This window comes from Platalea leucorodia, assembly GCF_965183815.1.
Source record: "Platalea leucorodia genome assembly, chromosome: 20".
NCBI classification, from domain to species: domain Eukaryota; kingdom Metazoa; phylum Chordata; class Aves; order Pelecaniformes; family Threskiornithidae; genus Platalea; species Platalea leucorodia.
The window spans coordinates 5,179,659-5,246,943 of NC_138842.1; the positions used below are offsets into that span (position 1 = coordinate 5,179,659).

The 67,285-nt window shown below is 53.3% G+C and overlaps 1 protein-coding gene across 2 annotated transcripts; it reads right to left on the bottom strand.

The window, feature by feature from the left end:
- Positions 1-11,622: 11,622 nt before the first annotated feature.
- Positions 11,623-60,358, bottom strand: SORL1 (sortilin related receptor 1; the record flags this gene model as incomplete). Of its 2 annotated transcripts, none has more annotated exons than XM_082330854.1 (48): positions 11,623-11,690; positions 12,062-12,274; positions 12,392-12,584; positions 13,275-13,381; positions 13,928-14,102; positions 14,994-15,158; positions 15,260-15,379; positions 15,859-16,043; positions 16,644-16,740; positions 17,025-17,107; positions 18,260-18,332; positions 19,307-19,411; positions 19,749-19,861; positions 20,448-20,617; positions 21,179-21,305; positions 22,816-22,944; positions 23,365-23,514; positions 24,101-24,256; positions 24,639-24,773; positions 25,473-25,604; positions 25,863-25,994; positions 26,466-26,573; positions 26,803-26,925; positions 29,418-29,537; positions 30,203-30,325; positions 30,867-30,980; positions 31,156-31,329; positions 32,026-32,164; positions 32,648-32,894; positions 33,689-33,780; positions 34,307-34,438; positions 34,628-34,800; positions 36,522-36,607; positions 36,848-36,976; positions 38,057-38,243; positions 39,656-39,834; positions 39,941-40,029; positions 41,753-41,826; positions 42,365-42,482; positions 42,673-42,865; positions 43,033-43,202; positions 44,166-44,267; positions 46,264-46,444; positions 46,790-46,857; positions 48,259-48,420; positions 48,960-49,085; positions 49,397-49,513; positions 60,146-60,358. In XM_082330854.1, the coding sequence occupies 48 exons, from the start codon at positions 60,356-60,358 to the stop codon at positions 11,623-11,625; spliced, it is 6,567 nt and encodes a 2,188-aa protein (XP_082186980.1). The 2 variants fall into 2 exon arrangements, with proteins under 2 accessions (XP_082186980.1, XP_082186979.1); XM_082330853.1 differs by having other exon boundaries at positions 26,803-26,928.
- Between the last annotated feature and the right edge of the window lie 6,927 nt (positions 60,359-67,285).

The window sequence follows — 67,285 nt, forward strand, 5'->3', positions numbered from 1 at the left end:
GAGCTGTCAGGGCCCTTTCCCTCAGCCCCTGCCCGGGCGTTGGTCCCGCCGGGAGAAGGGCTGGCAGGGCTCGGCGCTGGGCTGTAGCTTGTGCCCCCTGCCTTCCCCAGCAGCTGAAAAGAGGAGCAGCGTTTCCCCCGCAGTGCCGGAGGAGTTTGAGGGGAGTGGGAAAGGGCACCGACTTCAGAAGCACTGAGTGCAGCCCATCGCAGGGAGTCGGGATGTTAGAGGGGCAGGTTCCAGTCGGCTGGATTTCGACTGTGTACAGAAACTCCAAGGCCATGTTGCTTTCTGACAGCAAATCGATGCAGCTGTAAACACGAGAACAAAGGAGCTTGCAGAGGAGAGGGGGAAGGAACAAGGAAAAGGGAGAGATGGAGATCTGCTATGCAGCCAAAGCTAAAACAATGTTGGGAAAAGCTGAATTACTTCACTACCTATTCATACCCTGGCCAAAGCTGGTTGCTCGCCCATTCCCAAGGCCATCGAGGAAGTCGTGGCCTCAAGCGGATTAGGTGTGAGGGCGAGAGCCAGGAGCGCAGGGCGGCTCGGCTGCTTCTCTGCTCGGTAGCCCCGGGCCACTCGCTGGGAGCGCGATTCGCTCCCGAGGTTTAGCAACTGTTTAATCCCTGAGCCGAGGGGCTGGATGAGGCAGAGTCTGTACATGTGCAGCTGGTTAGGGCTGAGCGTGCCCTCCCCTGTAAAGAGTTGTGTCTCATGATGGATATCACTGGCAGGGTGAATTCCCATTCATTTGTCCTGTGGCTTCAGCAGTGCGAGTGGTTTCCATACAGATCCCGCAGGAGAGAATACTGTGGAAAAATGGGGGTTTGGGAGCCAAGATGCTGGGACTTTCTTCTTCCCAGCTCTGCAGTGAAAGAGCAGATCTGGGGCCCGGCAGGTTTAAGTTTGGGACAGGGTCCGGCTCCTGACCTGATGTTGGGGTCATGCTAATGGACGGGTTTAGAGTTTAACCCATTGCATATAGGCTGGTGAAAGGGCTATGTAAGATAGCCCAGCTCGGAGCACCGTGCTGGTCTGCATGACAGAAACACAGGTTTCCACCAGCGTTGATGGAGTGGGAAGGCGGTCAGATGCTTTGCAGGTACAACATGCCATTGGAAGGCTCAGCCTTCAATGAAGGCAGGGTTTTCTTGTTTGGTTGGGGTTTTAAGCTCATATATTTTCTCTGGCTGTCATTGGGAAGGCCACATGGAAGAACTTTAAGGACCGATCCTGAATGGGGAGAGGGGAGTTTGGTGCACACAGCTAGGTCCCGGAGTCTATCCATCTGTAAAGAATCAGCATAACAACACTTAATGTACTTCCCTAACATGGCAGTTGTAGGGCCTAATTAAACTGTGCAGAGTGCTCGGAGATCCTCAGATTAAAGGCTGTGTGTACAGTGAATTGCAAAAGCAAACAACATGAAATTTTCCCTGTGTTATGCTATAGCTGTCTTCATTTACAAGAAACAAATCATTTAATGTACCTCTTACATATAACTTGTTTATATAGGATGTGCTTATTATTCCAGTAGGAGGGAAATCTGGTAGTTTTGAGTATCGTTTCTGAATACGTAATCCACATAAGGCATGACATTTGAATATGATGGTAAAGTAGTACCAATAGGTTTTTAAACTATATATGTGTGTGTGATTAGCCATGTGAAACGTCATCGGTTTTAATAGGCCTGAAAGAGGGAGGGAGGTAAATTTAATATAGTATAAAAATAAAAGTAATCCTAGCAAAAGACAAGCGTGGAGCGGTTACTAGAGTCACCGCAGGCAGAGACAGTACATGTTTTGTGTCCAACAATAGCAGCGTACGTGACTTGAAATGCTCTTTCCTTATAAAACAAAATACCCACTGGTTTGGCTTATTAGCGCTAATCTTCAAAGGGAGAAGCAGTCCTGAGGTTCCTGGTTCAATTCATAAGTTCAGCTCCGCTCTGGCAGCGCTCGCTTGACAAAGTGCCATTGTTGCCCACGGCCGGGGCCGAGCGTGTGTGTGTGAGGTTTAACCTTCTGCATTTCCCCTTTTCGGCTGCACAAGGAATGCCCAAAGCTGTGCAGAAATATGTCTCTGATGTATAGTTTACATGTGAAAATGCTGCATTTGAACTTGCACTGACTCTGCTCAGAGTGGATCGGGTTAAATGAACTATTACAATGGCAGGAGCTCATCTGGAACTAATAATTTTTGAGGCCACCAAAAGTAAAAAGTAAAAAAAAAAAAAAAAAGAGGGGGGGGAAGGAATCCTAGTGAGTTTGGTGGCCACTGACTAAAGCTTCTGCTGCCATCTACTGCACGTGGGTGGCAGTAGGGCCAGCTGGGAACTGCTTGCTTTGGACCCAATCGGCCACAAAACAGGTTCAAGAGTGAATCATCGGTTCTGGTACGGATGGAGCGGGTTCACAGGTCCGCTCAGCCCTTCACATGAGCGTAGCTGGGCTCTGGCTCGGGCTTTTCTCTAACCGCTGCGGAGCATCTGATGGGTCTGTTACAAAGGGATCGGAACATGGTGCTTTAATTGTCGCAGGTTTTGAGCTGCGCTCGTTTTGCATTGTTGCCACTTGCTTAGGATTCACCACCACGGAAGAAGTTTTTGGCTCCGATTTGGGGGGCTGTTAACAAAGCCCTCATCAATTGCAGGCAAGTGGCTGCATCACAAATCACACGACAAAACCGGCGCTTGGTGACCGACATCTGTTTTGTCTCAGAGAGCGCAGCACGAAAGAGCGATGCTGGTCGGTAGCCCCACCCGCTGGAACCGGCTCAAGCATTACCGTGCTTGCCGGCCTGGCTAGACAATAAACGGAGTCTATTTATTTATGATGGCTGGACTCTAGCAGGTCATTGGCATGGTCTCCAAGGGCGATGCATTCGAATCCCTTTCTCAATTTTCTCTCTTCCATCTCTCCAGGCTGCCTTCTATTCTTTGTGCCTATTCTCCCAGGAGATCTGGTCTTGAAACAAATAGCTCACCATCGTTGTGGCTCTTGGTTGCGAGGTTAAATAAGTTTAGGAGGAAAAGTACACTTAAAATGGTGCTGATCCAAATGAATGAGCCAAAAGCGCTATTGTCTTTACCAGCTCTGAGTCTGCCATGGTAATTTCCTGGGTACATAGACATGTTGGCTATGAGTTACATATAGCTACTGCAAAGTGGAACTGGATTGAAAATGAAGCTGGTCTTGTGACTAAACACACAACTGGGAATTGGCCTCTGGGCTTCTGTTTCTGGCTTTCTGAGGGATCTCAAGAAAGCCACGGCAGGGGGAAAGGAAAGCTCTGTGATTTCAGAAAGCCAGCCTAACCCCCATGCCGGGCCAGCAGCCCTCAGAGGCAATGCACGGAGGGTGTTAGGAGAGGACCTGCCACACTGTTCTCCGCTGGCAGCGTGAGCGGAGCCTCGGGAAGCTGCTTGGCAAAGGGGTGCTAAAAAAGCAGATATACTTGGCGAGGTCTCTTCTCCAGCCTGCGGCACAGGGAGCACGGCTCCGAAGGCAGTGCATGTACTTCAGAAGCAGAAAGGGGCTGCATCCAGCCAGCCCCTGTGTGGGGGGAGTGTTCTTGCCGCAATCATAGGTTTTGGGATTCGTTTCACGTAGGTTGTAGTGTCTCACAGTCACAAGCTTCAGTGTGAGGTAGTCACCTGAAGTTCCCTTTATAGTTAAGAGTATATGACCTATTTTAAGACGAGGGGAAGCACTCTCTGAACTGCTGTGCCTCATCCTTGGCTATAGAAGGGCCTGGAGTGACCCTCTCAGCTTGGGCAAGGATCAATCCTGCTTAACATTACGTAGAGCCCAGGCCAGGAGGAGCCTCCAACCTCTTTTCTATCTTCTTGCCATTACCCTTCAGGATCTCAGGCTTGGGGAAATAAAAATTGAGCAGGCAGCCACTCTGACAGTGGGAGGGAAAGGAAAAGGTGTAGAAAAATGTTTGAGAATGGCTCATTCAGGTTCCCAGTTCCTCCTTGGAGGGCATCGGTTTCCCTCCACTGGCTACAGAAAGATCCAGGGAAAATAAGCGTTCTTGTTTGGCCGAGCCACCCTGGAGATGTGAGGCTTGGTGATGTGAATGCCACATTTTGTCCACCTCTGCCTCAGATCCTCCGTCTCTAAAATACGTTCCCCTTCTGTACAGCCAGTGTCAGGTTGTAACAAGCTTCAGGATGTATTTAATTAACTCCTACTCCGCTCACACCCCCATTCCCCATTCTCTGACTGTCTTCCTGGCTTTCCTTCCCAAATCGCTGTCTAGTTCCTTTTTCATCACCCTCGATCGTCCCCCAAAGCAGTGGGATTTTTTCCAGCCCAACCCCACGCAGGTGCTCTTGCCGAATACGAAGTCAGGTCCGCTCCCTGCTTTGCTCTGCAGGGCCTGGGGAGAGCAAATCTGCTGGGTATCATGTGAGCCCAGCTATGAGAGTTTGGGGGATGTGGGCTTCTGGATGCCTATAATTTACAGGGAAGAAATAAACCACACATCCTGGAAGAGCCCCGGACTGCTATTTTTCTTGCGTCCCACATTTGGCAGGTTGAGAGGTTTGTGGCAGGAGCCAAGATGTTGATGGTTAGCATGAATCTTTCCTTCCCACAGACCCTCTCTTCCCTCCTTAAAGCAGGGGCTGGGCTATCTGGGAGCTCTTGGCTCCTCCGTCCCGAATTCCAGCTTGAGTTCTGCTGTGAAATATCCTCAGTTATTTCATCTTTCCTGCCGAGAAAGGCTAAACACAAACGTTCAGGAGTCTGGCACAAGAAACTCGGATTGCTTACTCAAAAGAGGATCCGCGAGCCAGAACTTCAGCTGCTCTCTCTCAAGATCAGAGCGCATCTCTTTTGTGAAATGCTTAACCCATGCTGGGAAGTGCTTTTACAGTCTTGGCCTTGCTGTATTTCCACCTGGTTTCCTTGCTTCTGCAGACAGCTCGCTAAGTCCTAAGTCGGTGGTTGCGGTCTGTCCGCTGGAAGCAGCCCCCGATGTTAGCTGTGGGAGAGATGTAGTTTCAGGAACAGCAGAGTGATGGGAGCCTGGATCCGGGTCTCCCGGATGGGTTTGCACCGTGTGTGCTCCAACCAGAGCTCCTCCGGTGGTTGGGCTCCTCCTTCTCGATGGGTTTGCATCTATCTCGTAGTGGTGAAAAATATTTTGCAGCAGGAATGCTCACTTGGATCTCTTTCCTCTCCATAGTCTCCTGCTTTCAAGGAACACAGAGGATAGTGGCATCTTCTGAGACCTCTCCCCCTTTGTCAGATGTGCTTGATTCAGAGGGTGCTATGGGGAAAGGGAGGCTCGGAGAAATATGCCTGAGCACCTAGCTGTGTTTCTTCACAGAACTCTGACTCTCTAGCCTGAAAGCAGCGGGGAAAAGAGAGCTGGATGCTTCCTGTGGCACGCTTGGGTTCAGATGTAAAACAAGAGACAACTGGGGTCTCAAAGAGAAAATGAAGACATGTAATGAACAAAGCTGGGATTTGAGAACTGCCAACATGCTCAGCAATATTTCAGATACCATTATTCGTTAGGAGTCATTGCCTAATACCATTACCTAAAGTGTTTGAGAGCAGGGTATACCTACTCGCACGGGTACTATAGAGAGGCTACGAGAAACTCTCTTATCTTTCAAGAGCTTTTTGCATTTAGAGGCTAGACAATAAGGAAAGGTCATAAAAGCAATAAAAAGGGAGAAGATAGAAAGAAAAGAGCCAGGAAAAAAATTCCAGTGCAGGCTTCCAGGGCAGGTGGGTTTAGTCTGCACCTCTGACTTTCTGGCAGCTCTCCAGGTGATGGGTCTGAAGATGAGGATCAGGTGAGGGCCAGTGGGTTCTTGATATCGAAAGTCCACAGTCAGCCCGGGGAAAGGTTTGTGAGTGGGATGGTGGGCAGCAGAAGCTGGGTCACTCACAGCGATATTTCTTCAGTTCATCACGAGGTAACTTGATAAATACAGTTCTGGTGAAGGCAGTAAAGGATTAGGGGGAAAATCTTTCCTACCCATAAAAATCTGCAAGTTTTGTTAGGAGGGGAGGCATTAACAGATCTTTTTTCTGTCAAGCCTTTGCTCTGTCGAGATTCTCTCAGTGACACTTAGCACTGAAGCTTTAGAGTCACATTGGCTGCTTTAGCAGAAAGTAGGTGCATGGGAATGAGGTGTAACTTCATGTACCTACTGGGGGGAGCAATCTATTTCAGCAACAATAGGGAAAAATCAGCTTCATTCATGAAGAAGGGGGCAACCGGAAGGAAGGAATGCCTGTTTGTCAATGTTGTCTTAAGCTAAACATTAATGAAGTGCAACACTTAAGATGCTTGTATGCCTCAATTATGTCCACCAAGCTCACATGTTGCCTTTCCAATTATGTAGGCTAAAAAATGATGTACGTGTGAAGAGACTGCTACCTGCTCGTTACCTCTCTCTGCGAGTAGTAATTCTGCTTTCTTTCAGCTGCTTGGCTGTCAGGTGTACGTGCATACACAGGGTTTCAAACAGCAACAGCCGAAGAGTGCAAACGCACCACGTGGTGGTGTGGAAATGGATTTTAACCAGGGAAATAATGTGCAATGTGAGCAGCAAGCCCGGCTTAGCGCTGGAGATGATGTTCTGCAAACATGGAGGTGAAGCTCGGGAGGGCTCGAAATGTTGTCTGGTGTCTGAGGGTGTTGCTTACTGACTGGTGCTGACCTTGAAGGAAAGGACTGAGAACTAGCCAGATACGTGATTGCATTATGAATGCTAGTGGTACCTTTCTAGTAGGACTGTGCTGCTCCTTCTGCAGAAAGCTCAATTTTTCTGTTTCTCATCATCCTGTTAGGTTATACAACACATCCTTCTAATGTAAAACAAAAATCAAATACGATTCAGAAAAAAAATCTCCCTTTTATTGCACTAGACACACAGAGGCTAGATAATAATTTCAGAAACCAGAAATTGTTTTGTTTACCCAGTCCATTTTTATTATTATCATTAAGTGGAAAAAAATTGACAGACAAAAATTCCTTCAAAATTGTGCAATAACAACATAGCAGAAATCAGTGAATGAAAAAAAAAAAAAAAAAGACACAGAATAGCAATTCAAATGGTATAGTATTAAACTTCACTTAAGGAACCAGATTAGAAGTTGACACTACCTCTAAAAAACTCATTATAGCCTGGCTGCTCATAGACTGCTGCACGTTTTGAGAGATTAATTATAAATGTTATGGCTAGTTCCAGTAACAAAGATGCTCTCCGGGTCCAAGAGTAACTAAATTGCACGATTTCCCTTCTGAAGTCCATTTGAAGGAGACTTGAAAGTTGTTTAGGAAAATGTTGTTTTGGTCTTTCCTGAACACAGTTTTACATTGCCACCAGCAAATTAGTGAAGTTTGTAATTAAATACTTCTCTGTCCCTACAAAGAGATTTCCAGCATATGCAGATCCTAGAACTGAAATCTGCCCTGCAAGGGAAGAGTGTGCTGCTTAGTGAGCGTCGCTGGCTCAGGTGAGGTTTCCCTGGTGGCTAGTATAAGTTTGGGGCTGCTTTTGGTGACTCTAGAAACAGGATTAGTAAATAATCCTGTCTTGTTGGTTGTCTGGGTGAGGCAGATCCCTCTCCACCCAGACAGCAGCTTTCAAGTCACTTCTTCCAGGGTTTCTAGAAACCAGCAGGAAGCAATACCATTTGGTGACCTGAAAACACCAAGGTCCTTTGGTCACGAGGCCAAAAGATGATGGCGTGGATGTTGGTAGCCAGCGTTGTCATGGCACGTGCTCCCTCACGCTCCTATGGTCTCTCCTCCCCTTTCTGGCTGGGTATGCGCTCGTATACATCTATATGTAACTTGATCTCTGTCCAAGGAAAATAGCCTTTTCCCCATACTAAAAATTCAGCACTCTCCCGCTAATGCTGTGTGAAGGTAGGAGCACATGGAACAAGTTATGGCAGGGTTAGCTGGGGCGCGAACTTACAGCACACCGGCTATCCTGCATATGAAATATCTGCATGCACAGTTTTCCCCTGTGGTCAGCACGACATGCTTCACCCCTCTCTGAAATTCCTCTCAGCGTTTACCTGGGGTACAGGCCGTCAGCTGAGCAGCAGAGGAGCCGTAAGCTCGTGCTCCGGCTCGCTCCCGTGCGTGCCCAGAGCAGGTGCTGGGCTCCGCGGAGGTGGTCGCGTGTGCGAGTCGCTGCGGGACCTCCATTTTACAGAGGAGGCAGCCGATGGTCAAAGGAGTGATGTGACTTATTCAGGCTGAGAGTGTCACTTTTTTGACCTTGAACGAGCGTTCAGATCTCAAGCCTGGAAAATGGCACTTCCTTGTCCTTCTCGCAAAAATCAAAACACCCACCCCCCAAAAAATGCAGAAAAAAACCCTCAAAAAAACCCGAGCCAAAGCAAAACAAACCTCACAGTCCAAAACCCCGCCAGATTTTAGTGTTCAACTTTAGTCTTTTGTTCAAATGGACTTAAGAGTACCAGCAGGCATCTGCAGTGAAATCTGCAATGGATGCAAACACAAATTAACTGGAAGAAGTTCCTCCTAACCAGGGTACTTTTCACACTCCTTTTTTTCCTTATGGATCCAAACGTTTCACTAGGTTCCTATGAGGTAAACCTAAGTCACCTCCCAAAAGTTAGGGTAACGATTCATGTCATGTTGCATAAGGCTACTGAAACAAAACCAGAACAAAATATGTGTCCACATCCATGTACCATATTTACACCAGAACCCTCCCACCCCTTATACGTCTCTGTGAACAAGATTCCGTGCTTCAAAAGTTCATAAAAATATACAATTTAACCAGAACTGCATCTGTCCTGCTCGCTCCCTGCCTGGGGCTTGGAGTTCTCTATCTCTATATAAAATACACTAGCCCTGTGACGTTGCTTTGCTGAGAGCACAGCGGTGATTTTTGCAATGCAGGGAAAGTCTCAGAGGGTAGCGTGTGCCTGTGCATTACAGTCCCGTGCACATAAGGTAAACACCGCTTTGCACAGAGCCTGCCTGCTGCAATGCCCCCAAACCCCAGTGCAACGCAGGGGCGACTATGCAGGCCGAGCGCAGAGGGCTCTGTTCCACCCACATTGTGTTAGTGAGGCACAGGTAACCAGGAGTGTTGCTTTTGAGTACAGAATTACAACAAAATGCTTTGCTGGCAATAGACTGAGCTCCGTACGAGTGTCGCCGAGCCACGGGTACAAAGGAGCCTTTCAGAGTGGCCAGAAGCGACCTGTCCCCCAGCTGATGCTCAAAAGCATCCAACCACGGGATTTCTGCAGAATATAAAGTGGTTACAAGGGTCCACCTTGGCATCTGTCTCCCAGACAGCGTCATGACATGGGCTAAATTCTACTTGCCATACTCGAGCAGGATTTACCCTACGGGAGTAGTGATATTTAACCAGTAGTAATTCTCACTGGGGAGGTACCATCTTCTGGGATACTATTCTGTAGTTTTCCGTTACCTGTGCCAGAAATATTTGCTTAATAAGAAGGAGTTCAGCACTCTTTATCTCTGCTTTTAGGCTTTCTTTCCTGTATAAAATCTTTTGATTTATATCTTTAGAATAGTTTAGCCTCTGGGTCAGACTCTGGTCTCTCTATGTAGCTGTATTTCTGGGCAAATTGAGCTATACATACCGGGTTGATTTACTCAAAATTTTTTACTCCTGAACAGCACCTGACCTACTAACAAGGTAAAAATATTGCAACTCTGCAAGCTCGCTGCTACTTATAAAAATATGACTGTAGTTTGGTCCCAGCTTTGGGGGGAAAAAACTGTCACTGGGAATGATAACACCTGTAATTGAAAATAGAGTTAGTATTTCTATACAGTATCAAACCATACAGAACTTCAACTTTTTATACATTTTCTGCATGGGAAATTAAATGGATCAGTCATGTATCAAAACATAGTTGGCCTCTCTCATTTCATCTGTAGGAAGACTGCAATTATAACTTAATTTACACTGCAAAAATACTTTTGATTTAAACAAAGAAAATGGTGTGACAAGACAGTGTGCTGTATTTTACTGGTGCGAAGCTTTGCATATATAGAGCACGGACAGGCGTGACCCGTCAACATCCGCTCGTGTCGTCGCTCTTGGGTTGGCAAGTAGTCGGATTCGTGGTGAGATTGACATTCTGCTATCACAAAAAATGCTTGACAATGCTAACCAGACATTTCTACTGCTTAGCTTTGTAGACAGCATTATGTCTACTGGAAATGTGAGACGACTAGTGATGGGAAAATAATATATATGCGTGTATATATATGTTACTTCTAAAGCCGAAGGTATAACTACAGCTACTTATAGGAAATCCTAACGAAGGAGGATTGAATCCCTGCTGTAAACCAAATGAATTTAGATGTTTAGTAATTACTGCTCTGTATGACTGTGGACAATCTCTATGCGAAGCTGTTGCCTACTTGCGCACAGTGGAGGCTCCCCCTTCCGTCCCACCGACACATTAGCATCTTAGGGAAGCTCCACGGAGGAAAGGTGTCCTGATTAGCTGGGAAGTGTGTTTATAGGTGCGCGCTATAACTTCAGGTAGTGGTAAATTTTTTCAGTGACGTTATTGACGTAAACTATAGATTAATTAGGCCACGCGTGATGGGAACGGTCAGCAGCTCGGTAACTGCAGGTGCCCTCTGAAGGGGTTTGGGCAGCGGTGGGAAGGTAGGGCATGGCATGGACTGTTGTTACTGCACACCTGAAAGTGAGGGTCAAAACTGCAAAGCCTGGGTGCTTGCACAGCACTGCAAAAGGACGCTGCAGCGCTGCTGCCCAGGAGTAACCGCTCTCCTGCGGGCAGAGCCCCAGAAACCCTCCTGCTAATGGCCCGTGGCGTGCCACGCCGACGTGCAAGGGTTTGCATGGCCCTTGGCAGCACGGCGTGGTAGGGATGCTTTTGGCTTATAGGTACGGCAGCAGGAAGCTAAACTCATACATGAAGTATGTGCTGCAGTATCTTGACTTGGGCTCTGAGATTGCTGAAAGATTGGGTCTTTTAATAAGGGGGAAAATATGTAAAAATAAGGATTTTTATTATCATGGCAAGAACAATGATGGGGATGCCAAGATACTACTGCCTTGCAAGATAAAGTGGCACATGTTCTACACAATAATGTGTACAATGTCTGACGACTTTGGAAATCTGTTCTCAAGCAGATTTCCCAATAAATTAACACAACAAAAATACTTTCATATAAAACAAAGTCCAAAGGATTTTTTTTAAAGTAAAAGCAAAACCTTCAGGGACTATATTACTTATCTCTCTCTACATATATAATCTCCTGAAATTTTTTTAAATAAATTTATTCTTGTCTTAGAAAAATAAAACGAGTAGCCAATTTAGTCAACGGAAAATATCTCACAGACTTAAAAGCATGCCCAGCAAGCATAGCCTTGTAAGACTAAATTAATGTTAAATCAAAGCAATTTGTTACTAAACCAACCTAGTCTGCAATTCACAGTTGATTACTACAAAGTGTATTTTTAAAATTTTTTTGGCCCATATAAAAATAACATATTGCAACTCAAAGTGCATTTTTAAAATAAACAATCGACTATTTTTATCAAATAAAATATTTACACCATTTGGTTTTTACAGTCAGAAATGCGCTTCATGCGATGACCATGGGAACATCATCTGAAAATCCAGTTATCATTGGGGCTTCGTCATCCTCATCTCCTGAAAAACAAACCCAGAGCGCTGTTATGCTGCCCTTAGCGTTTCACAGGGCACGACTAAACAGGCTACCGAAGCTGGCCACACAACTGCCCTCAAAACCAGTATATTGTGGCCTCGCTCGTGCTCTTACCTGCTTGTTATATCTGTTATATTCAGGTTTTAACCGATTTGTATTAGAGGGAGTGGTTTAAGCGAAGTTGCTAAAAACATTTATCCTGCGCCATCTTTGTGCTCTTAGGACAAGATCAAATCCATAGAGATTTTTATGCCAAAGGTGGCCCAAAGCATGATTGAGAAGTTAGGTCTTGCACTGATTTCACATCCTTAAGGCTGTGCTGAAATGCTATTGCATGAAACCAAGGGCTACGTACCTAAATCGTCTCCAGAGGAGAATATGGCCGAGCCCAGGCGGGAGCTGTAGTGGCTGTTCGCAAAGGCAGTGAAGCTGTTCTGCAGCCGTCTGTGCCTCATGTACAGCACCACGAAGCCAATCCCGAGGGTCACCAGCAGCAGGAACAGCACCGGTACCACGATGGCAGCGACGTCTGTGGATCTGCCGGTTTTTGTTGCAGAGAAGTCTTCACCTACAGATGAGAGAGGGAAAGAAGTGCCATTAGCAACGGATAGCACATTTCTCCAGTGAGTTTGTGAGGTTTTTGTCAGTCTTTGTTAAGGAGGATGTTAAAAGGCAAGGGACTTACCAGTTCCTAGTTCATCATAGAGAAGCGTGGCCGGCTCGCCACACATCTGCCCGCTGTACAGGCACCTGGCCTGAACAGTGAATGAATAGTTGTGACCTATCTTCAGGTTGGAAACTTTGAAGAAGTTTTCTGTCGTGTTCCCGAGATAAGCAGTAATGTTCATCAGGCTGTCAAACATGTGAATCTCGTAACCCTGAGAGTTGTGAAAACAAAGACACAAACCCTAAATCACTTGGCTGCAGAGGTCAGGTTTGCTCTTTCTGACAGGGCTTTGAAACTTGTTTTTCCTCCTGAATCTAGCTTTGATGAAATGTGTTGGGCTATCAGCTGGGAGAGCGCAATGTGGAGCCTCCTCCAGGCATCCGTCAGTGTGCATCGACCTTGGCCAGTTCAGGGAGGAGAGAAGAGTTCGGTCTGTCTGGTTCACTCTGTTCTTAGCATCCACCCGAGACCACCCAAAATAGAGTCCAGTTACGGTGATGGCTTTTTTGGTGTAGTTTGCTACCTGCCCAGGCCCTAACAGAGCACATGTCACAGATTTTCTATCAAAGTCTAAATAATGACAATTCTCAGATGCTACCGATGTGCTTCCTGGCACGGTGGGGCAGCGTCCTATTCCCAGTCCTTTCACACGTGTGACAGCTGACCTTTTTCAAGAAGATAATTATGTTCCTAAAAGGTGACAGATTGGATCTATCAGCTTTAGTGCCTTAGTCATGATAAGAATTGAAGTGAGCTCTGTGTATAGGGCTCATCAAGGACACTTAGGGGAGCAGAGCGTACAAGTGTATTTCAAAGAGTCTGTGAAAGGAGCCTTGCGGTGACTCTGCTCTAGGTTTTTCTGAAACACTGCCCGTAGGATGGGAGAGACAGCACAACTTACCCGGCTTTCATTGAAATTACTTTCCTTTAATGCCAAACTCTTCCAAAAAAGCAGAATATGGTCATTTTCTGTTATAATTTTTAAGGCGTCCGGTGCAGACAGTGGAACTGCAATGGAGAAAAAACGGCAGGCGGGTTAGGTTTTAACACTGGTGACAGTTTTCTTTTGGCTGAGAAACAGCAATGGGGTCACTTCTGAAACTTCGTATTTTTTAGGGATCGGCACAATACTCTGCTTAGAAAAGGGCTGTACTGGAGGAGAGGATACTGTGGCATGTAATCTGGTAGGAGTTTTTCAGTGGGTTTTTATGGTAGGACCGTTAGGGTACTTCATGGTGTCTACACAGCCAAACACGGGTGCCTTTCCCATCTCCATCTAGGCAGGAGAAAAACTCCCCGGCTATCATTTGGGAGGCTTCCTCTCCGCTGCTGTTGTTCGGGGGTTTAATTGCCTTCCCTGGGAGCTGCAGGGAGGCCTCTCAGAATTGGGCTTTGGCTGTGGGAGAGGACTAAGCGATGCAGAAACACTACTGTAGCCTCCACCCAGCAGAGCGGTGGGATGGATGGTGCGTGGGATGGGTGCTGGATTCCCTCTAGTGGACAGCGCTGCAAGGACTCGCCCTGGCACCCACCCAGGAGTACGCTTTCCTTTACCTGTGTTGATCTTCATGCTGGATTCTTTGCTCATATTTCCCAGTTGAACAATCACGTGGTATTTGCCTCCCGGTTCAAGTTTCTTAATGGTGTACTCCACCGTGCTGTTCCGGGTTTTCACTTTGTAGATTTTATCTGTTTTTCTTACTAAATCTTTAACTGCGACAGCATATAACTGGAGGGGGAGGAAAGGCACACAGAGTGAAAGATCTTACTTTCCTGCAGACTTGCTAGCAATCTCATACAACGGTAGGACGTTAGACGCGAAGGGACAAAATTTAAATTAAACCATGCCTGCACTCTACAGAAAGCCTGAAAAGTAAGATTTCAAGCCTTTTGCTGGACTAGCAGGATCCCTGCCCGAGATCAGTATTTGCAGATAGAGAAAATGCAGTTACTGGAACAGATGAGGGCAGGAGGAAATCTCAGGTTGTATTTCGTAATGAATCACAAGGATGCAATGCAAACTCCTGCCCTGTCAAAGTTTCCAGTTTTGTTGGGAAGATACACACCTTTAAACCTTTGCTGTTAAAGTCTCTGGACCAGAATAGGAGCAGAAAGCTTGCTGAGAAAATGACTCGCCTTCAACGGAGCGAGACCTGACTGTACGCCAGCAGGCCAGAAAACAGAAGCGGGCTTTGTTGGGGCTGCGCCGGCGCGGCTGGAGCGGGAGGCAGAGCCCGCAGCCCGGCTGGCCCGACGCCTGTCCTGCTGGTGTGAGGGCTGTCCTCAGGCACCGGCCAGGCCGGACTCCAGGGCAAAGCTGAAGCTCAGAATGGTGTCTCAGCACATGCTCAAGTTTGCTTTCAGACTCAGCCAGCAAAAGATATCCCAGACCTGACTCTTTTTTAAATGCAGCGTGAATGTTATAGTATAGAGCTAATGGCCAGTACTGTGAAGAGAGGAAATGCAGGTCCCGGAGGCATCAGCATCTTGACAACAACTATTTAGATGGAGGGCAGACCTGATCTCAGACTCAATTCTCCATCAGCAGCAGGGCAGGGATCTGTCTTTGAGCCAGGGTTTTGCATGCAAAGGGACAGGAGAAGGTGCTGTGAGATATTACCATGTCCTGGTCAGGCGAATCGTAGGGCGATTCCCACTTAATGACTGCGAACGTCTTTCCGGTGTGCACGGAGTGGAGGTGCCGAGGGGGAAGCCGGTTGTCAGGGATCATCTTCACCACGACATAGTCGGACGGTGGCCCTTGGTAGGGAGACATCACACGGACCTTGAAGGGATGACACAGCGGTTAATACTGTGCCTACACCCTTCGGTACCGAACTACAGCCTGCAGCGCAGGTAGGAGGGGGAACAGAAAAGTGAGCCTACCAGAAACAGGTACTGCTCGTCCCGCTGCACGATCACAGTGATGTTGTGGGAGGTTGTGGTGGTGTTGTGAGGGCTTCTGTACAGCTCTAGGAAGGATGTGGCGTAGAAGATGCCATAGACCTGCGGAGGAAGAGCACAACAGGGACGGTACAGATTTTGGCAAGGGCCAGAGCTCCTACCCAAACTTTCACTGGCTGTCGGTTTTTAGGGACATGATGCAAAGACCCTTTTTCCTCTGGGCACTCTCTCCTGCTCAAGTTCAGGTTCAGTCTGCCCACTTGCTGCTGCTTTCCCCACCATAAATCCTGGGCTCAGCTCTGATGATACAGCAGTCAACTGAAAGACCACTGGAGCATCATGCTATCTGTATTTCAGCCACTTCTCCACTGGATCAGTGACTAACAAATAGACAACAAGAGAGCTTTCCTTGCTTCTGTTTAAGGGGCAGCAGGTGCTTTGCCTTGTTTTTTGAGCATAAAATTTTCAGGGCCTTGCAAGTCAATCCCTACAAATAATTCTGTTTTAAGATTTTGCTTGTGTTTTGAGGCTCTGAGCTAGACTCTGTCCTGGCTGGTGGGAAAAGAGAGTCGGTGCCTTACGACATTCCTCGGTCCGGTCCAGCTGCACTCCACCGCAGTCTGGTTGATGGCCTTGGCTTTGAGACTTGGTGATGCAGGTCTTGTTCCACTGGTCACCACGTGTACAAAAGACAGAGGGCTGTCACCCAGCTCCGTCTTAGCCCAAGCAGAAATTTCATAGGGGGTGTGTGCTGTCAAATTTGCCACTGAGCAAGAAAAGAAACGTGCACTATTAGGTGAGGCAAAGTACTGCAATGGCAGGATGAGAGCACTAGGAAATGGTCAGCAGCATCAAACAATCTTAGACAGGAGCCTGCCTCTCGGTTTGTGTTTCGATTCATTTTGAGTAATTCCCTTTATGCAGAAGCACCTGGGACTCTGGTATCTAACCTAGCCTGCGCTTTTCTGTATTGGGATGCTTTCCCCATATCTAGACTGTGCACACCCAGTGATTTTTCCAAACCAGAAAGTAATCTGATTAATAGGGACATGTACTGTATACAAGCCCAAGCAATGGTTGACCTTTTGCAGAGTAGATAAGGAACCACAAACAAAATCCCGTGTGATGAGAAAAGGCTAGTGCAGCTCTGGGGAATAAATCCCAAATCTGCTTGAAATCTCCAAGTCCTAAGAAGAGAGGCCAAGAATTTGCTAGTTTGTCCTCTCAAGATTTATTTTTTCCTAAATAGAAACTACTCTGTTGCAAAAAAAAAGAAAAAAAAAAGAATAAAAATCCTGTAGCCTTCCGCAAAACCTTCTGTTTGGTGTTGCCTAAAGCAGAATTTTACATTTTGCACAGAATTTACCTTTTTGGATGGACTTTTCTCCTTCTATGATCAGAGTCCTTTTTTCCTGCCTGTGTGTATCAAATGTCCAGTAGATGTTCACAACGTAACCGCTGACCTGTCAAGCAGCAAGGGCACACAATACGAACTATCAGTTCAGCTGTTTTTGCATGCAGTGAAAGAGTCACTGGTGAAATCTTTGCATTGTATTTCCCTTCCTAATTAAGAGAGCTGGGACGGTTGATGGGTAGTAAGAAATGATTTGGCATGAAATAACTAGTTTCAAAAAGTAATTGCAATACTGAAATGGGTGACAGCTTATCCCATCCTGTATTTATCATTTACCCCACGCAGGCCTTTTTTTCTTTATTCTAGTTTCAGAAGTAAAGGTAAAAAATTTACCTTGATATTAGTAGTCATTTTTAGGCTGAAACTTATGGAGTCCTCGCTGTAGCTCTCTATGTGTATGACAGGTGGAGGAATGACTGGAAGGAAAGAAAGGGAGAAACAGCTGTTACCGCAGCACAAAGAAATACAAATACTTATCGAGAGGGGACAGGTAAAATACAGGCTTTCATTATGACAACCATCTCTCAGACCAGGAACCCCCCACCTTTGCAGCCCCAACCTTGCCTGTCTCTAAGACACATGCCTCTCAGAGAAGGCACTGACATGCCATACCTCCATCATCTTTTCAGTTAACCATCTAAAAGCTGCCTTATCTGTGCCTTGCTCGGCACAGGCTGGAAGCAGAGAGGTCTGCACACAGGTATTTTACTTCTGAACTCAGTGGCACGGGCTCATATCACAGTTAACAGCTTCTGGCCTTCAGAGGAACTGGTGAGGGAGATTAGGAGCTATTGGTGGGGACAGCTGCCAAACGGTCAGGCAAAACCTGACATGAAAGTCGTTACGGTTCTTTCTACCTCTGTTTTTCTGACCATCAGGTACTCATGTACTTTATATTATCTGAATCCTGCAATTTTAGTAGCATGGTGTTTTCTTTCTTTCCTTTGTCAACATAGTGAGGATGCACTTTTAATCTAACAAATCAGCAGACAATTTTGACATCAGAATGTAGGTTTGGAAGAAAAACTTGGCATGAATACAAATGATTTCAAAAGGCTTTTTTAAAACCAGTTTGGAGGGAAATGATTTACTGTGTTGTTTGAATTTATCTACTGTAATGTTGTGGTAGTTTGTTGGGAGCGTTAGTGGTCTTTTAGTGGTCTAATGTACGTGAGATGCAGAAACCATCATAATCATAACCTAAGAGGGAGAAGAATGAGCAAGCACCCTTTCAGCCAGTGACAGCAAAGGAGTTAGTGGTAATGTGTCTCGCCTATCCAAAGGTAGGACCTAGCCTACACAAGTCAGAGGGAATCCACCTGCAGTCCAGGAGAGAGGGGCACCTTCTGGACAGGCTTCTCACCCACTTCCAGGGCTGTACCTCCATCCTACGTGCCCGAGTTCAGAGGAAGAGTCAGCAACCCGTTCAGACTTGCCACTGAACTTTGAGGCAGATCAAGTTAAGCGAAATGGTACAGCAAAGTTGTTAAATAGTGTAAAATGCTTAATAGGGAAGAATAAAGGAGGAGGTGGTTATGCGTGCTGTTGACTGAAACAACAACATTTACCTTTGCCTTTTATGGTGGTTATGGATTTGGAATCACTCCAATTTCCCACTCCTCGACTAGTTACTGCAGCAACCTTTTCAAATAAGAGGGTTAGTTAATATGAACAAAGGTACGCCGCCAACATTGTATAACGCAAACAGAGAACGAGGTTAGAGCAAGGTTACGGACATGGCGGAGCTCATGGGAAAAGGACTTTGAAGCAAACAATAGCTTAATTACTTGGCAATAAAATGCTTATTACAGAGATAAAGCAGGCTACTTTAAGTCAATTAAAGGAATCTAAGAAGAGGGAGGTGCATCCTCTTTGCAGATAACCACTCTTTTATGAGATCTTTATGAGGAGTCCATCAAGACAGGGAGCTTTGGACTCTATCGACCGTAGCGTAGGTAAGAACCATGCCGGTGAAGTCCATGCGAGTGCTGAATCCAGTTCCAAAGATTTATTTGGGAACAGATTAGTATGGGAAGGAATACCAAGGAAGGAAAGACTCGCTCCAAGCGAGTGTGAGAATAACATTGATTCACGGGCGCGGAGAGGGGTTTATCCCACCTCCCAGTGAACTCCCCCAAGAAGCCACGCTCTTTCAGCACAGGTAGGATGGACAATGGCAGAGCATACGTTTCCCAGGGCCCAACGTGCAGACTTTCATTTCCTATTCTTATTAGTTCTGTCTATAATTACCCAGCTTCTCCCACGTGCATACATTCCCCACAGGCACATCTGCTTCTTTTCCCAGTGATACGGTCAGGACCAAATTTATCTCTGGCCCAGATCCGGTGCAATTGCAGTGACATTGGAATGGGCAATTAGTAGCGCAGATTTCATAATACAGCCTGGCCTTCTGGGAGAGGGAGCAAATCAAGGGCCTTAATTCAGGCCTTGAAACTATATACATTAGCAGTGCAAATGCCAAGCCCCCATTGTGGGTTGGCATTAAAGGGCAGAATTGTAACAACATACCTTTTTAGCAAGTACTTGCCTGCGCAGGACTTAGAATATCTAGTGAAAAGAAATGAGAGCATGCATAGAGCTTTGAAAATACTCACTCTAACTGTGTATAACGTGTTGACCTGTAAATTCTTGATCTCAGTGTAGTTCTTGGTGGTTCTAAGGGACGACCACTCCTTGGATCCAGTCCTGCTGTATTCCACCTAGGAGCACCAAAACAAGGGATGAGGGCTCCACAGTCAACAATACCACAGGGTAACAGGTCCCTCTGTGTCAAAATGTCAGTAGAAAGAAGTACGAAAGCTTAGAAAGGGAGCCAGAAATGAAAATGTCAACTTGAGGGCTGTATCGCCTACAGCCCTACAGCATTTCTCCTCCCAACTTGCCCAATGCTGTCAGCAGATTTCCTCTACGAAATGTCCTATTCCTGGCCCACCCCCTCTGCAGAGATAGCTGTCTTCAGAAAGGCAAGCTGCCCTCAGCAGCCTTCCCTGTCCCACCACCGATCTGGACTCGGCCACGCTGGGCAGCAAGACTCACGATGAATTCCCGTATGAGGCCATGAGCGTTCACGGGGGGACTCCAGCAGCCCGTCACCACGCCCTCAGCTTCTTTTTTCAGGGATAGCTGAAGGTTAAAGGGAGCATCTGGTACTAGGGAGAGAAACAGAGCTGTTAGTGACAGTCGCAGTTGCTGTGTCCGGATCACATGGGGAAAAGCGGGGGCTCCCTGAAAGGTTGGGACAGAGGGGGAATGGTCAAGCTGTCCTGGCCCATGGGAGATGTCATCTTCCTGCAGTTGTGTCCTGGGTCCCTTTTGCTCCCCTCTGCAGCAATAAAGCCTTTTTAGTGACTGTGGTGAAGCTAGGATTTTGCTAAGTTCTTGGCTTTATTTACCATCCCTTCCTTAATCTGACCTCCACTCTGCAGCTAGAAAGATCTTGCTCCTTGCGTGCAGTACTGAGCAGTCCCATGGGCTCCTCACTGCACCGTGAGAAGAGATGAACTTCCCAGTGATACTAAACCACTAAGTCATGGGCAAGAAAGAGGGCAGGTGGGTGACTCGGCGCAGGACTGACGCTAGGCAGGGAACCCGCAGCTTTCTTTCCCAGTCCAGCACAATTCCCAGGCCTGTGGAAAGACTCCTTTTGTTTGTAACGGGGATACCTCCCCGGTATCTACTTTCTAAGCCAAAGCGGAATGCATCAGGTCACTGGTACGACCGTGCAGGTCTGCTTACATCCTTCAGGTGCCCGGAGGGTGATGAAGTCGTTGGTGTTGTAGACTCGGCTGAGACACTGCACTTGGACTTTCACCTGATAGGTACAGTCAGGCTTGAGGACTTTCAAAACGCTATTGGTTTTGTTGCTGTGGGTCTCCAAAATCTTCCAAATGCTTTCACCAACCGTCCTGCATGAGAGAGTCACACCCCTCCGGTCAGGACGGTGTTTAGTAACGAAAGGTGAAACCATCTATCTGTAAGTTAAGAGCTTACTGCTTAGTTTCCTTTTCAGTAAAACCACACCACCTGCTTGAAAGGATGCTCTTTTAAAGCCTGAACTAAACATAACTCGGCGACTTGTAAGCGCCATCCTCTGAGGTTTTCTATAACTGCTGTGCTCTAATTTCTTGACTTTGTTCTCGTTGCTAGTGGTCCCACAAAGACAAGACCCAAGCCAAAAACCAGCACTGAATATAGCCATATTACTGTCTGAGTAAACAGTCAAGGAGGAAACAAACACAGCTCTCTACAAGTGCCCCCTAGTTACAGCTATTTTGGGCTTCCTTTGCAACTAAGTATTAGAAGATTTTCCAAGCAGAACTAGATTCCCCAGCTCTCAGGCGTTCAGGCCCGATTCTGTATAGTACTTTGCTGGTAACATGGGCACACCAATAACCTGTGCTCATGCTTCTCCTAGCCTTTACTTGATACGAATAGCAACGGGTCATGCAGTGTCATGGGTGGTGTACCTGTAATAGACGTTGTAGACACAGGAGGTCGAGGACATTCTTTTTGGCCGAGCCCACGTCAGGGTGACATCGCCGGAGAAATCGGCCGTCCACTGGAGGTTCTGGACTTTGTACACGATTGTGTCATCTAAGCAGGCAAGGGGAAAAGTTAAGTCTACCGGAGGGAAACAAGCCCTTTGCCCAGAACAGAAACAAGGGTTACGTTCATAGCACAGACATCATGTGGAGGTAGAAACAGTAATGTGACCGAATATGACTGATTTGTACCATCCAAATTAGACATGTAATTTAGGCAGACGTTATCAGCGGAGAAGAGCGGGCTCTTCAGAAGGCAGTTCAGAGCAGGAACATACCCCTGGTGCTCTTAGTTCTCCCCAAAATGTCTTGGTTGTCTTTATGCTGCATCATGCCAGCATCCCCTTCCCCCCAAGGAAACATAAAGTGTGGCTGTTGGTGAAATTGGAAGTGTATGAGTACAGACTGATCAGTGCAAGCGAAGTCGCTCTTCTACTCATGCGATGAATCTGTGCTGTCACTGTAAGCCATCCAGGGCTTTTCTTTGTGTGGTTTTCCTTATCACATCTTGTGTTCAGCAGAAGGACCCAAGTGAAGGCTGGTAATTAAGGCAGGAGTCTGGGGATTGCCTTGACACGAGCTCTGCGGCTGAACCACCGCCTGACCTTGGGAGAGGCACTCAGAGGATAATAGCACCGTGAGATCCAGCGCCGGCAGTGGTGGGGACTGGAGGCGCGTATCTGAAACGGCCCAAATCCATGCCCTGCTCCCGCGAGGCCATTCCCTGCTCTCTCCCTCCGGGGACCGTGCGTCAGAGTCCACATCCAAGCGCTGTGGCCTGGCTCCGCTCGGGTGCTCAGCTTCGTTGCCAGTGCTGTACAGAAACCAAGTGGAGCGCAGCCAAACTGCTGCTGCTTCGCTTTCCCTAACCAACTGGAAATGAAACCCAGCAGGCATGCGGGTCTGTGGACAGGCAGGGCAAGGCAAGCTATCCGAGGGAAAAGAGATGGGTTCCCCTTGGCATAGCAGCCGAGCCGTGAATCTCGGCAGCTCCTTCCCCCTCCCCTGAACCTGCTAGCTTCTCCCGATCAATATTTAATTAAAGAACTAAAACCTGATTGATGCTCAAACCCCCAAGCACTTCAGTAGGAAAGCGGCTGAATCTCATGGCTGGCCAGAGACAGCCATTGATCGCCGTTATCTGCCCAGGGTGGGCTGTGGCATGCGTCCCGCCTGCCTCCGCGGGGCCACCGAAGGCCAGGGTGGGAGGACCAGTGATGGTGGCGGGGCATGTGCCATGGCTCCCAGGGTCACCTTGCAAAGGAGGACAGAGCCAGAGACTATTGCTTCACTCGTAGGCCATGTAAAATAGACAGCTTTGCTCCTACCGTCCTAAAGTTGTTTTTCTGTGTCTGAGGCTGCTAGGAGACAAGTTGTCATTGTAGAAACTGGCCAGAAAGTTTGTCCCAGTTGGTTATAAATGGGTGAGGATGTAGCTTGGACAACTGAACAGAGGCAGATATGTCTAGGATGTTGTGAACGAAAGGGCATGTAACCAGGAGAACACCTCTACATGCTAACACAGAGCAGGGCATGAGAAACGGGAGAGGGCTGCTGCTTACCGGTACAGTTCCTTTCATCGCTGCTGTCTGAGCAGTCCAGATATCCATCACACCGCTCTGTCACCATAATGCAGGCCTCTCCGTCCTCGCATTTATAACCATTAGGACACAACAGGGTGCTGTGAGTAGCTGAAAGAGGCAGAACGGTTTCAGGACTCAAGGCAGGAAAGTTCCCTCGCCAGCACTGGGCTGTTTGCAGTCCCAGTGCTAGTTCAAAAGCAGGCATGATGCTGGGGTAGCTGCATGTCAGGGATGGAGTCCAGACAGAGTGTATCAGTCATAGGGTTATCTCGTTCTGGCTGCATCTTCTGGCATGATCACACATGGTGGCATCAGAAGAACCTGAAGCTTATCCCACTGAAAACAACAGCTGGACTTCTAATGGGAAGGCCACTGGTTGTCTGGCCTTTTTTCCCCTTTTTTACTGTGATGCTGCATTTACTGCACAGATTCCACCAGCAGTAAAACTCCTCAGGGGCTCCCCAGTCCTCACAAAGAGCTTCCCAAGGGAAAGAGCCAGGCGAGACGCTCTCCCTGCCCCGCACTTACGGCAGTTCCTCTCGTCCGTGCCGTCCTGGCAGTCCCGCAGGCCGTCGCACCGCTTCCAGTTGGGGATGCACTTGTGCAGCTGCTGGCACTCGAACTCGAACCTGCTGCAGCGTCCCGGGAGTGCCGGGGAGGTGGCCGTCACGTTGGGTCCTGCACACAGCAGGGAGTGAGGAACCCACCCAAAGCATGGCCAGGCTGCCACTGCCACCAGGAGGGACCAAAACCTGTCCCCAGGTCCCGACTCCACTAGATGGCAATCTCTTCCCATCTAGCAGGTAAATGGCTTCTGCTGGGATGACGCCTAAGCCATCCTCTCTCCTGACTGCAGAGGGCTGGAAAAGCAACTGCTTTGCAGGGAATGCCCTGCACCGACTCGGAGCTCGACAGGCCTTTAGCAAGAACCGCAGCGAGAGAAAACCCGCTTTTACCTTCAGCATAGGCGTGAGCTGGAAACGCACCCTGCAGCCCTGCTCTCCGTGCCCCTACGCAGCCTGAGACACGATGGCATTTGAGCAGGGACCTGCTGTGACAATAATTCATGCTGCCTGTGGGGCTGGAGCAGTGTCCCAGCTGGTGGCAGGAGGTCTGACCCCAGGGAGAGAGGAGACGGTGGGTTTTTACACCACAGCGTAATTTAACCCTGTCATCTGGCAAGGCTCTGCGACTGGAAGGCCAGCGGTCCTTGCAGATGTGATCCTAGAGAAAAAGGAAAGGGCTAAGGAAGAGAAAAGCTTACGTGAAGTAGGACAGGCGTCCTCGTCGGAGCCGTCGGTGCAGTCCTTGTATCCGTCGCAGACCCAGCTGTTCATGATGCAGGCACCGCTGTTGCATCGGAAGTGATTAGGTAAACACGTCGGTGGGATCGATGTAGTAATGGGATGAACCGGAGAACCTAAAAACACACCGTGCAGAGCTGATCTGAGAGGCCCGCTCCTGCGTACGGGCTGTAAGCTGTGCCTGTTCCCGACAGACCTGAAAGCCGCTATCAGCGGGGGGAAGTGGGGAGCAGGCAAGGCATTACAAGCCCAATGTTTTCATCTGTGTGGTATCTGCACAGCTCCTAATTGGGATTTCCAAAAACACAGAGTAAAAAAGATGCACGAGTGCACACACAGCCCATTCACGGGGGATTTTCGGAGCCACGGGGGCTGGCGCAGGCTGCCCTAAGCACCGCTGCGAGAAAGCAGCTGATGCTGAGAGCGGTCCTTTGGCATGCCGCAGCCCAGCCTCGGCCAGGGCTTTCACGAGCAGAGCAGAGCGCCGTATGCCCTCACCCTCGCACTCCTTCTCATCGGACCAGTCCCCGCAGTCATTCTCCTCGTCGCACTTCCACCGGTTGGGGATGCAGTGCCCGTTCCCGCACTGGAACTGGTAGTACCGGGAGCAGTTTGGGGCTTCTGTCGGGTTTTCTGACAATGAGAGGAGAGTGCTGTGAGTGAGTCCTAGCGTTATCTCGCTAGTCTGCAGCACAGCTGAGGTGTGGGAGCGTCTCAGGCCAGGCTACGGCTGGTCCCAAGAGCATCACCCTGTTTATTCCCCCGGGCAGTACAGGTAGGGTCCTTTCTCTTCATCTCCAGCATCCCCATTCCTCGCTATCCTGTTGCCACCACTATTATGTCTGTGTGCTCGGTGCTTCATGGCCAGACACTACCTATGATCTGAGAACCAGAGCCGACAGCGAAATTCAGACACAGCATGGCAGAAATGCAACTCTGAAATGAAGACGCAGCTGCTTCGTCTGGCTGGGTACAGCTTCTACAGCTACCCGGGGAACAGTGGTAAATATTGAGTTTGGCTGAAAACTGCCTGTCTGCTGTAGGCTGGGGATCTGTGGAGTAAATATGGTCACATATGACTTAGTCAAGCACAAGGATGTGCCAGCCGTATTGCATTTTCAGCGTGCTTCAGTCTACCTACTTGCAATATGAGGGAAATGATACTGATCTCCATGTAAGACACGCCTCAATGTGCCAGTGGAATGCTGCACACACGTATATGTATATATACATGAGTGCATATGCAAAACACGAAAAAGCCAGTACTCTATGCTCCTGAAATTCAGAGGAGGCTGGAACTACGGTGACGAGAGACCCTGAGGTACGGCTCACCACAGTTTGCTTCGTCAGAGTAATCGCCACAGTCATCCATGCCGTCGCACTTCCACACCAGGCTGATGCAGACGCCGTTCTGGCACTGGAAGCTGAACTGGTCGCAGGTCCGGTGGAACTCGGGGTCCTGGGCTGCAGGGGTGGCACAGAGAGACATCAGAGTTTTAGTGTAAAGACCAAGGGCTTGAGGGAAGCTGATCGTTGAGGAGGAAGAAGGAGCACACTCAGAGGCAATCATGGATTTATAAGCAGATCATTACAGTCGAGAGCCACCTCTTAGGATGTCTGGCAGCTTTCTGGTACCCTGGGGAATGCACTCTCCTCTCCATGCCTCTGGTTTCATTCTCTGTCCAACCCTCCTTTTGCAAAGATGCACAATATCACACTTACAGCAGCCAGCATAGTTGGCATCTTCATCTGATCCGTCTCGACACTGGATGATGCCATCGCATACCATGGAGTGGAACAAGCACTGCTGCCGGTTCTTGCACACGAAATCCATGTAGCGGGTGCACAGGGGTTCTGGAGAAACGGGAGGTCAGGAGGGGAGGGGATGGCACCTCTGCCGTCCTGGGCAGCAGGAATGCCACCCACTGTGATCTGCACAGGCTTGAGTGCAGCAGCCGGATTTCAGGAAGTTACAGAAAGTTTCCAAGACAAATCGCTCGAGCTCTGTCCCTGCACAGGCTGCCCTCGCCCGATAACGCGTCAGGGTGCAAGCGGGTTGGCACAGGTGTCAGGAAGGGTTTGGTCACCTCCCTGAACACGGCTCCTGACAGTGCGCCCTCCCTATCCATCACAACCCTGCCTACTGTGCCTTTTGCTGACACTCGCAGACCAGCTGATTTCCCAGGGGGCTTGTGAATGCTAACTAAGGCTTTCCTATTATCTCACCAGGGCTTGTCTCCCAGTGAGACAGGCTCTGGCAGGCCGTGAAGGCTGTCAGCCCTCACTGCCAGGGCCCCGCCAGCTCCCCGCAGCTCCGGTACTCACCACAGTGCCGCTCGTCCGAGGCGTCGGAGCAGTCGTTGATGCCGTCGCAGTGTTTGCTGGTTGGGATGCAAGTGCCGTTTGGACACTGGAAGCCATTGCACTTTTTTTCTGAAATTCAGAATTGGGTGGATGTTGTGTGGTTTTTTTTTTTTTAAAGCTGCCTTTAGTTAGCTACAAAAAGCCATGGCACAGCCCCGTTTGCCTTCTCCCTGTGTCTGCCTGCTTTAGGAGGGATGGGAATCGTCCCCCCCGAGTTTGCTGCAGGTTTATATCAGCGAGTTTGTAGAAATCCCTCCCGCCCTGTGACAGAGCCCCCTCCGCACACAGCATGCATTACCGCAGTTGGCAGGGTCCTCGTCGGAGCCGTCCTGGCAGTCGGCATCGCCGTCGCAGGCCCAGCGCTGAGGGATGCAGTGGCCGTTCTGGCACTGGAAGCTGGAGGCCTCGCAGGTGTGATATACTGCTGAAACCAGAGCCGGGGAGACCGCCTGAGCGTGCGGTGCTGCCACATCCCCACTGAGTCGCAGCGCACGTTGAGTTGGGCCCTGCCACCACGCACCCCTGCTCCCTCCGCCTGCACCAGGACTTTATGCCATGGCAGGTCCCAGCACTGAGCACAGCTCCAGAGAGCAGGCGACCACCCCGTGGGTCCCAGGCAAGAGATTGCCGGGAGTCCGGGTTCTCCCTGGGTCACACCGTGGTCTTTTCCTCTCCGTGCTGTGCTTGCTCACCAGCCTGCTGTGCCTCAGGGATGGCTTTTGGAGGCTAGCGAGCCCTCCTAAAGCTCTCCCAAAGTCAGGAGCCTCTTTCCCTTTGATCTCGGTCCTTGGTGTGTGTGGGCAAAGGTGATGCTGGTGGTGTCTTGCCAGAGATGGCAAGAAACATCACAGCGAGCAAGCGAGCCTTGGCGGAGCGGCAGGGTCCCCCGTGCAGGGCAGGACAGACTCAGAGACAGCCTTTAATTAAGGCAGGCAAGGCTTTTCCGTGTTGCCAAAGCAAATTAGAAATAGAGTTTTCCTTGGGTTTCCAAGGGAGTAGGGCCCTGGCTGTCTTTAGGCTCCTGTCACAAAAATATCTTCCTCTGGGGTATCCTGGTTGAAACCTAGGCTATGTTGTCACTTTAGAGACAAATACTACTCTTCAACCAGGAGAGCACTCATCGTTATTGAGAAGAAAAGCAATGTTCAACTTAATTAAATTGCACGCTACTGAATTTTAGGTTAGCAAGTGACATGCGCATGCAGATATTTCAAAATACTACAATCTTGTGGCAGTAATATTCTATTAGGTATTCAGTGTGAAATGTAATTATTTTAGATAAGAGCAATAATAGCAGCTGGTGGAGTCAGATGAAATGTTTCTCAAATAATTGTGATCCTCTCAGATAATTTCAACTTTAGGCTTCACACACCCGATATGCTTTTTGAAGCAGTTCCTTTCCTGTAGTAATTCTCTCCAGAGAAACTCATATGAGAGATAAGTGATACCAATATAAATTAAACCTTCTTATATAGCTGCGCACTCGGAATACTAACGACCAGGATCCCCAGTGCCACGCTATAAACCCCGTATGCCCGAGGCATGGCAAATGCCGCAGGGGAAGAGCACGCAGGAGCTCGGAGACCTGAAAGGGATCTCCTAGATCCTCGTGCCAGAGCCCCACAACAGCAGCCAGCCCCGCTGCCCAGTGGCTCCGGGGCTGCAGCCGGAGCGAAGCCGCTGCCGGTATCCCCGGGGGCTCTCGTGGTCCCCGCAGGGCTCCCCTGGCCGCATCAGCCCGTCTGCTCTGATGGGCTGATCTCAGCCACATGGCGTGGAAACCACTGCTGTGATCTGAACTCTCCTGTGTAATGCTTTACAGGTACGATCTCATGCCTTTCACTGATGGACTAAAGCGCTGCTTACTCTCAGAACTCTCTTCTCATGCAAATACTTAGATTTTTGGCGTGGTGGTTTTTTGGTTTTTTGTTTGTTTGGGTTTTTTTAATGGAAAAGACCAATACATTGTTATCTGTTGGCTTTTCTAATGAGGAAAGGGCTCTATCTGGGTGTTAAATTTAGGACACTGCTGAGGGACATCAGTTTTACACGGTGGTACTGAGGACAGTTGAGTACTGTGACTTTCAACTGCAAATAGAGAACAAGGCTCATGGGTGTAGGACTTGCTGCATGAGAGGCGTAAACTAGGAACAATGCTATTTCTGGCAACCAGGTTGCATCAACATGAGTTGTAAACAAAACCAAGGGCGGGTCTTCCATGTGTCACTCCATACTCATGACACCCTCTTTAGATTTCCAAACCCATGGAGCAAAGCGAGGTTGCTAGAAGAGGAGCCACTTCCCGAACCAAATCTGCTTCTCCTTCAGATCAATTAATTGCGGAGAAGCTGCAAAGAACATGCCAGTTTTCTGCAACGTATTTAATGGCAAGAAAATGGTCAGAGTTCAAGCTGTGAAATGTGATCAGCACACACTGGCCTGCTTGCTGCCTCCGTGCAACAAGGGAGCCCTTTTTGTGCAGAAGTATCCTCCGGCTGCCCGGCAGCCACAGACCTGCTTCCCCATTCAATGGAGCCTCAAAGGCACGGCCACCGCTGGCTGGTACGAAGAAGGGGGACGGCCCTGCGGCCACCGCAGCAACGCACGCAAGTCGGTGCAATCTCGCAAGTTAAAAAGCAAAGCTGGATCAGTGTGCGAGCATCGCAAAGCTGTCAGCAAAATCACAGCGAGCCCTAAGGCCTGTTGAAGGCACTGGAGGAAAGAAACCCTTTGCTTTCGGAGCTTTACATCACCCTGAGCTGAGCTGCAGGCTGCCCGGCTGCCCTGCTGGGTGGCTCAGCTAACAAGCAGGGAAACTGAGGCACAAGACGTTGGCTGATGTCTTACAGTACCTCCGGCTGTAAGTAATGAGTGTTTGCACCAGAAGGTTATTGATCACATCAAAGTGCTTACCAGTGCAGTTTGCTTCATCAGACCAGTCCCGGCAATCGTTATCACCATCACACATCCAGGAAAGACGAATGCACATTCCCGAGCTGCAGCTGAATTCATCGTTTCGACACTGGTGAGCCTCTGCAAACAAGCACACACAGTTCAGATGTTGTCAGGGCCAGGGGAGAGGAGGAGGAAAGCTTCGCATGGGCTAATGACCGAGAAGAGGAGGCTGATATCTCAGAGGCGACAGCCTACACAGCCCTGCAAAGCAGGCTCATCTTGAAAGCATGTTTTCCTGCCTCGTCCCTAGCCCTGAATGACCAAGAGCTACCGCCTTGCTGTTTACCAGTCTCTTCTCTCCTTCAATTCAGCATCCCACCTCTCCGAATGGCTAAGCTGGAGGTGCATGGCCGCAAACACGGCAACACCAAGCAACCCACGCCTCCCATGCGCTTGCTGGGCAGCTGCCAAGGTCAGCTTGTAATCTCTACCAAATATTTGGCTTTGGGTCACAGGAGTACCCAGGGAGCAGAGCGGGAGAGCTGGATGATAATGGCACAGATTTCTCCCTGCCAGACCGCGGCGAGAGGGAGAAGCAGCACACGGTCTCGCTCTCCTACCCCTCATTTCCCAGTACCCGGTAAATGATGGGAGGGGGCGGCTGTTAGCCAGGATAAACAGGGGGATCTGGCAAAGCACTGCCTTGCCCCACAGTGTCTACGAGTAGCGCCCTGCCCAAAACACTGCTGGGCTTTCCGCCTTTGCATGGGGACAGGGAAGGAGGTTTGAGTGAGGGCACTCACCACAGTGACTTTCATCGCTGTTGTCCCCGCAGTCGTCCTCCAGGTCACATTTGTAGGACAGCGGGATGCAGGTCCCCGAGCCCTGACAGCGGAACTGGGTCTCGGCGTCGCACACGGTGGTGGCTAACGCAGCGGGGAGGGAGAGGAGGAGAAGGAGGTTAAGGTGGTGGTTAGAAAAGGCTTTCTGCTGCCCGAGGGTCTGTACTCAGTGCAGGGAAGCAAAAGGAGAGGGATGGCATCCTGCGAGCTTTGCTCAATGCAGCCCAAGTTACTGTTATTGTATGTTAATGTCATTATTAGGCACCACCCTGCGTAAAGCAGAGCAGACAGGGGTTAGGTGTCTGTCTGGGGATCAGGACTGAAGCTCCTGCTGCTGTGATGTCCACTCGCATCACTCATCCGAATCATCCGATCCACTGGCATCAATCTCGCTAAACTTTAGACAATTACACCTGAGCTGGTCAAGGGGCAGAGATTGGCCCTTGCAGGACACATCTCATCCGACCAGCTTCAGATATCTACCAAAGGACAAGACAAGTTGCTCCCCCAGAACGCCTCTTGCTCTCCATGACTATGAAGGGAGCGTAGACCCTTGGCTCAGGTGCAATGCTGACACAGCAGACGTCTAAATTTGGATGGGCGAATGCCACTGCAGGACACTTACGGCAGTTTTTCTCATCGCTCTTGTCCCCACAGTCATTATCGTTGTCACACTGCCAAATGCTGTTTATGCAGTTCCCATTGAAGCATCTGTACTGGTTCGGCAGACACGTGTTTTCTGGTGCAAAAGGGAAAACAAAAACAAGCTGGCACGAGACATGACGCTGCACTTTCAGAAGACAGGCTGTACTCCTCCTCGCCCAAAGGGCAGCGGAAAGGTCATGCCGACCTCTCACGACAGCAGAAACCTCCTCTCAACATAAAGCAGCAGCAAGAACCGAGCGTGGTTTTACCTTCCTTTATGCAAGTGTTGTTCTTCATGACGTAGCCGTGAGGACAGTCGCACTTCACCTCCCCTGTGGGCAGCACGGTGCTGGACACCCCCTCGGGGCACTTGCAGCTCCTGCCGTTGTTCGACTTAGGCAGGCAGAGCAGGCTGCAGGGCTTGGCGATGCAGGCGTTCTCCCCTGGCACGAGGGCAGGGAGGAAGGGGACACCGTCAGGACAGAGGGCTGGAGACACCACAGGAAGCCCAATTTCACCTGCCATCCCAGGCTTTGGGGTCAGACCCCCTTAAGGAGCCAGCTCTGCAGCACCGAGCACTGAGGCTGGGCTTAGAAATGCACAGAGCCATCTGCTCCAGGGAGATCAAGGGCCTTAAAGGTCCTCCCAGTCTCTTGCAGGCTGCTGACTGGTGAAGCCCTTTGATGGTCTTACACCCATCCGAAAATGAAGTCAATCCCTTCAGCACATTCATCGTGCAGGGGCCACCGCTACCTTATCGCAGCCCAGACAGACAACTAAGTGGAAGACAGAGTTGGTGCAGCTCTGAGACCCTATGCTTTTTTTGGCCGTACAGCACTTTGCACAGAACGGCCATGGTCTGTGACCTGAACTATGAGGTGCCACCACAGCCGAGTGCCCTACGGGCTCCCCCCCTGATGGGGAGTATCTCTCATGGCAGCCGAGAAGCTGGGTGCACCGCTCATGAAACACATTCCTTACGACGGCGCCTGAGTGCTTCAAGCCCTGCAGGAATGAGGATATACTCAGGCTCATGAAATGTGAGCTGGGATGGCCCGGTGGCCTGGGAGCCTGTGGACATGGGGGATGAACACGTTTCTAAATAGCAGGAAAGATCATCTGCACACGCATGCGATTACCTGTTGTCTTTCCTCTGTAAAAGATTTTCATATCCATGACCCCATTTAATCGGCTGACTAAGGTCTCCATTCTTGAGCCGCTGGTTTTGGATGCTCTGAAAATACTCAGCTGTGACCAGTCATTCCAGTAGATTTCATTCTGAAACACAGGCTTTGCTCTTACTGCGAGGAGCACTGCTGCCAGGGCCGTGCTCGTCAGCGGTTACCTGCACTAAGCCCCCCTAACCACTTGGATGAGCGGGGCAATTGAGAGTGCAAAGTCTCCCCAACCCATGGGGAGGAAGATGAGGAAGACCTGAGCTGGGATTTCAGCAGGAAGAGAAGCGGCAGTCACATCTGCTGAGTGGCAAACAGTCTGGGGAAGATAGCACAGCACAGCTGCTTGGGAAAGCTGCACATCTCTTGGATGTAGGTCCCAGTTTCAACTGCACCTGACTGCTCGTTTCAGGGGTGCGTGGGAACGTGCCAGGAGCAGAAATAGAGCAAGCATCACGCCTGCTCCTACCCTCCGAATCCAGCATGCTCAATGGTCTTCCGCTGCCCACCCCATACGTGCAACAACCTCGGAGCGTGTATGCTACAGAAATGCACACCGACGGGAAACGAGCCGCCGCATACATACCTTAAATACAGCGATAGCGTAGGGGTGAGGCAGGCTGTCCAGGATCACAGATCTCTGCAGCCCGTTGAAGTCGACCCTCTCGATCCTGTCCATATAGGCTTCGGTCCAGTAGATCCAGCGGTCATCCACAGAAATGCCATTTGGCCACCGCACGCCCTCCGAAACGATGCACCCAGCCGATGACCCGTCCATGTCGCTTCTGTAAATGCCAGCTCTGGAGTCTCCCCAGTCTGTCCAGAACATCAACCTGACAAGAGGCAGAGAGGTTACTCAGTAACAAAACAGCACATCAAAAGGAAACGGGTTATGAAGCAGAGGTTGGAATACTTTACGTTCCACGTCCCTGGCAAGACATGCCTTTGGAAAGGGAGCTCTTTGCAATTCTAATGAACACCACCGGCAGATCTACAAGCAGCAGAGAGGCTTATTTAGCTGCAGGCTCTGTGGTGTGAGTGCAGCTGTAGGTTACCTTGCATTGAACTGCTCGCTTTAGTGCATACGGCTGAAGACAGCTCAGGTTTGTCAGCGCTACGTTTGCAGCACAGCAGCCGCAGCAAAACCGTACTCAGAAAGATATAACTTGCATTTGGCTCTTGAATTTGAGTGCAGTGAATTTGCATGCATCACTGCAGCTTTCCCCATTGACCAGACCAGTTTTACTAGCAGGAAAAGTTATTTGCTAGTAGGTATGCATGGGTAGGAAAACAGCAGTTCAACTGAATGAAAAAAACAGTTTGTGACCTCTGCTCCGAGGCGGCTGGCGCCTCAGTTGGGCACACGATGGCAAGAGTGGGCTTCACGGGGCAGGACGGTGAGCTGTACCCCGCCGCACTGCCCGCCGCCGCTCCCGTCCCCCCATCGCACCCTTTGGGGCCAAGCCTCGCAAAGCTCTCCGTGCAGCACGGAAAGCTCGTGTTTGTCTCTTATGTGTCTCCTCGTGTTTGCCTCTTATGGGTGTAGCGATGCAGGAGGGGCTGTACCAGCACAGTTTCCCTGGGGAATGCCAAGGCACCCGACTACTTGCGATGCTTTCTTTCTTACCCATCTCGGGGAACTAGAGCGAGGGCTCGGGGTCGTTCAAGTATTGAGGAATTGAGGACGGTGAGTCGCAGGTCTCCGTCTGGATTGGCAACCTAGAGCCGTAACCAAAAACAGGTGGGGTGTGTTTATTGCGGGCAATTCGGAGGGCAATTGCACTGGTTGAAGTTACATGAAATCTGTGGCAGGTAACTACTGCTCCCTAATAAAATAGCTGCTGTGGGCGCAGGGAGCAGTTACTGTGAGGCAGGTGATAAAAGAGGATAGATCGGTGTATTTATTGACATTTCTGTGCTGCTGAGCGAGCAGCCGGCTGTCACAGCGCTCTGTCTGTACCCCACGCTGGCTGCGTGGACCGCGCAAGGATGTTGCTGTTTTCCCCCCATTTCTGCTGCGCGATTCGGGCTCACAAACTGACCTTGGTTTAAGTACGCAGGGCTGAATGTTATCATACCTTGTTTGCATTTAGACTCAATAAAGTGGAATGTGGGACAAGGGTCAGCGTTCGGTAATGCCCCACCAGCAACGAGACTTCAGGGCAGCAGCCAGCTTAGGGCCCGGCCGCCTCCAAGATGCACTGACACAATCACCTCTTTGTAACACGGGTGGGCGTAGCCGTACCTCAATTTTGGGAATCCCAGCATTGACCCAGTACAGCAACTGACTGAGAGGTTCAAAGGCCAAAGCTTCTACTGTTTCCAGCCCGGTGCTTATGATTATTTCTTGCCCAGAGCTGCCGTTGAGACAAAGACGCTGGGGGGAAAAAAAAAAAAATCAGAATAAAAGATGAGGAACTTCCACGGCCTCAAGGTGAGCGCGGTCAGGCGTCTGAGGCAAGCTGTAACAGATGGCTCAAAGAGGAGGAGTACCCAAGATAAACCGTTGTATTTCAGGGTGTGTATGCAACACCTGCCCCCAGTGCGAGGCAGCTCCCCGCCTCACCTGTATAATGTCAAGAGTGACATCGGCCCAGTACAAGCAGTTGTGGTCGTAGTCGAAGTCCAGGGCGACGGCCCCTCGCAGCCCGGCCAGGGGCAGCTCCTCGCTGACGCCGGAGGCGAGGTCGTAGCGGTGGATGGAGTAGCGGGTGGCGTAGAGAATGAACTCATTCTCCTCTGCAAGAACAGGCAGTGCCTTGTTTAGATGCCTCTGGCCGTTTTAGGGTACTCAAGGGGCAAAAAGAAAATACCAGGTTGTTTGTTTTTTTTTTTCTTACCCCTGACTGCAGGTTTTAGCACCTCAGCGTAACGGAGGGAAAGGCGCTTTGTCTCAGGGGGATTAGGTTAATGAGAACGCGCTAATAGCCTTATGCGGGTCCCGCGCGCACTCGTGCCCGGGAACACACTGCGGCCGTTGTTTGTTCCAGGGGCTGAAGGAGGAGGTAAGGACGGCAAAAACCGTCGTGACCCCTTCCTTCCCACGTTAGCGTGCTGCCAATTAGAAACAAAATACTGATCTGCTGTTCCTCAAAAATCTCATAAAAAAGAAAAAGGTGGGTGTGATGTAAATCTGCAAGTCCTAGGGGACACCGGCACCGCAGTAAATATCCCAGAGTCGGTTTTGTTTCCAATTTGTGCAGAATCGAGCGTAATGGGATCCTGGTCCGGGACAAAGTCTCCCGGGCATTAGCACACTACCAGTAAAGTCCAATAATACTATTAACGAGTAAAGCTAATGTCAGTAAGTAACTCTGGCTGTGCATCCCTAATGAGATTATACGGAGATACGAAACTGATACTGTACGTGAAAGTGTTACCGTGGTGCGAGCCAACACGTATCTGAAGACGATCAGCAAATACTCTGGGAACACGGCACTTCAAAGCCCAGCCCGGTGGGGACTGCAGGTTTATTTTTCAATCAGCAGGGCCCTTCTCAGCATGACTAACACAGCTCTCCAAATAGCTCAAGAGGGCTCGGAGGGGTGAATAACATGTCAGGAGGAAAACTAAGCACAGCATTGGCGTGAATCCCAGCAGAGGGAACGCTTCCCCAGGCACCCGCCAGGCCGTTTTGCACCTGGAATATCTTTTGCACCCTGAAAAATCTCAGGCCGGTGCAGGGAAACCTCACGGTGGCGGGGCTGGCTGCTCTGCAGCCCTGCGGCTCTGCTCAGCCACGGCCCCGGCTCGCCCTGCCCGCAGCACCGGCTCAGCCATCCCATCCCTTGCACGAGCTCTTCCCTGTCTCAGGCTCGCTCTCGAGCCGCTGCGCAGCAGCATGCTAATCATGCAGCTTGTGACGGCAGATTAAATTAAAGCAGAATGCAAATAACTTTGGCAGCACAGGAGCACGAGACTGTTTCAGTGCCTCGTACGTTTGAGTGGAGAAAATAAGGACGGAGGCAAAGTCCGGTGGGCACGGGCGTGAGGACGAAAGGGCAGCATCTGCCCTAGTCTGGCCCCAAGTAGAAATAGTTCAACTGCGTACGGTGGCCTGTCTCAGGGTGGTACCTTCCCAAGCATTTCCCCGGGATGGGGGTATCTTTGGTCTACCGCCTGTCTTTCTGGTTGGGCTCAAACCCGCTGCAGCGAGGACGTGACCGGGATAAGAGGGTTCCTGCCCGCAGCCTGCTCTGAGGGCTTCAGCCTCCCGTGACTTCAGGAGCAGAGAGCCTGCACCGCAGGCTGAAGCTGCTCCTGAGCAGGTCCCTCAGAAGCCCTCCAGGCCCTGGACAGGACAGGAGATGACGGATTTGTGACCCACCGTGGCATTTCAGCTTCTGTGTCATAGGTTTTGTCTGAGAGCCCTCTGGGAATTTGTGCGTGGTCCTTCAGGCACCAGCCAAAGGTTTTATGAATGAAGCCCTTGTGCCCGAAGCAGTCCTGTATGTACTCACCAGCTAGCGGGCATGGTACCAGCTCCCCTTCGAGCCGTGACTCAACGTCTCCACCTGTACAAGTGTCCCCAGAGATCTTTCGGTAGCTGCAACATATACAGGCCGGGCAATTTATTTCATGGTAACTGTTAACACACCATCATGAGCAGCTAGAATAAGCAGCGGTGCTTAGTTGCAATGTATGTCCAAACATGCAATTTGTTTACTGCCGCTCATGGGGCGTTTGTGTGTGGGTTTTGGGGTTGTCTGCGGTTTTTTTTAATCACCGATAGCATAAATTCCCGGCATTTGGAAGATCAGGTTCCCTTCCCAAGCACAACACATACCCTCGAGTCTTCTTGTAAGTTGAGCCAACAGGGCAAGGGACTGGCGGGTCGTACGGTTTCCCAGCGAATTCAGGGTCAGGGACGCAAACTTCTAACGATAAGTCGTCGCTCAGTTTAAAGCCAAAATCACTGCAAGGAGAAGAAAGATGTAAGGAGGGAAAGGGGAGAAGGAAAAAAAGGAGCCATGCTATACTGTCACTCCTCTATTTTTGCATACAAGTTTGAAGAACCCAAAGTATCTCAGAAGTCCATTCATATATATTATCAGTAGTTAGCTGCATAATAATATCTTACAGCCAGACAGCTTCTGTCTTGAAAGAACATTTTGCAAAGAAGCCTGCCGGTGGCTGAGCAGACTAGGGTAGGTGAGGCAGCAAGGCACAGAGGAGCCAGCGTGCCCTCAAAACCTGGCTCCAAGCCCCAGTTTTCCTGTTAGCTGGCTTAGCTCACTGGTCTGTGTCTTGGCTTTTCCTGTCGGTAAAACAGGAGTTATGCTGCGTCCGTTCTTTGGAAAACGCCCTGGAAGGGGTTATGTCGGTCTGATTTTGCAAGGAGTCCAGGGCTGTGATTCTGAGGCAGGAATCGGATCCCACCAGCCCTATTCCCAGTCTGGTCATGGTGGCAAGCCAGACTCCTTTCCAGTCTCCATCTCAGCATCGGACAGGCAGGTCTGAACCCCTGTCCTTAACTGCATGTACTGGGCACTCGAGCGGTCTGGCCTTGAGCTCCGCTGAAAGTCCAGTCCCTGAAAAACAGTTCACTTACTAAGCCCAAACATTTGCATCAGATTGCCAGAGCGTTTCCTAATCGGGAGAGCTGTGCAGTGTCAGTAATGTGCAAATTGCAAAGAAAAATGGTATAGCAGGGCCAGTTGCATCCCTGTGGCTGAAGGGTCACGAAGCATTTTAGCAGAGGCTCTCTATGTATGATGGGAAATTGTCCGCCATCATCTGAAAGAAGGTGATGGAGTCACGATACTTTCCTCTTCGATAGAACCTTTCAGAGGCTCCCAAAAGGCTCTAAAGACATTAATTCTTATGCCCTGTTATTAATGAAAGGATGTTTTCAGTCTATTTAGTTTCCTCTTTGCTATAAAATCAAGCAGCGATACAAAGAGCTCAGTAAATTGGATGTTTGTTCACTTTGATTGGTCACAGATATTTATCTCAGACTTACAATCCAGACTAAAATAAATTAATTGGCATTTACCATTCAAAGTCTTCCCTTGTACAAGAGCAGTTGGAGACCATGACAGGCCTGTCAAAATCTTCCCCATTGAAACAGGTCGCATGAGGAGTCCTCCTTTTGAAAACGGTTTTATGCCCTAGTAAGCATTCATTGCCTCGCTCGTCGGAGGGTGACCACAGTTTGTAGTCGTTCTCTGTGCAAGGGACCCCTAAGAGAAGCAACAAGGTTGGGGTAAAGAAAGGCACAGCCCTTGCTGCAACCCAGACCGAGGGTTTAAAAGCAAGAGAGTGCAGGTGTCCCTCTGTCCTGGCTGCCGATGCGTGCCCGGCAAGGATGCGCAAAGCGCGGTACCGCGTCCTGCGCCAGCGCCGCGCTGCGCTCCGGGGACACGCAGAGAGCCTTGCTCTCAGAGGAGGTGCGAAAGACCTCTCGGGGGGAGCCGCAGGCTCCGAGCAGCCAGCCCTGCTTCTCAGGAGGCTGCGTTATGCTTGGCTTCTTGCCATGACTAGTGCCATCAAGACCCAGGATGCTCGGAGAAAGAGCAAGGCGTGCTGCCACCCACCCACGCACCACGATAACGCCTGTTGCCCCTTCCCTCTCCCTGCCCTTCTCTGGCACAAAATGAGCGGTTTCCCCCTGATTGCAAGGCTCTAGCCCTGGCCTGAAAGAAAAGGCAAAGCATTTCAGCTCAGAATGTGCAGCAGCACTTGGTGACAGGAGGCAACAAGCAGCTCTGTCACGGTGACAGTGAATTTGCAATGCCTCATTTAAATGAAGTTGTTCTGGTTACCAAACAGATCTGTTTCTAACAAAACGTCAAGGGAATCAGTTATAAATTTTAGTCAAGCAAATTCCTCTGCTGGGTTTAACTGCTCTTTGATTAAAATGCTGCCTCGCAATCAAAGCTGAAATGGGTTATAAAACATTCATAGGCACAAGCCTTCAGAAGGTTTTTTTTTTGTTGTTGGTTTTGGTTTTGGTTTTTTCCCCTTTCCTTTTCAACAAATCCCTCAGCGAGGAGGGAGGAGGGATGGGGAGAGTGCAAGGGACACGAATGCCTTCAGCAGCCGGGTCCACATGGACATGAGACGCGAGGGACAGGGCACCTGAACGCAGACGGTGCTACCGCAGCCGATGCCCTCTCTCCCCCGGCTCTTGTGGGACGGCTGGGGCAGTGGGGTCGGTCTGCTGCAAAGGGGACTTGAGGGCATCTCTCTATGGTGTCTTTTGGAAAACAGGACAGAGGGCAAGAGCAACAAAGGTTTTCTCTGTGCCTGATTCGTACGTAGGCACCCAACTTCCCGTGCTTATCAGTGGGACTCTTAAGTGCCTTAGATGATTAAATAGCTTGGTTCGTAGCCTGAGGTCTCTAGGTTGATTTGGGCTTCTGAAAACCTCTCCTGCACCCCCTCCTCACTCTCAGCTCCCCGGAGATGGTATGGCAAAATCTCACTTACACCCACAGGGCTGCTTGGGGCAGGCTGCGCGGTGCGGGAACCGACTGGTTTCAGGCGAGGGTTTATTAGCGTGTGTAACCTGCAAAGTGGCTGGGTGGAGACAGGACGGCTCTCCCGCCTGCACGACCAGCATCAGCGACGGCTCTGTCGCCCGTCCCCTTACCCAGCACGTCAGTGGTGTTGATCTGCAGTATCAGCCAGCTGTGGCCATTCTCTTTGTACGAGCCGAAGATGGTGAATATGGTGCTTTTCTCCCCGGGCTCGGTAAGCAGGCCATACACAAACACCGGCTTCTCTGAGAAAGTGAACGTTTTCCAGGTTTCCCCTTCGTTTGTGCTGTACCTGGACAAAGAGGATGGGGAGAGCTGCCAGGGGCAGGTCCTGCCTGCCACAGGGCACTGTCTCCCAGCCCGAGCCCTAGCGGCAATGCCCCTGCCCTGCCACTTACTTGAGCTGGTCGGTCTCGGTGCCTTGCGCGATGGCCACAAGAATGCCACCATGGTCACCCCAGGTGTAATAGTGGGGTCCAGACAGCGCCTGGAAGAGAAACGGTGCCGAGGGGTGCATCAGAGCTGTGCTGAATTAAGGGAAAAGCTTGGCTGGAAAGCATCCTTTGTCAGAAATGCTGCCTGACCCGTGCTAACGTTTTGGGTCATCTGGGCTGAGGCAAGTATCTGGAGGCACCACAGAGTCAAGTGTTTATGGGCCAACATCTGCTGTCAAGAGCAGCCAGCCCAATTTCCCTAAATGTATAGCTGTGTTTAAGAGCGGCACTGTGCCCCGGACTCTCCTCCTCCCGTGCCGTGCACAGGGAAAGATTTAATGGACAAAGCGCCATTATGTGAAGCCAGAGCCAATCGCTCCCCACCTCTCAGTCTGCAACTCTTTGTCACGTCTGCGAGGTCTTCCTAGGACTGCGGATAAGTGTTGGTTTTCAGGCTGTGTGGTTTTTTGAAGACTTAAAGAGAAATGGGGCTGTGGCACGCAAAAATCCATCCCGTAGAAAGAAACTTGTATTTCACGCTCCCCTCCAGCTCTGGCGACCACCAACACAAAATCACCTTTGCTTTCCTACCTGGGGAGCCCAGCGCAGCTCAGGATGAAAACGGAGAGCTTGTACATGCCTGACTCTGCTCATACTACACGCTAACGCGCTTGGGGACGTTCTCGCGCAGGGCACTGAACGCATTGTTTCTTTCTTTACTGTGCTGTGAGACCATACCAGTGATCTGGAGAGCAACGAGCCTTCCAGCCTGCTGCTTGCCAAAGCCGAGAGGAAGGAGTTGTATTACTGCTTCTCAGCTGAGGAACCGCACCGCTGGGTCATTCCGCGCCTCTGCTCGCGATACAAAGGGCCCGAATAAGTCAGGAGCTCGGCATTGTTAACTGTGGGTCAACGCTTCCTTGGCATGTTTTAATTGCACTTCAATGCAAAGCTGCCTGCGAGCCAGGGGAGGCTGGCACCTGAAAGTCTCGGCTTTTGGATACCCTCCCCTGGCCATGAGCGCTCCTGTCTTGCCGCAAGGCTCCCGCAAGGAGACACGGTGGGTCCCCACGGCCGCTCCCCAGCTGAATTTCGGAGGCGCCCGCTCTCAGCCGGGGCCAGCCTCTGAACCACCGTCGGCTTTGGCAGCAGCCAGAACTGTGGCGTGTCCCCACTGCCGCTGCAGCTGCCCAGACATGAACCCAGACCGCGCAGCACTTACGGGAGGAAAAGGAGGCCATTTAATTCACGGGATTAAATAGCTTGCAGATGTTGAAATACCATATTACACTCGCAGCAGAATGCGCAGGCAGACCACAAATACTGCCGCAGACCAGAACACCCACTTAGTAAACAGCATCAAACTCCCCATAAACCGAGGGCGACATTCTATTTTTCTGGAAGATGCCAGAGCTCCTCCAGATACTCTCGTGTACAAAGTCAGTCCTGTCTAAAAGGGGCCAGATGCCCCGTGCCAGGGGCAAGTCCTGCCAGTTGAAGAAAAGAAAGAGAGGAGGAAGCTCTCCTGCGTTTGAACCCACCGCTTTCACCACGAGGCTCATCTCCGTGCCAACCCACGCCTGGCCCTTCATCTAAAGGCCTTTTTGCCTTGGTCTCAAGGGACATTCAGCACCTTCCAGCTACAGCTCTTGGATGCATACGTGGAGGTCACCTTTAATACCCGAAGGCTGCACGCCACTTATCGACATAGCTTCCAATGTCCTACCTGCTGCACCACCGCCTTGGCCAAGCTGGCAAGCAAAAGAGCGGCCTTACCTCTCTCCACCTTGCTCCGGCACTGCTTGAGACATAGACGTTGGTTTTCCTTGCCATGTTCTTGCCAACGGAGCCTAGGAGAATGGGAGAAATTATTCTTCCTGAGGAATGCAAAGTAATTGCTTAAAGTGAAGCCGGATACCTCTAAACTATTTTTATCTCTGAGCAAAATGACAACGACTGAGGAGCTGATTCTTCACGCTATAAACTAACCCCTTCAAAAGCAAATATTTTAGACTATTACAAGTTTTAAAAGCAGCTGGGTAAAAAACTATGGCTAGGAACATGAGCAAACAAAATGTGCAAATGTTTTCTTCAGTAAAAGAGCGAGACAAACAGGTATTTCTGTATGTTCAAGAAACTCTTCACGTGGATAGCGGCAGCAAAGAGGATCAGAATAAAGCGGGCAAGTTTTCTCATGTCTTTGCGCTGCAGTAAAATATATATGCTGTAATTACTGGACAGGGACTGCAGCGGAGAAGGGACAGCAACGCATACATTTTAATTGCATTTTTGTAACCTGCACGTATAAACTAGATGCTGCCAAGTTCTTTGCGTCCTGACAACAACGCGCCCCAAGCCCCTGCGTGGCTGTGGGAAGGAAAGTAGTACCGGTGGCGATGATCAGCCCCGGTGCCGACTCCTTGGAGAGAATGGGCATCCTACGCAGCTGGAAATTAAGCAGCTGGCTCAGGCGCTGGGCCAGGTGGAGAGAGCAGCCCTGAGAAAACTGGAAAAGCAAAACACAGCGGCATTAAACCTTTGCCCCGTGCTCGCCCATGCCCTTGTCCCACCTAGTCCGGCCCTCTCTGCTTGGAAAGGCGAGGAGGGACTCCTTCGCGGCAGGATTGCCGTTTCAGCCTCGGTTGCGCGGAGCTTTTCCCACGGTCACCCCCCTGCCCCTTCCCGCCCCGCGCTACCTCGCAGTCTATCTGCTCCCCGTAGCGCGTCTGCGCCGGGGGCTGCAGCAGCTCCCAGGTGCCCCCCTTGTCAAAGGTGATGACGGAGCGCATGTTCTCCTCGCTGAAGGAGCCGTTGATCAAGGTGGCGATGTAAACGCCCCGCACGCCTTCGACGCGATGGAAGTCCGCGAAGGGCTCGTTGGCAAAATACCTGCGAGGAAATGCAAAGGTGGGATCAGTGAATTGCAGCCTCCCTGGGTCTGGGGAGCAGGGGCCTGTCAAGCCCAGGGATCGGGGAGACGCTTTGATCAAACACAGCCAAAAACTACGAAGGCTTTGGCCAATTTACTGCAGATGATTAGGCGCATCCCACATTACCTGACCAAGGTGTCACTTCCAGCTCCTCCCGGGCTGTAGTAGAGCACATTTTCTAAAGACAGGGAGAACTTCAGGCCTTCTGCCTCCGAGATGTAGAGGTTGGTGCGGTTGTTATCGTGGCTGACGCACACAAATACCTGGTCCTCCGAGGCGTCGGCAACATAAAATTCCTTTGGGATGTAAATGACAGGAAAGCAGGCTTCATACGTGGGGGCGTACAAGCAGGGTTTATGTACAGGTTTAAAGGCTGGTTTAGCGTTTCCTCTCAGCTAGCTGGAAGTTAAGTCTTCCCTCCACCCATTTGTACTTTTTCCCACTTGGGCAAGCAGGTATCTTCCCTCTGCTTTTTCTGTCGCGTTTCTCCTCCAGTGATCACTATCCTTCGCCCTCCGCCCCGCACAACCCACTGGCAAAGCACCCCACAAGCAGCATTGGGTGCCAAGCCGCATCGGCGCCGGATCTCTCTCTATGACGGGACCCCATCGAGGCCGGGGGCATCTCACAGCCGGGAGCACGCCCTGCTGCTCTGCCAAACGCCCAGCGTACTTCCCGTGCTCTCTGTCGTCCCTGCCAGCCTGGGGACACCATGGCACATCTGGTTCACGGATCACAGACTCTTTGCAAACCCTGGCCGTCCCCCCAGGCTTCCTCTGCCTGCAGAGACGATGGATGCTCCAGGCTGTGCCAGTGGAACCAGCACATGCTCAGCGACCTAGCACCCCGCGCCCTGGGAAGAGGTACTGTCCCCAAAAGCAGAGCCAAAGCGTGGAGCACTGAGATCAGCCCCTCTCTGGGTATCTGGGCTTTGCTGCCAGCCTCCATCACCAATGCCAGAGGAAGCTGGTGGCTGTCTCTTTCCAGATAGCCTCACACCCAGGATGGTACCGGCCCTGCACAGTGCTTTGGGAACTCCAGTATTTCTCCAGAGCCGTGAATCACTAAAGCACCATCAGGTGAACCACAAGATCATCCTAACGTGAGCTTTTGCTCAGCCAACCCCCCCGAGCAGGGTCATACGAGGTCCCTTCCCAGCTCCAACTCCTGCAGTGCCTGGTGAAACGCAGAGAACTGCTGTTTGACATCTGAGGGCACCCTTGGCAAAGGAGGAGGTCTTCTCGGAAATCACCGCTTACCTTAATTGGATGCTTGGTTACGAACTGTGCCACGCGCATCGGCTTGCGGTTGAAGGAAACCCAGAGCTGGACCGAAGGCGGCTGCGAGCTGCCTAGCAAACGCTGCGGCAGAGCAGAGGGACACGTTAGGAGCAGCTCTCGTCCCTGACATCACCCTCGTCTCCAGCAGCGGCCGAAAAGCAGACTGGGGCAAACCCACAAACCGCATGCCGGGGACTTCGCCCTCCCTGCATGCGGGCAAAGCGCGGCAGCTGCCTGGGACGGACGGTGGGGAGCAGCGCTCCCCGTTCACGGTTTACGTTGCCGCAGTCAGCGCTCGGCAAGGAGAGAAACTGCCCTTTCTGGCCAGTCGGGTGGAGGTAAGGAGGCTGGTTTTAATTCTTCCTCTTTCTGCAGAGCCATCTGTCCTTTCCTTCCTATTTTTAACGATTTGCACAAAATGAAAGGCACCAGTGTGAAGCCAAAAAAGTAAAAAGCTGGGGGCAACTTATTTCATACGGGATGCCAACGGTACGAACCTAAACCCAGATTTAGGCTCCAAAAATAAGCGGCCTGATTTTCCCAGGCTCCGTCTCCCTAAGCAACCGCGCCTCCCACGGAGAGGAGCAGAAGTCAGAGTCCCCCGTGCCTCCGCCACCCAGCTTGTCTGCTCCCCAGCACCGCTCCTGCTGCGGCCGAGGTTTGACGCAAGTGCCTGATTCCAGACCTGGGGGTATAATTTCCAAATCAGGGGTTTGCAGCAGGCCGGCCTCCCTCCCAGCCTCTGTGTTTCCCATCGGTCTTTGCCTCGGCAGGGAATACGGGAGAGTTAAATGTTGTTTAGTGTAACGCCAGCCATTAGAGCTGTAGGAGAAGGCATGACGGTGGCCCCTGTGACCCCTGAGTCCTCCAGAAGCAGAAACAACTCTGAGGAACCCCCAAATTGAGTTGGTCCTTGGAAAGGTCCCGACTCAAACCTGCCTCGTTCTTTCAGGACGCTGCTCCCTGAGCCCAGTGGCTTCTCTGCAGGGACACGGACCATCCCCCAGGCTTCACCCCAACACCAACAGTGAGCCTAGATAAAGTCTTCTGGAAACCACACCAGGCTTCAGATCAGGCATAGTGCCAAGGGGATGGGCCCTAAGAGTTGCAGGCTGTGCTACCTGCAAGAGAGACTTCTGAGAAACTGAAAGTGCTCTGCAAACACGTTCCCTGCCAGCATCGGACACTGCTGCGGGCGCTCGGGTGGCCGGAGGTGACACGCTTGCGGCTTACTGCCTAGGAAACCCTACGTGGCTTTGCGAGGAGTCACCCTAAATGGCAAAGGCTGCTTCTTAAAACAGACTCAATGGCAGCAGCAGGGGGAAAAGCAATGCTGGCATCTTCTAAAAAGAAAACTGCTCCTTAACTTCCAGAAGGAATAGGACTCTACCCCTCCGGTGTTGTGCCTCTGGTCATCTGTAAAGGGCTTGCCCTCAGTGAAAGCTTCAAAAAGTACAGCGTGCCTGGGCTGCAGAGGGACCAAAAGACGGCTGCTGCTCACCCGCATCCTCTTTTCTAAGGAAAGCAAACTGAAAATCCAGCTCTCTTACCAGGCTGGAGCACGTCAGGCTACTTGGACCTAGTCCATGTTTGATGGTAATCCTCTCTGACAAGTGGCCTCCTAACCACTGAGCTGCCGAGCCACATCCCCCCTTCCCCTGCCACCCCCGCCTCGCCTGCCTTCCCAGGCATCCTGTGGTTTTCCCTGGGACCCAGCACTTTGCAGTCTGACCTATTTCTGCCCAGCCTGCTGAAAGCAGGCGTACGGGAACGCCGCCACTCCGAGCCCCGCCGGGAGAGGGGCATCGGTAGGCGTTGCTTCGTCCGCGGCAGAGCTAGGTTGAGCAGGGAAGGCAGCTGCAGGTAGTCTGAGCGACACCGCCCCAACAAGCTAAACGCGAGGTCCGAAGGCTGCGAGGTACAGCAGCGAGTAGTGTCATCCCTAGCGAACGCTCTCACCGTGCTTTAGACACAGGTCCCAGCTGAAAGCAGAGCTACTGCCTGCTGGGGCCATGGTGGTACTGTACCAGCGCGTCGACCGTCGCCCTCAGCGGTGAATTGCTCGCGTGACACTTACCACAGATTTTGTTGCAAACATGTATTTGTCCCTGAGCTGGAAGTCTTCAACGTCTTCCAGGATTATTTCTTTATTTTCTCGGCTTTGAAAGAAATCGGTGCTGCGAATGACAGTCGAAGCCCCAGAAGGCTCGTGCCGCTCGATGTACACTGTATTTGGCTTATCGTAGGGCTCAACTCCCCTGGGAAGAACAAAAAAGGCAGCGGTGGTGTTATTTCTGTGCTTACAGAGCAATGCAGAAGGTAGTGGGTACCAAGGAGCGGGAGCCCTTTCAAGCGATGGGGCGGGCGTGCAAGAACCAGGGGGAATGTGGAGCACCCCCGGGCGCCCGTGTGGGCGGCTTTCTCCCGTCACATCGCAGTGCCGCATCCCCGGGGCGCAGGGTCTCTGCTGGGCGAGGGGAGCAGGGGGACGGAGCATGCTTTGGTAACCTGGGTCCTTGGTTTGCGCAGGGCAGCGAGCGAGGCGAGAAGTGAGGAGCGAGGGAAGACGGGAGCTGGGCGTAACATGCAAGCGCGACACGTACCAAGAAAAAGACTTCACATGTTCCTGAATCATTACCCAGGTCCGGCCGAAATCATCCGATTTCCAGAGCTGCAACGACAAAGGTGAGAGATGCTAGTGGGACTGGGTAACCAAACAGACCCAACCCTTTCAGAGACCCAACCTCAGGCAGCAAAGGCAGGACGGACACGCATCCGTCGCAAAACCGTGAACAACTATGATGACTTTTCTTTACGTGGCAGCTACCCAAAGGAACACCAATCTTTCTAGCTGCAGGAGAATAACCCGAACAGGAAAAAATTGTGCTTTAGTTTCCTACCAGAAGGACTTCCCACTGTCTGTTGATCCAGTTTTACGTTTTTTGGGGTTTTTTTTTTTACTGGTTTTACAGTAACTCAGAAATAAAAATAAGTTGTTATAATGTACTCATGGAGCGCATTAGCAAGGGTAAATATCTGGGCAGAGCCGCCTCCCCCTCGGAGGCCGTTACAACCCCAAGCACAGCAACACGCTGCTGTTGCAGATCTGCGGGCATTGGTAGGGCAAAGGTCAAGAGGAAGGATAGCATCTTTCATTGCGCCAACGAAAGCGGCGGCGATAAACACGCCAGCCCGCAGGCACATCAGCTCCTCTGCTAATCCTGTCCCTCGAAGGGCACGTGTCCCTGAGACCTGCCCATCTTTTTCCAAGAGCTATGGTGGCACCCAAGCTGCAATTTTTGCCTCTTTTTTGCAGGTACACGGATATGGCCAGCCAGACTCCAGCCTCGACAGTCGGTCCAGCAGCCCGCCCAGGGAAGGCACCGCTCCCCGCCAGCTCTGGCCCCCCAGGAAGGCACCAGCGGCGTCCAGCACGCACCCTGCTGCGACCGTGCACGTACCCTGCTCAACTGTCCCCGTTCACGTGTCGGGGGATGGTTGTTTCATCTCCAGGTTTTGCTTACGCTGCCTGTGTCTATCTGAAAGTGCTGTAATTATTTACCAACTTTACCCAGAAGCTCCAGGAGAAAAAAAAGCGTTTGTTTTCAAGAAGCAATTTGTTATGCAAGACCCAAAGCCAAACCACACGCCCGCATGAAATACTGCAGAGGTCAGTCCTGCCTCAGCTGCCAGCGCTCCGCGGCGAGTTATGACCACACTAGTCAGGGAGATCGATACGGTCGGGAGCGGTGTGGATGAAGGACCAGCATAAATGAAGGAAAGGAAGCATTTAAGGCGGCCATCCTGCAGGTTCTATATCCTCACCGCTCCAGAGGTCAGAAACCAGGCTGACCTGTAAGGAAGGGGGTGTCCTGGCCAATTTGGGACAGCTCTGCCCACAGTAATCCAAGATCAGACATCCTGGACGGTCAAAGCACGAGCCCATGCGGCGCCGGCACGAGGCAGGGTGGCTCTCGGCTTGCCGTAAGGGCTGTGGGGCACATAACGGGCCAGGGGAATGCCACAGCAGGGTGCAGGACGCTGGCCCTCCCGGCTAAACAGAAGCGTTCACCTGTTTTTTAGGATGAGACCTGTCGGAGCCCAAGAGGAGGTTGGGGTTCCTGCTATGCAGGAGGAGGTCTGCTGCTCTGAAGGGAATCGAGAAGCCCTGAATATTGTTGCAGAAGTCGGTGGTGATCCAGAGGTACGGGACGAAGGCGTCCACGAAGATATACTGGGAAGAGAGGGACCGAGAAGGACAGCAGGTGGTCAGCCTCCAGGAGGTCAAAGCAGAGCTTGGCTAGTCATAAGAAAGGTACACATCCTGGGGGAGGCTTTGGGAGGGCAAACTCTGGAGGGGAGGAATTTGCCTGCCCCAGCCGCTCCCTCTCCCGCCACGCTCCGATGCTCCTGAGCATCACAGAGCTGTACAGGAGGTACGGCAGCGTGCCCGGCACATCCCGTCTCTGCCCCAGGGACCCCCCGGGATGGCCCGAGGGGCTCTCCTAGGAAGCGAGAGGACCGTGCAAAAACGGCCTTCGGTCCCTGCCCGCAGGAGGGGCTCGTCCCTCCCGGCTGCTGCAGCAGAAAGGCCCGCGTGAGCACTTGCCCTGTGTAAAGGCAGGTTTTCAGCGTCACCCACGGATGCGGGTCGGGCGGCCGCACACCCAGGTCCCCTGGTCCGAGGGCCGTGCCGCATTCACGCTATCAGCGGCGTTAAGCATCGCTGCCCCATCTACGAGCCCCGCTGGGCACCGGCTGCCGCATCCTCACCCTCTTGTTGTCGGCCGGGCTGTGGTAGAACTGGGCGATGGCCACCTCGCTGCTGTTCCCCCCACTGAAGCTGAACCTCTCCGAAATCTTCTTAAAACTCTTCCCATAGTCATAAGACACATAAACCTGCAAAGGAGAAGCGCCAGCGTGAAGAGCGCAAAGCTCTTGTTTCCCTTCTGACGGATTTGGTAAAAGTTCAGAAAACTACAGGAGAGGAAAGCCTTAGAGATTGCCTGAGCCAGCCTTTCAGGGCTCGAACCCGTGGGGTAACACAGAGGATATTAAATTTTTTTTTTTTTTTTCTGCCTCTGAACTCAAACTCACGGGCCTTTCTTTCATCTTCCCAGTGCACGAGAGAAAGGCAGGCTGTAGCTCAGCAGCCGCCAGCACAGAACCAGAGAAGGTGCCCCGGGACAACGCCAGGTTGCACTACTTACATCGCTGTTTTTGGGACCCAGCAAAGACAGGCTGTCTCTGGCCAACGCCACGATCACGTTGCTCTTCTCTCCCGCCCAGTGAACGACCATCTGATTGTGGGAATCATTGAGGCTGACCTGCAACGCCAAGGAAGAGGGCACCATGAGCCAAAGCCTCGCCCGCAGGGACAGTCGGAGAGCAGCTGCCCACACCCGCTTGTACCGCTCCTCCTCGGAAATGCGCAGAGTCTGGGGAAACTCGTTCAAACCACGGGCAGAAGTTAAACAGTCCAGAAAGGAAAAAGCAGAGGGGCATCGTGTGTCCGGCTCTTCAGACCTCGGAGGGGCCGGGAAGCATGCTTGCGGGCACGTTGGGCTGAGCTCAGCTCCAGCCCAGAGCACTAAAACGCATCAGGATGGCCCACGGCTGTTGGGTGTGTGCAAAGGGCTTTATCTTTCCACTGCCGCTTTCTGAGGCTGCTGTGCCTTCATCCTGCTCCCACCTCTCCCTGCAGTCTCATTGAAAGAGCCCCCCTCCTCATTTAAACTACAGCCGAGCAAACCGGCGGCAGCTCATCGTGACGGGGGTTGGAAACTTCTGCCAACGCGATGGGGATTACGCAGACTGTGCCGCCGAGCCAGGGCTGCTGTCACTTATACTGAGGGCACCGCAGCAGTGGTATTCAAGCACTCGCTGCAAGCCACCAAACAGTTAAGAGAAGGCTGCCCTGGGGTGGGTGACGACGGAGCACGGCCCCATGTAAAGCAGCATCTCTCATGAACATGTTGGCAAAATGCGTGTGCCTAAAGGGGTCAGTTTTCCCTTTATTCTTCCTCAGAGAAACAGGATTTGAGGAACAACGAGAATGAAAACTAAAACCAAGGATCGAGAAGTGATTTCAAATGCAGGCTGGTAAAGCCAAGGGCCACAGGGAAACAGTCACCCCTCTACAGCGACTTCTTCTGTAGCCGAAAGGACGTGCCGGTTTCCAAAACAGACGCAGTCATACACAATCCCATTATTCCCCGTGCGTGAGTTGTATCTGGCAGCGCTGTAACTGCGCTGGTCGCGAAGGGCCCGTTTCTATGGGGAAGCTATCGCAGCATTGCTGCAGCGGGAGCTGAAGGTGCAGGCGCCTCTGGGAAAACCCCGGGTCTGTAGCGACCGCTCCCAGCGAGCGGGAACGGCCAGCCTTGCCGGGGAAGCCAGGTGAAGTACCTCAGCAGCGGCCGCAGCTCGGCCACGGACGGGCGCCCCGATCGCCGCGGCAGCGGATGTGCGTGCCTGAGCCCCTGGCAAGCCACCGTTGCCGCAGCTCAGCCGCCAGCTGGTAACCCCTAAGCTCATGGCCTTGGGAAGCTGTAAAAATACAGGACTAAGCCCTTCGTAGGCCTGATACCCTGCGGCTCCCGCTGGCCCCGGGATCAGCGAGGAGCGCTGCTCGGAGTAAGGGGCCAGTTTAACGTCTGCCAGTGACTGGCAAGTAAAGCACTTGGAAAAACAAGGTCTTTATTCTGGAAGAGGGGAGGGTGAGTAAACAGAAGCCCTCAAATCCCTCTTATGCAATAGGCTTACACAAGGCGGGGGGAAATCAAAACCTGGCAGGGAGGCAGCGAGCAGCCCCCAGGGCCGGTGCCCCCAGGGCCGGTGCCCCCAGCTGCACCCCCGCCTGCCCGGCCAGAGACCCCCCCCACCAGGCAAACCAGGCCGTGGCACTCAGAGAGCAAACACAGTGGAGATTTAGGTCAGGCAGCAGCATCAGCTACAAAGCAAGCCAGCGGTAGCCTTGCGCACCCGCTGGAAAAAAAGAAGCGACGCTGTTTGAGGATGCAGGGAAACAGGGCGGAGAAGGAGGAATTGCTGATGCCCGCTGAGACAGCAGGCATACAGCCTCGGGTCTGAAATCCAGAGCAGCTCTGCATTCCCAGCCCCAATCCCCCTCCCCTCCTTTAAAAGCAGAATAACCCCATCGAGATCTCCTACATCTATATTAGTTATTTTGGGTGCAGCTTTTTTGGGTTCCCAGCTGTGCCCAGGCTGGGGCCGCTGGCTTCAGGCAAACGGCTAGGTTTAACAGCCCATCTAGAGTTTTGTTTTTATTGGGAGGGGAGGGGGATAGCAAGGGGGATCCCATAGTTGTGCATTCAAAGACAGAAGTGAGCAACCCTGCCCGGCCTCCCTTCCCCGGGAAAGCCCCTCAAAAGGGAGATTTGCCCGCTTCCCCCCAAGGAAAGCCAAAGCCTAGATGTGCCAGACATCGCCCTATGCGTGCCCTCCCCAGCTCCCCTCGGCCAAGAGGGGCTTGTCGCTGCCTCCGTGGCCATTTCAGTAGCACTTTGCATTTTTTTTCTGCGAGAAATCTGACCCTAGGACAGTTTCAAAATCAGAAAAACCACAGGTGACTTCTACCTGTGCCTTGCTTTAACCTCAGCAATAAACCTCTACAGCTTTTTTTCCTGTGAGCCAAAAGAGACAGCGAGCCCCCTCCTCGGAGCAGGGAGACCTGGGAAGTGTAGTGAAACCCAAAGAGCAGGGGTACTGTGTTTGGGCTCGGGGCAGCCAGCTGAGCCTCGTTACTCATTAGGAGCCATGTGATCTCAGGCAGCCGAATTAGGGCAGAGCTCCTATATAAAGGCCAAACTGGGCATGAGTGAGGTTTGGTTCCCTGGTAGCAGGGAGGAAGAGCAGCACTGAGTGCCTTGGGGCTGTGCTCAGCAGAAAGTTTAGGAGTAGCTAAAGACTGCTAGAGCATGTCTTACTAAGGGGTGTAAAGAAAGAGAAGCCACCAGAAGGATGCCTTACACTGTAAGTCCCCCGGGAAGGGCTCGTGCACCAGTGTCTCAGGTTCAGGAGCCTCACGTGTTTGTCTCTGCCGGTTCCCAGCGCGGGAGACCACAGCCGGCGGCTGAGCAGCCCTGCTACGGCCCTTTGGAGCTTTGTGGGGATCGAATGGCTCAGGGGAGCAACAAACGGGACCCCGAGCCTTTGCTGTCCAGGCAGCAGCGCCGCATTGTGCCCCGGGTGAAAAGCACCTGATATCCCATTGACCAGGATGTTTTTTGTGAAATAGCTTTGCAATAAGGCGGCCGTTATCCCCGACACGAGTAACCCTGTCCAGCTTGCTGGGACCAGGCTCCTTTGGCAGGAGCCTGCTGTCACAGAGTCCCCCACCTCCCCTGACGGAGGAAACCTTCCTCGGGAACCAGTTTAACCTATGAACGGCCAACGGCTGGTGCCTAATGGAAACAGCACTTAGCATAACTTCCACTTAATGGGGAAGTGTTTTGGTCTTAGCCAAGTGATTAAGTGTATATGAAATATGCATGAAATTCTAATTCATCCTCCTAATATGTAAGGTGCCAAATGAAGTCCAGGAGCCAAGAAATAGCAGAGACTGCTTGTAGCTCTCGTTAAAGTAGTTAATGCTGCTAGCTTTGCTCACACTATATACTTATTTTTTGTTAACAGTATCTTCCAATAAATGAATCCCCTGGAGAAACGGCACAAGAAGACAGCCCCCGGAGCTGCCGTCCCGTGGGAGCACCCCAGAGCAGGTACGAGCTCCTGCGCGGCTCAAGGGGCGTAGCTGGAGCCTGGCTGGGCTGGGAGGGGGAACGTTGCCTGGAGGCACAGTGCTGTGCTGAGACAGTAGCGGTGCCCTGCCAAGCCTCCCGAGGCAATGACCGTCGGTAGGCGAGCAGACCCGCGTGCGTAGCGTGCAGCGCCGAGGTCCTCGAGCACCCGGCGCCGAGGGAAGCGCCCCGATCCCACGTTCCTCGGCACCTGCGACGCCTAAGTGCTGGCTCTGCTTCCCGTCGCGCTCCTCTCGGTTGCCTATGCCCAGAATTGAGAGGTTGGGGCAGGATTTGAGTCGCAAAGCTCGGCAGAGGCAGTTCACCCCTCGCACATGACAAGCTGTAGCGTGAGCGAAAGCCCTGGGCTTCAAAATGGTGCGGGCTGGCTAGGAGGTGATTGAGACTGGTGCAGGCACCTCGCCATAGCTACTCGTACGGTTGCCGGCAGGCTAGACGGCAGCATCTCCAGCCTTTCCGTCACCAGAGGACTCTAAATCCCAGCCTTGGAGCCACCAGCGAGGCTGAGCTGCTCTGCGTAGGAAGCATAACTTCCCCGTGCAGAAATCACGCCGTTAGCTGTGATGAACTGCAAGCAGAAATATCGCACGCTTGCTGACTTGTAATAACACCTAGCACCCGCGCGCAGTGATGAGTGTCAGGACGGCATTAGGGGCTATTCTGGGTGCCAAGTGGGCTTGGGAGCTAACTGTGTGCATCGATGGCTTTGCTCTGTCGAGAGTTACTGCTCCAGCCATGGGGCTCGGACTGCAGCTCGACCCAGGCGCTCGCTATTAATCAGGAGGCGATGCGGTGCGACTGCTCGGGGGCTGGGGCTCAACGCTGTAAAATTGGGGCTGTGCAGAAAAGAGACTCCTAGGGATAATTTACATGTATTTCCATCCTTGTTATGTAACTGAAAATGGGATGCCTACAAACAAATGCAGCTCCTAGGAGGTTTCTGAAGAGGTAATATGTTATTAGTGCATCTCAATAAGCGACGGTATCGGAGAGCAAAGGGCCTCTGCAGCCGCGAGTGGCTGCCGAAACCATCAAAGTTTTGCTGGCAGCTCGGATCTTGGCCTGAAGGCTGTCAGGAGGTGCTTGCCAAAGAGGAATCGGCTAAACGTTTTGTACCTGGTAGCCGGGGGAATGAGGACAGGGCTGAAGAAAGCTATTGCTGAAAGCGGTCAGAAGCGAACCCGCAGCTTGGTTAGCACAGGGCTTTAAAGGAAAGGTGCTCTCACCAGGCTCCTCATCGTTCTGGCTCGTCGGAAGCCGCCGCGGACGAGTGCCGGGCCTTTGCGTCCCCGCTTCCCCTGCCTCCCCCCCGGCAAGGCTTACGCAATAGCTCGGCATCGCGGATGAGTCGAGCGTCATGGGTGGCTACCGCACTCCCAGCACGCCGCGTTCCCCATGCGCTCCCACTAAAGCTTCATTACTGTACCTTCTGCTCGGCTCCCGAGCATCTGTTTCTAGCCCTGCCATGATATTTTAAAATACAGTCTGTGCCTGCCGTAGCGCTGCTCGCGGCTTGGACTGAAAATGCCAGGGTCTGAAATCACTGATGTGAAACACGGGTGACTCATTTCAGAGAGCGCCAGACCCATGTTAATTTTGTTAATACTGAAATCATTTGCTTGCAGGGCTGTTTTCTCTCCGCCACCATCAACAGAGCTCTCCGTTAGCTGTTGTTTCTAGGAGAAAGGAAAAGGATAAGGGAGGGGGAAGATCGGGGTCGAGGCGGGAGCCCCGTTTACCCCAGAAACAAGTGGGTTCCTCAGCGAGAAGGTCCCGGAGGTGGGCTCTCTTTCTAAACTGATGGCGGGGGGGAAGGGGGCATGACGGGGAATTGACGCTGTCCCAGCAAATTTGGCTAAGGGCCGATGAAAGTCACTCCCCCATAACCAAGGCACGGAGGAAAGCTGCAGAAAAGGTCTAAAGCGCTGCCGGTGAAGCGCGCCACGAGCTAGTCATTACAGCTATAGAAAGCTTAAGCGATGCCCCTGGGACACCGCAACGCTTGCTTAGTCCAACAGCAGGATCTGCGAGGAACCTGCCGAAGGGGAAGTAATGAATAAAAACACAAGTGCCTCTCCCGGCCGCCACGGTGCCAGGAGCAGGAACCGTGTGGCTTCCAGAGACCCGTCTCTCCTGGCAAGCTCTCACGAGCAAGCGCCAGGAGCGGGGAACCTTCCCGGGGCGGCTGGGGAAGGGGCAGGGGTGCCCATGCCCTGGGCAGACGCGGCGATGGGGAGGGGTATCCGCAAACGTGAGGAAGGAAGGAAGGACGGGGCGTCTGGGAGCCTGCAGCCAGCCCTCTGCCGGAACGTGCCATCGCCACCCACGGCACCTCCAGAAGGTTAAAGTCTAATCTGGAAAGGTCTCTGCCGGGCTGGCAAACTAGGTCAAAATTAAGTACGGTTCAGTTCTGACGCAGCGTGATCGATGTCTCCGTTTGTATAGCTGGATGGCATTTACCCTGAGAAGCACTTGCTGTCTTCTCTGAAAGAAGAAAGGCTCCTTGCCAGTTTGCAGGTTGTGAGGGAAGGGAGCTAAGGTGGGCTCTCCACCTGGGATGGGCTAGCGGCCGCAAAAGAAGAGAAGCTTCAGCTCTCTCTGCTCAGGCACTATTTTGACCGTGCGCTAACAGTATTTTAGGGCAGCTCGCCAGCACGGCCCAGGCCAGTGCAGCGCACAGCACGAGGGCTGCGGGAAGGGACTCCCGAAGCCTGGGCGCAGCTCTGCCCGGGAGCCGCTTGTGGCTGCGGCTCTAGCGAGGGGCTCGTCTCCCGGGGAGCGCTTTGCTTTCTCGGTACTCTGCAAGTGTGCAGTGCCAGAGGTGGAGACGTTAACGTCTCCTGCGCAAAGTCATCGCGGCGGTGTTACGTCAATGGGAGACGAACTCTTCTCGGTTGTCTTGAAAAACTTCTCTCTTAAAGATTAAGATCACTGAGTGGCATCGTGGTGTGGCACTGATTTTAATCTAATGCGAGCTGTGCTACTCTAAGTGCTAGCAGCTGAGGAAGTCATCATTGGTCTTCATCAGTGTGGAGGGGCAGGGGGTGTCAAGGTCAAGTAGGTGGGCTGATAAAAGGTCATTTCATAGCAAATGGCCTGGAAACGATGGAAGCCTGGTGCTTTTTCTCAAAGGCGGGATTGGTTGGCACCAGGCAGCTTGAGAGCAATGAAGTAGGTCCCCCCGGGAGGGAGAGGGCCGAGCTGCTGTTACAGCAGGCAATAACGCCGGTTCAGGGGACGGGGAGGCACAGAGGCGACAGCAGTGCGCGGGTTAGGAGCGCGGGGAGAGGCTCGAGGCCTCGCAGCGGCAGCACGCGGGGCGAGCTGGCTGCCGCAGGAGCCGCCAGCGGTTAGATAAGGTGTCTTTTGTCCCAGCGCGGTTTAAGGCAAAGGTTTCTTGCGAGTTGTGTGCTTTTGGGGGAGGTTTCGGATAAGCCCTTTCCAAAGAAGGGAAGGGGATGCCTGCGGCTAAAGGTTAGACCTGTATGCCTGTATTAGCAGCCCAGCGGTGTAAATGCGGTCTGTAACGGTGATCCTTTCTCTTACCCCTCAGGACCAGGAGACACAGGCTGGCATCCCGCCCCGGCGCTTCTCCTCACTGTCTGCCATGGCTACGACACGAGTCTCGTGAGACAGACAGCCTCGGGGTCACGAAAGACGCTTCGACCCGGCACGCAGGTAGGCAGCCAAAGCAGCTACTGCTCTTTTCCTTGTTTGTTGTGCTAAGCGAAGTCCTCGCAGGCGATGTGGTTCGTGGCTGGCTTTCCCCTAGGAGGGGAGGGGATTTATTGGGATGGTGGGGATGCACTCTAGAAATGTAAAATCCTGGAGCTGAGTGCCTGCATCCAGGTCCGAGCAGGGATGAATAGGAAAGAGCACGGAGGCTGTTAAGGGACAGGAGGGCAGGCCACAGATGAGCCACCGCTTCGGTAGCCGGGGTTTCTCACCGGGAAGAGGAGGGAGGGCAGGGTGCGGTGCCGCGGTTGCTGGAGAGGGTTTGGGGAGCGCCGCCGGCCCGGGGGGACGCGGGCAGCAGTCGTCTTGCCCTGGGGATGCTTCTCTGGCGTCAGCGGTGTCCTAGAAAAGACCTGTCACGCGTCGGCGCCTGCTTCGTAACGGTCTGTCCATTGTAATGCTCGCCAAGAGTCCCGTAGAGGTGAGGGCCACGCAAAGGAACAAAACCCACTCTGTCTCGAAGCCGATGGTCTCTGGAGTCGTGTGTGCGTGCATTTGGTCTCTGGGTTGCTGGTGCTTTGGAGTTGGAAAAGCCAGGGAAAAGCCACGAAGGCGCGGGGGTTTAGGCTACCGGTCTCGTCGTTCGCTCGGTTTCCCAAAAAGCTTTGCCGTAGCCGCGCGTGCAAGCTGCACGAGCCTGCCCGGCAAGATTGCCATCGGTGGTAAGGATCCGGACGAGGAATCCAAGTAATGTTTTGTCCTTGTGTCATTGGTGTCTAGGGCAAGAGGGCTCTGAGCCTGTTACTGACGGTGCCGAGTAAGCTGCGTTTGGCTCCCGAGGAGCCACAAAGGGTTTGGACTTTCTTCCCCTCCTCGCTTCCAGACGGGGCGATGCCTCCCTCCCTCTCGCTCCGGTCCCCCGGCGATGTCACCCGCGGCGGCGACGGGCAGCACCGACCTCCCGCGCCGCGCTTTTCCTTCACCTCTGAGCCGAGCCTGGGCTCTAAGCCGTTCCACGAGGCCGCGTCAGGACCGCAGCAGAGAGCCGGGGAAGGGAAGGGAGTTTCGGGGCGCGAGCCAGGGCCTAGCATATGGCCGAGTGGCCTGCCAAGTGCACGGGAGCAGGACGCGTCCCAGATAAGGGACAGCAGCTGCACAGCACCAGGATGCTTGGTCTGAGCGCTGCCTCTTATGATGATGTCCCTGAAAGAGGACCGCTTTTTTTGACTGCGCTATTTTCTGCTGGTGTTAGAGAAGCGCCAGAGACCTAGGGGAGGGGGGGGAAGCAGGGATCGTTCGGTGCTCATGACATAGCACGAGAGCCCCGAGCGCGGTGTTACACGGCTTTCTGGCTTCCTAGGCGTTAGTAATTCTGCGCGGTCGGATCTGTAACAGAGGCTCGGACGCACGGGCTCTCTCTATTAAAGCAGGCCCTGATTTAAAGCACTGTAGCGCTCGGGAGAACTCAGAACTGTTGTATAGTGTCAATAAACTCGTCTTGGTGACATGCTGCACCCGGGCTTTAAAATTTGTGCGTGCCGCCCCAAAGAAGCAGAAGGGGTGGGTTTCGTATGGTAGCCTGAAACCGTGCGCCACGCCGCCGGCGGGATCGACTCCGTTCTCCAGGCGAATCCTCTCTGAAAGCTTAAGGCAATGAGGAAAGACCGAACAGCGGCAAACTTTGCTGAACTCCCGCGCCCTCTCAGATCTGCCGCTGCGTGTCCAGGCGATACAGGACAGTCCCTAGCTGACCCAGGCAGGTGGGCTAGATGAAAGCCACAGGGAGACAGAAGGGAAAATGCTACAAATGTCTTTCTGCAGAGGAGAGACAGGCGTTGCGGTTTTTCTAAAATGGGGTAGCTGTGTTGTGCTAAAACCAGCCAAATGTTGAGGAGGTAGAGGAGGCGAAGCAGATTTTCAAGGGAAGTTGGAACAGCTTTTCCCATCCTCTAAAGGGAGGAGCAGGGCTTTAGGAGCAGCACCAGCCCCTCCAGCGCCCCTCGAGCTAGTCCTGTCTCGTGGCTGGCTCTTTCTCATCCTACAAGTGGCAAAAAGGGGCAATTATAGGGCACCCAGAAGGGAAAGCGCCAGCGGAGGAGGCGACGCAGATGTCGCAGAAGGCTCAAAGCCTTGCCTAAAGCGTGCCTTGTCCTCTGGTTCCCGCTCACCTTCCCGGCAGCCTTTTGGGCTGGGCACGTGATGAGACGCAGGCAGCATGAGCAAGGAGGGTCAAGTAGGACAACTTAGTGTAATCCAGCGTGTGGAAAGTTAAAAAATAAAGTAGACTCTTTAAGGCTGAAGCTTTCCATAGCAAGCACCCAGGCAGCCTGGGTGTAATTCCTCATCACCCCTAAGGCGATGGGTGTCTGCAAAAGGGGTGGCGAGGGGGAGCCTTTACGGTCCTGGCAGCAAAACTTGCCAAGGAATCGAGTCCGAGCAGGGATACTTTGAGAAATAGCAGTTTCTATGTTTTTCAGCGATGAGCGACTCCTCTCCCCCTCTTTTTCAAGGAGCGCAGTGGAGGATGGATCAGAAACACAGAGAGGAGCCCTTCTTACGGAGAAGGGCACGGTGCCTCACGAATAGCAATGTCCTCTACCAGAAGTCACCTCCCTCTGCCTAGCTTCCGAGCGTAGAAACGCTCAACGCGAGCGTCTCTAGGTGAAGAGTTGCTGCCCACCTCCTGCCCGCTCTTAGCCGGAGGGACTTGCTTTCCCATCTGGCGAACTAGCAGAGGGGACGACCTGACCCAGCCTGTCTCGCTAGCGCGTGCCCTTGGCCGCCCGGCAGCTACCGCTGCTCATCTTGCTGGAGATGAACCCGCAAGCCTAAAATGCAAATCTGATAGTGCCACTAGTTTGAGACGGATCAGGGAGAAACAGGGAGAGGTGGGAATAGCTGTAGGCAGAGATCAGCGGTACTTCACGTCTAAATGTCGGCCGCTTTGCGAACGGGGCACGTTGCGGGCAGCGAACGAGCTGTCGGATGTAGCCAGGGCTGCTTCGCCAGCAACCTGCCTCCCCGCCGCCGCGACCGACCCTTCCCCGCGGGCGCCGGGGGGATGCCGGCCATCCCCCCGCGGGATCCGCTCCAGCCCCTGCGGGCGTGGAAGTTATTTTCCGTGCAGCAAGTGTGCGACACAGACAGACACGCACACCCCGCAGCGGACCCGCGGGGGGCTGCAGCGCGTCGCGCTGTCGCCGAGGCCGAGCGGCGCGGCCGGCTCCCCGCCAGCCCACTCGCGGCACCGAGCACCGTGGGGACCGGGGACGAGCGGCTGTGCCCGGAGCTGGCGGCAGCGCTGCCGCCCTCCGCACCCCCTTTTCCCCTCGTCCCCCCCCCCCCCCGCCCCCCCCCCCCCCGCAAGCGCTCCCCGCAACTGCCCGTGGCGGGGGCGGCGCGGGGTGATGTAACGCGGTATTTTGGGGGGGGACGGGGGGGGGGGGGGCCGTGCCCACGCGTGCACCGCGGGGCCGGCGGGTCCCCCCCGGCCCGGCTCACCTGTCCGTACACCTGGATGGGCTCCGGCGCGGCGCGGCGGCTCCGCGGGGGCGCGGCGGCGGCGGGCGGCGGGGCGCGGAGCAGCAGCACGGAATGGCCGCCCGCCGCCGGCAGCGGCGGCAGCAGCAGCAGCAGCAGCAGCGGCAGGAGGGGCAGGAGGCGGCGGGGGAGCGGGGCGGCCCGGCGCACCCCGCCGCTGCTCGGCGTCGCCATGTTCGTGCCGCCGGGGCCGGGTCGAGGCGTGCGGGGCCGCGCCGAGCCGAGCGGAGCCGGAGCCGGAGCCGGGCGGAGCGGAGAGCCGCGCCGCCGCCCGGAGAGAATGTGCAATGGGCAGCGGCGCCGCTCCGCGCCTCCCCGCGCCCCTCCGCGCCCGCATCCCGCCCCCGCCGCCCGCTCCCCTCGGGGGATGCTCGGGGCCCCCTCCCCGAACCCGGGCTCTGTGGCGTGGTCTCCTCCCTTTGGAGGATGCTTGGGATCCTCGTGAAATAAAGCGAAAGGAAGTTAAAAGCATTGCAATAAAGCGAAGCGCAACGACGCGACGTGAAATCGAGTCAAATCGAACGAAGCTAAACCAAATAAAGTCAAACAAAGTAATGTAAAATAGAGGAGTTGCAGGCTCTTTTCTCTGGAGGGTGCATGAGGTTTTCCCACCCCCCCAATAAAGCCTAGCTGCTCTTTTCTTCCCACACACACCCCTGGCAGGGCGTGCCCCCCCCCAGCCCGGGACACGGGCCTAAAGCGCCCCGGCGTCGGTGGGAAGCGGTGTGATTGCCCATGCAAGCATCCGGGCTGAGGTTTGACAGTGTGCCAGGCCCGGGTTGTCACTGATGTCACCTGTGGCTGTGTAGGGGGTAATAAACGTAAGAGGCCCCGCGGGGAGCCCCAGAGCATCTAGGCGGGGGCAGGCCGAGCGAGGGTCACAATCCAGGATGGACAGCACTGGAAAACACGTGCCGGGACAAAGCCCTGACTCCCCTCTGTTGCTGCAGCTAGCAACGTGCAGCTCCTACCGATGATCTACTGCTCTGTTTGTCTACTGGTTTGGGGATGTTCGAAATTAGATGCTAAACCTGTGGCTGCGCACACAGACGCCCACGTGTCCTAGGCCAGCGGCTATCGTGCACTCACGGAGTAACCGTGCACCCCGTGCGTCACGACAGGCATGCCCCGGACTTATGTCGGTGCCGCCGAGCGTGGCCCCGCTGGGAGCAGGAGGCCTGTCCACAGCGGGACCTGCAGGGTCTGTCAGGAGGAAAAAGGCATACGTTTTCTCTACGAGCATCGCCCTTCCTTGTCTGCACAACGGGAGGGATTTGCTGTCGGAGCAGGCTGGGCAGCGCTCCTGGCGTACCAAGCGTTCGATCAAGCGTTTTGAGCTAGGTGAGCAGGGATAGACAGGAGACGTGGTTGTCCTGACGCTGTAGCTGTTCTGGACTCTTGAATCCCGCTGTTGACTGCAAGCAGAGTGCCCCGCAGCGTGAGATCTGCTCAGCTTGCGGTTTTGAAGCTCTTCTAACCTTGTGGAAGCTCTTTGCCGCTCACGTCCGTTCCCAGAGGTCCCACTCGCAGCATGCGCGCCCAGTCCCTTTTTTTTCTCCAAGGCGGTTTCTAAGCAGCGTCTCTGGTAGTTTGGGCAGTTACTGATGCGGAGCTAGGCCTGGGAAGCCCCTGTGGGTTTTAAAGGTCTACCGACCTCGTGCAGCGACATGGTTTGAGGCTCCTTGCTATGTCTGACACCTCATGGGAAGGAAGAGCAGCCAGTAAAGACTTTGGTTTCCTGTAACCGAAGGCTTATGAGGTCTGTGCAGTCTATCTACACTGGGGAGATTATCGTGCGGGTCAGCTGTAACACTTTGTGTTTAGCGTGTTTGTCGAGCACTGTTGCGGCGCCGGGGGGCTGTTTAGGGTAAGCAGTTTTCCCGGCGGTCGGTCAGACCCACCTCAAGGAGAAGAGGCTAGTTTGGCAGGCAGGAACGTAGGCTCGGGTCCTTGCAGAGAGGCGGGTGGGTTGGGTGCGACGAGGAGCTGCGTCTGCCTCTCGATGGGAAGACGAAGGTGTGGATGGATGTCAAGAGCAGAGAGGAAAAGGTGTAAATGATTTCATACGTTAGGGTGGCAGACTTCCCCCGGTACGGTTCCGGTAGCCCTCAGAGCTCTCCACCCCAGTTTCTGCCATGTTCCCGTCTGGGCAGAGCTGGGAAGGTGAGCGCTGTCTCACCGGAGACACCGGTGGGAGTGGGAAGCCAGAGGCCCCTGGGGTCCCTTTGGGGCCTCCCGCCACCTCTCCCACCCTTCGCGCTCGGCAGGTGGGTTCGAGCTGTGCTAACGGAGCAGCTCTTTCTGCCGAGGGTCGAGGTAGCTAGCGGCGTGCTCACCTACAAAACATTCAGCGTAGGCAACGTGCCTGCATAACTCATCGGCGCGGTGGCGATGATGTACGGTTAGGCAGGGACGGTGTGGGACCGCCGCCAGCGGCCGCAGCCCTGATTTATCGGCATGGGCTGGAGCGCGGGGCTCCCAGCTTCGGGGACTTCTGCAGCGCTGCCGCAGGCCGTGAGAGGCACCTCTCGCGTGCCCCTTCCAGACAGCGACTTGCCCCATCCCCGCCCGGGGCTCGCGTGGCCGTACCGGAGGAAATCGTTGTAACATACAGGCTTTTTTGGTGCTGGGCAGTGCCGTGCCCAGGGTGTTACGGAGCCGGGGTGGGAAAGGGGAGCGGAGATTTGAGGCAGAAGGAGAGCAGTGGGTTTGCGCCCAGGTGGCAAGGAAGGACCGGGGCCAGCTCCGCCCAGGCTTGCGGCGGTCAGCGTCCTGCCGGCCGGAGGGTCCCTCCCGCGTGGCTCCGTCTCGGGCTCTGCAGTCAACGGGAGCTGTTGGCTCATTTCAGCGCCGTGCTTAAAGCGGATATACGGCTTGCGCATCCGAGGCGGTTCATCTGCACCCTGCTCCGCTCACGCCGAGCACCGGGGGTGCCGTGGCCCATGCCTGGGCCGCGTTACGTGTGTTACGCGACTTGCCTGACGGAGACTGTGACTCGGGAGTCTAGGCAGGTGCGAGGAAAAAGAGAGTCTCACTTTCAAATGCCGGGTGATCCTTCCTCTCTCGTTGTCCTCCCCTTCCGTTGGCGCGGTCTTTTGCTCCCGCGTCTAGCCGGGCAAGCCCGCTCGAGCAGGGGTCTGCCGTCCTTTCTGCCGCGACGGGCCGAGGGGTCGCGCCCCGCTCGTCCGAAGGTCTCCCCTGCCGAGGGGGATGGGAAGGGGGTCGACCGTAGGAGACAGCGGGAGAGTTGAGCCGCGCCTGTTGCTCGGCCGCAGCTGGTCTCTGTGAGCCGGAGGTATTTTTCTGGGCGTAGTCTTGCTGCTGAGAATAGGCCTTACCTGTCTTTTAGCCTCTTCTGTCTCGGAGCGGCTGAGAGCAGACTAACGGGTTGCGTCTCCTCCGCCTCGCGCGCCGTTCCGGCATTTCTAACCTTGTCGGGAAACCTTCAAAGGAAACGGATGTGACCCGGCAGCGAAGCAATGAGACCTTCTAAGTCCCACGGACAGCCCCGAGGCGCTCTCGCTCCCCCTCATTTTGCCTGCTTTAATAGCAGAAACATCGTCCGGAGCTTTCCCCGAGGCGCTTTCACCTAGAAACCTAGTTAGCGTATTTCAATTATCTAGTCAATGCAATTATAAGCCCTCCTAATAAAGCTTTTGGCGGTCTCGACTCAGCGTAACGTCCCTCCGGAGGACCGGAGGTCGCCATGGGTAAGGGCAGAGTCAATAAGGGAGTTTTATTGCACAGGAATCCCTGTAGCCGGTTGCTCTCCGGCACAGACGTGGCGGGCGAGGGAGAGGGACCCAAAAAGGGCACGGCAGCGGTCGCCAAAAGCACCGCCATGTCCGAGCGTCCGTCCCGTTTCCCACAAAACGACTCGCTCTGCCCTGCCAAATCCCCCCGAAAAGAAGCAACAGAGGAAGGATAGAATAAGAAATAGTAAGAAACGAGGAACCAGTTGCGTAGCAGTTTCTAAACGGAGGAAATCAATCTACAGGGGGGTCGCCGGCCTCCTCCCGGCCTCCGTGTCGCGCTCCTCGCAGGGCACGTCGAGCGATGCGACCGTCCGCTCGCGCATGGCGCTGACAAGGGTCCCCGTTCCCCCTGCGGGACTCGACCCCGCCAGGTCACTGCGGTGGGAGCGAGGGAGAGAGCGGTAGCGAGGACCCCTTGGGTGAATCCAGCGCTGGTAAACACTAACAGATGAATAGCTCTTTTTTTGCGGAGGGAAATAGATGTTTCCTTTGCCAAGGTATTTTTTTGTTTCGTGAAAAAAGAACCCGTCTCCTGCCGTAGAGGGGAGGGGGGAACAGAGCGGCGTTTATTTTAAGGTACATCTGGATTTCATCAGCAGCAAATGCCCTGAGCTCCGAGAGCATGGCGAGGAGCCCCCGGCCCCCCGGTTTTCCTTCCTCTCTCCCCCTCGCCTTTCCCCGGCACAGCCCTACAGGTCCCGGAGGGTTTAGGGGACCACGGGGGCTGGAAGATCCGTCCCCCGCGGAGCCTCGCCGAGAGAGTGGATAGAGTTGTTTAAAGGCAGTATCGTGCGTCGTCGGAGTCGAGTCAGGGAGCGAAAACAGCCCACCCCGCCGTCGGCGTCCGATCTCAGCCCCGACGCGGCGGAGAGCTCGGCGTGCGGGGATGCCGGGGGTGAGAGCCCGTTGCTGCCGCGGGAAGAAGGGCCGCACGTGCGGCTTGCTCCCGGCGTGAGCGAGCCGAGGCGCGCGTCGAGCGGGCGGGTGTCTGAGCAGGGCTGGCCTTTCGCCGTCGTTCCGACTCATCCGGGAAGCGAGAGAGCACGTCTCTCCTGGGAAAGCGGGCCCCTTTGCGGGGTCATAGGACACAGGGCACTTTCAAAGAGAAAATCGCCTGGTCTCGGCAGGACCTGCCTTTGAACCAAAGGTCTCAGGGGATGGGACCTTCGGGGCCGCCACGCGTCGCGTTTTTGGGATCCGGCGTCTGCCGAGAGCGCGGAAGCCCGAGGAGCAACCGCGCCCGGCGTGGACAGGGAGCTCGGCACGGCCGAGCGGTGTCTGCGTGCCGCCGTGCCCGTCCTTTGGGAAGGTCCGCGAGGCACCGCTCCGAGCAGTCGCCTGAGGCGTCGCTCCGTGGGTCTTCTAGTTTTGACGTGAACAATTGGCAGCCTTTTTGCCAGAGGAGCCCGATCTCTCAACGGGGCAGAAACCGAGCCCCGCAGGTCACTAATCCTTTCCTTTCCTTTCTCTGTACTCTCGAGCCAGAAACCCCTGCCTTGAAATCCAGAGCAGTAATTGTTTCCTACGGCTCTCGGATATCGCCGCACGCAGAGCTCCAGCAAAGCCGCTCGTTATCGCCACAAGGGCGAGCGGTCTCCCGAGACAGCCGAGGAGGGAAAGGGGACGGGCCGAATGGGTGGCGAACGTGGGCAGGGACGGAGGCACCGGCTAATCGGGGTGACGGACGGGATGGGACAAAACCCGTGTCTGTCAGTACCGGGCACCGCTTGCCGGCAGCAGCCTGTGGCGTGACGATGCTCTGGGCTTAGCCAGACTCACTCAGGCTCGGGTTTCTCCCCATCTCTATCCGTGTCTAAGAAGGATGGAAGTCCGGCAGCGGACGCAGGCAGGGGAAGCCGTGGCCCGTGCCCCGGCTGTAAAGGTTCTTCGGTGGCGACCCCCGCCTTCGGGCCGGAGCTCCTCAGCTGGACTCGAGGGGGGCGAGTGGGAAGGTCTGCGTCTCAGGTCGAATAACCGGATGAGTGAAAAAGAGTAATCTGGATTATGGCGTGGCTGGCAGAGAGGGTAACGCAGAGATGCACGTACCAGCCCTGTGGCTCAGCTCCCCCGGGACCCCGAGTGGGTCGCAGCGCCTCTCTGCCCCGCCGCACGGTCTCTGCGGCAAGGGCGACCGTGTCGCCCCCAGCCGCTCGTCGCTTTGTTCCGTCCGTAGGTGCACGCGGTCTGGCGAATGACAGGCAAGCTGGGAACAAATCCCACGTCAACTAGGGAAAAACACGGCACGGCCGACAGCGCGAGCCCGGTAAGGTCACGTTGTGGCCTATATGGCGCGCAAGAAGCTGCGGCCCCGTCCCTCCAGGTCCGTGTCCGGCACCTGCCCGGCAAGTGGCAGGGGCGAGAGCCGGGCCAGGGGATTTTGGGGAGGCATCACCCCGATGACGGGAGAGGAAGGTCTCGGCCCCCGCACGGGGCTCTCGCTTCCCAGCACCGCGACGGCGTGGGCTGCCGCCGGGCTCCCCGCACGAGCGCGTCCTCGGTTCTCTGCTCGAACGCCGAGCAAACGGGCCCGAGTTGAGACCCGGGGCCCAAAGTCCCTCGTGCAGTAAGAAGGCTCCGATGCGGAACCTGGGGACGCTCAGCAGGAGGGCAGGGGTTTTAATTAGTCTGGGCGCAGCCCAAGGCAAAGAGCCGCACGCTCGAGACGGAGGCGTGGAAGCGCGTTGTCTTTTACAGGGGGGTTGCTTTCTGGGCAGATTGGCGTTTTTGTAGTCCCAGAAGGGAATCGGTCTCCCAAAGCATCGGTCGTGGCTACCTTCAGAGGAAGGTAGCGCCGTACAGGAAGGATAGCCTCGAGGCAGATGCGATTCTGAAGGGCAGCAGGCCTGCCAAACGGAGCAGAAGGTACTTCTGGAGGGCACACAGCACATTTCTTTGGGTACGCAAGCGGCGGGCTCCGACCTCGTCTGGGCCCGCTTGCGAAGCGGTGTCAGGCAGTAGGTGTCTGGAAGGATACCGTACCCGGAGAGGGACCGACCATCCATCAAATCCCTAATGTGTTTTGTCAGCAAGGCTAGCTCCTCGCAGGGCCAGAGGCTTCCAAGTCGTGGGGCACGTGCAGCGCCGCGTTTCCTCGCGTCCGAAATCGGCAAAGCTCTGTCTGCGTGGAAGCGCACGGGGAGGCGTCCGGGCGCCCCGAGGACTGACGGGCTTCGCGAGAGCCGGGTCCGTGCCGCGGGAGCACGCCGTCCCTTTGGGGGACGGCCGCGCCCAAGATGCCGGGGTCAGATTTTCCCCTCTGCGTAGGTGAACGGAGACGAGGCGGAGGTTATCAGCCCCACCGCCTGTCCATGTGGGTTTTGAGCGGATCCGAGGGTAACAGGTTTGA